We start from the raw sequence: 72,089 nt of genomic DNA, 5'->3' as shown, positions 1-72,089 counted from the left end.
TTTCGTTTGATTTCAATATAACTTGGCACAGAAGTAGACTACATTAAGATACATAATTCTATTTATTAATGCATGTTGCAAATCCAAGTGCTACTTTGTTATACGTACAGACCAGTAGAGCTACAGTCTCATCAGACACCTCTGGTTTATGAACTTAAAATATTTTTTGCCCAAGAAGATGACGTTATTAGTAGATATATACATAAAAAAGTATGCAGTGCTACATATTTGGCAAATGGATAAGAAAATATGCTTACAGGTTTTAGTGTAAAAAGAAGCAATTATGAAGCAGTAGAATGGGGGGAAAATGCACATAATGATATAAAGCAATACACAGTGAACATCATGTAAAACACACAACAGCAGTAGCAAGGGTTTGAGAGATTGAGGAAAAGAAATATGCACAAACAACAGGTAGACAAACATATACAAAACAAAATAAACATTTAAAACTAAAATGAAAGAAAACATACAAAAAAAGAGAATGTCACAAAAAAATTAGGCACTAAAATGATAAATAACAAGAGGCCCAGGGGCCACATCGCTCACCTGAGCACTATGGCTAGGTAAAGCAGAAATCAGTTCAGTCTTGAAAGGTTGAAAAGTTTAAATATAAAAGTGGTTGGGTGGGGTGGGGGGGTTATGAATTGAACAAATTTGAATCTACATTATCTGAGGATGCTTCCATTTAAATATGACCAATCATGGCTTTGCTGTTCTTGAGAAGAAGAATTTTTAAAGATTTTTCCTATATATTCCTATCTAAAACTTTGATCGCCCATTGTGGCCCCACCTGACCCCCGGGGGTCATGATTTGAACAAACTTGAATCTACACTACCTGAGGATGCTACCATGTAAATATGACCAATCATGGCTTTGCTGTTCTTGAGAAGAAGAATTTTTAAAGATTTTTCCTATATATTCCTATCTAAAACTTTGATCGCCCATTGTGGCCCCACCTGACCCCCGGGGGTCATGATTTGAACAAACTTGAATCTACACTACCTGAGGATGCTACCATGTAAATATGACCAATCATGGCTTTGCTGTTCTTGAGAAGAAGAATTTTTAAAGATTTTTCCTATATATTCCTATGTAAAACTTTGATCACCCATTGTGGCCCCACCTGACCCTTGGGGGTCATGATTTGAACAAATTTGAATCTACACTACCTGAGGATGCTACCATGTTAATATGACCAATCATGGCTTTGCTGTTCTTGAGAAGAAGAATTTTTAAAGATTTTTCCTATATATTCCTATGTAAAACTATGATCACCCATTGTGGCCCCACCTGACCCCCGGGAGTCATGATTTGAACAAACTTGAATCTACACTATCTGAGGATGCTACCATGTAAATATGACCAATCATGGCTTTGCTGTTCTTGAGAAGTAGATTTTTAAAGATTTTTCCTATATATTCCTATGTAAAACTTTGATCGCCCATTGTGGCCCCACCTGACCCCCGGGAGTCAAGATTTGAACAAATTTGAATGTACACTATCTGAGGATGCTTCCATATAAATATGACCAATCATGGCTTTGTTGTTCTTGAGAAGAAGATTTTTAAAGATTTTTCCTATATATTCCTATGTAAAACTTTGATCACCCATTGTGGCCCCACCTGACCCCCGGGGGTCATGATTTGAACAAACTTGAATCTACACTATCTGAGGATGCTTCCATGTAAATATGACCAATCATGGCTTTGCTGTTCTTGAGAAGAAGGTTTTTAAATGATTTTTCCTATATATTCCTATCTAAAACTTTGATCGCCCATTGTGGCCCCAACCGACCCCCGGGGGTCATGATTTGAACAAACTTGAATCTACACTATCTGAGGATGCTTCCATGTAAATATGACCAATCATGGCTTTGCTGTTCTTGAGAAGAAGATTTTTAATGATTTTTCCTATATATTCCTATCTAAAACTTTGATCGCCCATTGTGGCCCCACCCGACCCCCGGGGGTCATGATTTGAACAAACTTGAATCTACACTATCTGGGGATGCTACCATATAAATATGACCAATCATGGCTTTGCTGTTCTTGAGAAGAAGATTTTCAAAGATTTTTCCTATATATTCCTATATAAAACTTTGATCGCCTGTTGTGGCCCCACCCGACCCCCGGGGGTCATGATTTGAACAAACTTGAATCTACACTACCTGAGGATGCTTCCACATAAGTTTCATATTTTCAAGCACAGTGGTTCTTGAGAAGAAGATTTTTTAATGATGCCATTAATTTTTCACGAATTCTTCATTATCTCCCCTTGGAAGAAGGCGTGGCCCTTCATTTGAACAAACTTGAATCCCCTTTACCTAAGGATACTTTGTGGCAAGTTTGGTTGAAATTGGCCCAGTGGTTCTTGAGAAGAAGTTGAAAATGTGAACAGTTTACAGACGGACTACAGACAAAATGTGATCAGAAAAGCTCACTTAAGCCTTCGGCTCAGGTGAGCTAAAAAGCGTAGCAAACACACACTCAAAACATGCAGATGACATCAATAAAGTGACTAAAAATAAAATATAATAACAGAGTACTTACACACTTCATCGGAGTTTCACAGAAACACTTTAGCATCAAGTATCAATACTTACAGTTGAAGCCATTCCTAATGTTAAATGCAAGAAAAATAAAGTCACAACTTTCAGGTTACTTTCATGAAATCAAATTTCAATCATATTGCAGATTTTATATGAAATACAAAAGTTATACTCGTAATTGATAAGCTCTATGTACTGAGGTGGGTGATAATTTTGGAAACAATTGATTTATTTTTGGTAACTGTAACATTTCCATCTGACTGCTTCTCTGAAAGAATATTTTCAAGGCCCTCTGCTCCTCCCCTGTCAAAAGCAAGTTTCAGATGACTGTGTGCTAAACCAGACTATGCAATCTTTTTAATCATATAATTCAAAAGACATGTAACCAAAGGCTGCAAAGTATTCAAACATTCAGTGGTCTTTGATTTGTATTCAATTAATGAAGAAATAAAATCAACACTGAAACTATGTTTCAACAATATTTCAGATGATAAGTCACGATGCTTTACCAATTATTGTAAAATCTTGACATCTTCAACAGCTGAATGTGCATTGTTTGACACAGACATTGTATCTAGCACCAGTGATTCTAGTGTGTACATGTATGTGTCCCTATTTGGCAGAACTTCTCTAAATACATGTAGAGTATCTACAAAACCCTCAATGGGTAATGATCCACATACTGGGTGATTTGATAATGTCTTAATCAATACCACAGAATCAAATGCCTTTCCATTGTGGCACACAAGGACGGGTCTATGATATTTACTCAACCACAATTTAAATTCATTAAGGCAATTCTCAATTTCAACACTCTGTACCTTTTCTTTGTGGCAAAAAAGTGCTCCTCCTACAACATGAAGGCCTGTTACTGCTGTTGCAGATGTTGCGATGGCACAGCTTGGTAGGACATATCTGTTTAAGATGTTGTCACCAGAAACACAGGCTAGCTGCACAATCTCTGCAGAGGTACCTAACATGAACACAATATCAACATTTATTGTAATGAAATGGAGTACATGATATAAAAAAAATATTATAAAGTGAACATGATACAATGTAATGGGAACACACTGCAGAGTAATAGTGTGTTTGCATTGTTTTCATAATATACTTACCTAAACCTGTAGTCTCTAGATCAAAAAATAAAACAAGAGGCCCAGGGGCCACATCGCTCACCTGAGCACTATGGCTAGGAAAATGCAGAAATCAGTTCAGTCTTGAAAGGTTGAAAAGTTTAAATAAAAAAGTGGTTGGGGGGGGGGGCATGAATTGAACAAATTTGAATCTACATTATCTGAGGATGCTTCCATTTTAATATGACCAATCATGGCTTTGCTGTTCTTGAGTAGAAGATTTTTAAAGATTTAACCTATGTATTCCTATGTAAAACTTTGATCGCCCATTGTGGCCCCACCCGACCCCCAGGGGTCATGATTTGAACAAACTTGAATCTACACTACCTGAGGATGCTTCCATGTAAATATGACTAATCATGGCTTTGCTGTTCTTGAGAAGAAGTTTTTTAAAGATTTTTCCTATATATTCCTCTGTAAAACTTTGATCGCCCATTGTGGCCCCACCCGACCCCCGGGGGTCATGATTTGAACAAACTTGAATCTACACTATCTGAGGATGCTACCATATAAATATGACCAATCATGGCTTTGCTGTTCTTGAGAAGAAGATTTTTAAAGATTATTCCTATATATTCCTATGTAAAACTTTGATCACCCATTGTGGCCCCATCTACACTATCTGAGGATGCTACCATATAAATATGACAAATCATGGCTTTGCTGTTCTTGAGAAGAAGATTTTTAAAGATTTTTCCTATATATTCCTATGTAAAACTTTGATCGCCCATTGTGGCCCCATCCGACCCCCGGGGGTCATGATTTGAACAAACTTGAATCTACACTACCTGAGTATGCTTCCACACAAGTTTCATATTTTCAAGCACAGTGGTTCTTGAGAAGAAGATTTTTTAATGATGCCATTAATTTTTTACGAATTCTTCATTATCTCCCCTTGGAAGAAGGCGTGGCCCTTCATTTGAACAAACTTGAATCCCCTTTACCCAAGGATACTTTGTGGCAAGTTTGGTTGAAATTAGCCCAGTGGTTCTTGAGAAGAAGATGAAAATGTGAAAAGTTTACAACAACAACGACGACAGACAACGCACAAATTTTGATCAGAAAAGCTCACTTGAGACTTTGGCTCAGGTGAGCTAAAAAGTGTTCTCATCATTTGATAAAGAAGATGCCCTGTCTGGTATTTCCTGCAGGTGATCAGGTTGTAAAGTGCCAGCCAGATCTATTGCTGACTCGTATGTTGTCCCCTCCTTAACCTCAGAAGTTGGTACCTGTTTGAATAGTAAACATATACAGAATTGTACAAAACTTTCAAAATCATAAATTATTAAAGGGTAGTTTAAATTATCAAAATATGTGCAATCCAATTCAAATACCTGTTTATATGAGGTAGATTTGAGTTCCCTTCTACGTTTCTTACACTCCACACTGCTTTTCACAATCTTCTGATAATCTCTTTTCCTGGAAGCTTTACTTATGTAAGACTTGGTGTGCTTTCCAGGAGAAAGAGTTTTCATACACCTGAAAGTGTTTAAGAGATTATATAATAGATAATAAAATGTCTATTTCTTATATAGATAATTATATATATATATATATATATATATATATATATATATATATATATATATATATATATATATATATATACACAACAAAATGAGTTGGAAATGTAAATTGCCAATTAAAAAAATACAAACCCTTGTTAATGTTTGAAGACCTATGTTTTTATGAGCCAAAGCTGCAGCAACTCTAAATGTTGACTCGGATGCACTGTAAAAGTTTGGCTTTGGGTTTTTGGTGGCTACAGTGTGGTTAAAACTTTCATTGGTCTGGGTGCTACCCACTTTTAACAGTTTCTCTGAATTTGCAGCATATTCTTCAAATATTGTCTCAGATCTAATTGTAGATCTTCGCCATATATTTGGTTTATATGTGGACGGATTTTTCACATATCCGAAAACAACTACACTGAAATAAATGACTTATTTTTTAAAAAATATTGTGCATTATTCTTTAGAAGTACAATATATATAACATAAAATTATTACCTTGAGATAGTAGTAGTATCATTATCTGTGATTAGTTTTTTCACATGGAATCCCTTGGATTTTAATTCACTGGGCATTTCCACTGCCATATCTGACTCCATTGCTTTGGAGGATTTAGCCCAATTTTTCCTACAGTCATGTTCATTAGGATTTTCCTTATCCACAGCCCTGTCACTAAATCTGCATTTTTTACAACGTACAGCGTAACTTAAGACTATTCCTGTGTTAACGCCTATCATACTTCCATGACCTGAAATATAAAAACACTATAACTAAATTTATATAAACATGTATAACATCAATATTTTGGTAAAAGCTGCAATAAAATAAGTATTTTAAATACACATCAGATAAGCTAGCATAGTTCCTACCACTTCCTCTGGTTTGCTAGCCAGCATCGAAGGAAACAGCCTGGTCATCTTGACTTTGACAGCTGCGAATGCAAATAAACAAGCATAACTTACTCTCAAATAAAGCAGAAAAAAGGAAATAATATACATGTTGGTTCATTACAAAGTATAAAATGATGTAAATTATGCTATAATTATACATGTTCTTACTTTGGTACCAAAATACTATTGATATAAATTCTCTTCACCTTCTACTTCCAGCTGCAATTGCACCACTACATGTTTCACTGGCAACTGCTTCAAATGCAGATCCTGCCTCTCGTTCCCTTCTCTTTAGGGTGGTTGGGGATATGCTAGGAAGGTTCAATGCAGCAGTAAATTGTTGACAACACTCTCCCCAATACCACAGAATATCATTGCTGAAGTTTATTTATAAATTATTAAACTATGTCAATATATAAACATGTATTATTAGTCAGTTCAGAGTGGAGTGTTATGTTTCACAGAGCAGCTAAAATCAATCTAATTGCAATTTATTCAAAAAGATTAATTATTTATGAACTGACCTGCACCTAATTTTGAGTAAACATCCCATATGTTGTTGGCATGACGTTTTCCAGTGGGCACATAGTTTAATTTGTGACAATTACATCATTTTAATGGAGAAGACTCCCTGAAATTCAGTATAAAGAATTACAATATATTCAGTCTGATCAAATGTGTACACAAAACACAGTAATAAGTCAAGAGTTACATACATGTGAATAGCATACAGATATGATAAAACTTAATGCAAATAAAAAAATCCTCACCAAGGCCATATCTACTTTCTCCAATGTATGATCCACAGTTTGAGCACCTTTAATAATAAACGTAATATATGTGTGATAAAATTTCAAGATGTACTTCATTTTGACATTTTTTAATTGTAAAACCAAACTAATATAAAACTGTTCAATTATAAATGTACATACCCTTTCTCCAGTCCTTCTGCCAAAACATCGAGTTCAACAATATGTCGCCCTTGTACGACTGTTCTGTGTTGTATGTACAGGAGTCTTCATCTTCACACTCATCTGACTCGGAATCGTTTTCATCTATGTTTTCATCTTTGCACATCTCACAATCATCTTAAAGTTAAAATATTAATTTCATTACATAATTCCCAGATTGAGTACAACTCTGCGATATTCAGATTACTTCAATAGCTCATTTTAATATACTTTATATACCTGAAGTAGATGAAGATGTCAATAAATTTGAGTAGGAATGGCCATGTCCTATGCATGTATCTTCATGTTGGGACGGTTTCCTCATTTTCCTTCAAACTGGCCATGCCAATTTCCTTTTCGTTCTATGAAAGAAGTCAAGTTGAATTGACAAGTTTGTCTGAACAATAAGTATATTAAAAACATTTATCAATAGTGACAGAAAGCTTGCATCGTGATCAAGTGATATGTTGGGCATAGCAGAAATTGAAAACATATAAAAATTATCATACCTTCAGTACTTTCATGCGTGTAGAAATGGTCATGTTCAATGACTTCAACCAAAGACAAAGCATGTCTGCGATCACTATTCATTTTCTCTCCTATCGCATAACATTTACACTGAACATTATTTCATTATGCCGGTTTCTATCCGGTTATTTACATACTAAGTTATTTCAGCGCTTAATTCTTGGTTGATATTATCGTCACATAAAGTGTTTAAAAGACCTGTATATTGAAATTATCTTTCTTACAAAAGAGTTCCATTTTCGGGTTCCTGTTTAATTCGCTACATGGAAAATTCTCGTTTTCGCGGAAGAAGCTAGAGTTTCACCGGAAATACAGTCATTATGACGTTGTAGCATTCGTCCTAAATCTTTGCACAGTAATTTTCAGTCAGACGCAGCTCATCATCGCCTTTTTTTGAGTCAACAAAGCCGTGCTGTATCGCTGAATGGACGAAAATCCTCGTTTTCTCCGCATTTCATTCTTTTCGAAACATCCGCTTTGTTTACATTGCCGAAAAGATAAGTCGTTAAATTACCTCGAGTTGTTGTTAGTTTGAATCCAATGAAATTTAAGTCATATTTTATATAATTTTATATCAAGTATGTCTTTAAAAATAAATTGCATTGTAAATTTTATTTCCAACTCTGTTAAAAAGCTGAACGACATATAAGATTCATTTACGTCATTCGGAGTTGCGCGGTGGATTCAAAATCGTCAGTCCCATACTTACTTAATTTATAAGTATACACTGTATATGTAATAAATAGAACTGCAGTAATAAAAAACACCGGGTAGTATATTTTAAAATTAAAGAATTTTTAAAAAGTAATTTACCTTGGATAATGAATCATGTCCAGTATTTTTCTGTGCCACAGCTGCTGCAACACGGAAAGATGTACTTTCTAATCAACCATAGAAATGGGTCTTGGGATTCGTTGCAGCCACAACTCTGTTAAAATTTTCATTGCTTTGTGTACTTCCAGCATTACTGGAAAATATGGAAAATATTGCGTTAAATCTGTAAGTAAATCGTCTCTAGATAAATATTTACCATATGGAAGATTCCTGGGTTTGTAATTAATAGGGTCTTTCATACATCACACAATGAATGGTGTCCAAACATATGATGTGGTGTGGAGTCTAAATTCTTTTTCAGATTCGTGGCATCAGTCCGAGATTTAACAGCATATGCAAAACACTTGCTCAAGTGTTTAATTGCTTTGGGTCCAGGTACCTGATATCTCCTCTTTTTCTTTAATTCATATAATTTGCTTGTAAAAAAAATCGTTGTGTTAAAGTCAGCACATTTTTGGATGGAAGGGTCCAACATGGATTTTGCTTTAGCTATTGCAGTGACGTCCGTATCCATGATTAATTTTTGACATGAAAATCCTTTGCTTTCAGTTCGTGAACCATTTGAATCGCCATATCTGACTCCATGGCTTTTGCCGACTTGTCCCAGTTTTTACGGCAATCGTGGTCATTACACATGATCTATATTTCTTACATCGCACAGAATAGAATATTACCTTGCCAGTATTATGTCCTATCATGCTTGCATGTCCTGTGAGAAATAAATCATTCTATTTTACTGCACATATGTATGACTTATAATATGATGCTGTACGAACAAAATGTCCTTATGCAAACATATTTTAATATGAAACTTAAAGCAAACTTCACAGCATAGTTAAGTAATGCATCTACCTGACAAACTGGCAGTATTTTTTCCACTGCCTCTAGTTTGCAATCCAGCATCAAAAGAAGATGTGTAATTTTCTGGATCCTCACATCTGGTGTACAAAAGCTTATGTTAAATTCATGCTGATCAATTTTTGTGATCATTATAAATAATAAAACATATTAATAAACAGACCGTAAGATTCATGCTGGCATACCTTCTTTTTTCCTCTGCGATTTCATCGTCACAAGTCCTATCTGCAACAGCCTCAAATATAATGTCTGTTTCTCTTTCTCTCCTTTTCAAAGTAGTAGGAGATATATGGTAGGTTCAGAGCAGGAAAATGATTGTTTATTAGGGTTTTTCCTAGACCACAAAATAGTATTGCTACATAGAAATATGAAAAAAAACCATGTACCACATAAAGATATAATACATGTATCACAAAACTATTTGCAGATTTAAAAAAAAAAAAAATTAAGATATTCATAAACATAAATTTAATATTCACATCCCTATGTTCATTCCATGTTTCTTTCCTGGCATGTAATTAATTATTTGTGCACATTTTTCACACTTTATGTGAAGATTGCTTCTTAAAATAAAAGCATTTAATGTAATGATATACTCGTAAAAAATCATCAATAATTGTCATATATATATATATATATATATATATATATATATACATATACATATCTTACCTAATCCATATCTAGTGTTACCAATGCATGATGATAATTCAACATGCTGCAACAGCCTTCACCCAATTTTTCACACATTAGAGACAATCCCAATTTTCTTCGGCCTTAGAATTAAGGGAAAACTTGAATTAAAAGAGGGTATTAATTTTTTTTTAGCATTACTTGTCCAAAGAAAAAATAAACTTTTCAATGAGTGAATATATACTAGTATAAAGGTTCACCATTCATGTATACATGTACATGTAAATGATATACCACACAGCCATTTTTACGTACTGTCACATGCACAATATTTCCATTCTGTTATATTTTGTCCTGGACACGACAGGGTTTTTTTAGGTCTTAAAATCAAGGGCCTGGGCCTTTCCCTTTGAGAAAAATAGCGACATTTGGTTTATAATTGGGAAAAATATCGTATTTAATATTTTTGTAAATAAATTCAAATAAGAGGGTTTTTTTTTTCATTTGCATGGTATTTATTGACTTATTTTACATTCAGTCAATCAGTCTTTGGAGCATGCTTTTTATATTTTTTTTAACACCAATCCTGATATACATGTTACTGAGTTCAGACATTTTTTTAACCATATTTGTTTGTTTCGATTCTCTTGGGGAATTTTCTTTATGAAATTGGGAAAAACACATACTTTTTACCATTGGGAATGGGGCCTGGGCCCCCTACTACCCTTAAAACAAACCTTGCACGAAGCAGTTGTTTGAAAAAAAAAAAGTGTTTTTCATTCGGTGTGGCGTGCAAATCTTGTAAAAAGAGAGAAAGAGATCAAAAGGCTTATGTAGACCTCACAACTGTAGAAAAAAGCTAGAGCGGTTCCGCTGAATGTATGAAAATTTCCTTACCGTGAAATGTATAAAGTCTCTGAAAGGAAAAGGTCTGGAAGTTCGAAAACTACTAAGGATGACGACAGCACTACATTTTTGAGAACTAAGGAGGCCGTTTCAGATCTAGATATTTAAAAATGTACCAATAAAAACTATGTAGTTCGGAACTTGTCGAACGTATTTTACATGTACAAGGACAAAAAAAAAAACCCATGAGGGGTCTGTCTGTGAAAACGTTAAAATACTTGAAGAAAGGCTTTACATACGCAATGCAGCAAAACAAAGACGACAGAGGGCATCCAAAAAAAATCTGTATGCAACATTCCCGTATGCATTTGGAGACAAACAGTCAAATTGAATGTAACTCCAGTTGGTGTGGATTCTAAATAAATCAATATTCTTACAGACATAAATCCTTGCACTTGGGGAAAGATCTTATAAGAGAAAAATTAAAAGAAGCTCTACAGAATGTTTTTTCAGAAGCATCCTGAAAAAGCAGAGAAGTTCACAAACCTTTGATCATCAAATACGGAAATCAAAGACGGATATTTGAACCAAATGAGCAAGAAAGGCCCCCAAAGCACAGCATTACTCTGAATCAAAGAGTCTTTCTTACAGAGTTGCTGCTGCTGCCCCCCCCCCCCCCCCCAAAAAAAAACCCCGAAGGTCACAAATACCTTTTATTACAAGTAAAGCTAGTTTTAATATAGCGGATCTTTCAGAGGTGGGGTGGAGGTTGGTAGGTAGGCGCTGACTATTTAAACAGTCAAATCAAAACAGAGACCAAGAGCAAATCCAGAAATCTCCTTAACAGAAAGATGTTGATCCGCCCCTGTCGTATGACTACCATATGAAAACTACGTTTACTTGTAAAAGGTATTTGTGACCTTCGTTTTTTTTTGGAAACAGCAGCATTAACTCGGCCTTTCTTACAAACATTTTGTTCAAAGGATGACTGCACTTAAGGACATGCGAAAATTGCTACAAAATAAACTTGCAAAAGAAGCATTTTTCTTTTAATTGCAGGAATGGTCATCATCTAATCTACAACTTTACGTAATTGCCTTTAATAAAAGTATGTATTTACGAAGTATGAAGCTGTCTTTAAAGGCGGGGGTCGTCACAATTTCTTGAATCTCCGTACGAAAATAAGTACGCCCACTTTTTCACTGACTTTATACATAGTCAGCGCATGTTTGTCTATTGTTCTCCGTTTAACAGTAGTTGTATATTTGCATAAATAATGCTGTGTCAAAAGGAGATTAATAGACAAACATGCGCTCATGGTTTAAAAGAGAAATAACTGCTTTTTCTTGTATTCGCTCTCTCTAGTCACCCGCGTGGCGCAGTGGTTAGAGCATCTGCTCTAGAGTCGCGAAGTAAGGAGTTGATCCTTATGTCGCGGGTTCGAATCCTACTGTGGGAGGTGGAGACCGGTCCTTCGGATGAGACCGTATAAACCGAGGTCCCGTGTCGCAGTAGGTGCTGGCACGAAAAAGATCCCTCACTGCTCAATGGCCGTAAGTGCCGAGTATGGGACATTTGCAGCTCTCCACCGGCAAGTGGTGGCGTCTCCATATGAGTGAAAAATTCTCGAGAGGGACATTAAACAACATACAAACAAACAAACATTCGCTCTCTCTGTTGAATATTATAATTCACCACGTGATTTCTTATTTCGGTTAACTGTCGATACTAAATTCCGTCACGTGACTTGTAAGGTAGCATGTTTTGTGCTAACAGGACACTGCTCGAACACGTTGAATTATCAGACATCAAATCAAAATATTCTTTACTTACATGGATGTGCTCATATTGTTAATTTCGTTTTGAAACCTTTGTTAATAGTGTACTTGTGCCATACAGAATAAAGGGGGAAATGGGAAAGAGTAATCTCGTATTTTTATACATGTCATTGTTATTTATCTAGCTAACGTAGCCATTCTAACAATGTTAGCTCCACCTCTCATGCATACCTAATGTTTAATCAAGGGCAGTTAAGTGTAAATTCTCTATATTTGGAAAGCAGTAAGGACAAAAACATACAATTATTTAATAATATCAGTCTAAAATTATTTTAACATTTAAATTTGATGCCAGATCGACAGAATTCTGGAGTAAATATACCAAAGTGAAATAAGGTTAAGATTTAAAAGCAACAGAAGCGACGGAAAAGGACCCAAAACCTAGCGTTAAGTGCAGTTATCCTTTCCGTTGATATTTGATGATCCAAGGTTTCTGAACTTCTCTAGCTCTGTTTTTTCTCTTTCATGTACAAGATCTTTCCCTCAGGGGATACAAGATCTTTTCCCTCAGGGGATACCCATTACAAAACTCAAGCTCGAAAACTATTTAACAAGCACATAAAGACCCCCCCCCCCCTTCCAAAACGCACACACATTAAGGGTCCAAACACGGGAAAAATCATTACTGGGGAAGAGGAGTGATCGACAAAACAGTCTTATCTCGAAGTAATCCGGATTTCTTTCATATTTGTTACATATACAGTGTTCGTTTTATCGAGAAGGGGGTTGCTTGATCTGCACCCGAAAATCATATATATTTTAAAGTACTTTCACAAAATTTCAACTATTTATCATCTATGTACTAGGATGTAAATTTTTTTATGACAAAAAGTCTTTTAATTGACCCCCCTTTTTATAAGTAAAAGAGACAATCCGTATTACAGGTGTAAAAGTCATATATGAATTTCTTGCACTTCGGTAACATTTGGATTTATGATTTGTTTTCTTCAAAAGCTTAATTCGGCATGACACCTGTCTCCTGGTAAGCTAACAGAAAAACGACAGAGCTGAGCGAGCGAGCTCGATAAAACAAGAGTCCCAAGGGCCTTAACGGTCACCTGAGTATAATACAACACTATAGAAGTATAAAACAAAATTAACTAATAGATGAAGCAATGTTGCCCAGGAATTTCAAAAATCTGATAAATACCCTTGCTTATTGTCACGTGTTAGACTCGAGTGATCTCCTTAGGATAATACTTGGTTTTCTAAGTCCTACAGGGATGATAATGAATGCAAAATATACAAATACAATGGACCCTTGCCTATAGTGTAAGGTATTCAATATATATACAGATATGTTTTTTGTCACTTGCCTAGTGCTACAAATAAGTACACACAGACTTGGATATATAACAGATATGTTATTTGCCACTTGTCACAAATTACAATAAGTCACCCTGACTCTTTGTGATTTTTTTATTCACTTTGATAAAGTATAAAGCAACTTCGTCCAGTCTCTTGTCAATTACGGATTAATTGTCAATTAACCTGCTTTCCAGGCAAGCATCTGACTTTGAGAATGCTTTGCTCATTTAAACCAAACATTCATTTTTATTTTGTTTCTATATAAATAACATTCTTTCTTGTACTCTCATTCAATCAAATATACCGTTTACGGTAGCTCAGTCGGTAGAGCGCTCGCTCCGTGATCGGAAGGTCGTGAGTTCGAATCTCGGCCACGACTGACCTAAGTCGATAAAAAATAGGTAGCAACTGAAAGTTGCGGGTCCTTCGGATAAGACCTTGAAAACCGAGGCCCTGTGTCACGGCAGGCGTTGGCACGATAAAGATCCCTAACTGCTCAATGGCCCTGAGTGCCGAGTAAAGGTCTAAATTTGAAGCCCTTCACCGGTATATGGTGACGTCTGTATATGAGTGAAAAATTCTTGAATGGGACGTAAAACATCATACAATCAATCAATCCATCATTCAATCAAATAACCTGTTAATTAAATTATATACAAGGATTTCTTGATTAACAACATCTAGCAAAGGGGAGTAACTCTCATTTGCTTCACTTATTACAATTGTGTATTCTGTTTCCCTCCTAGATACCCAGCAGCAAACAAAACGCACATTTACTTATAATTTTATTTAATACATTTATATTCATATTATTGCATTTTGTTTGTTTGCTTACTACTCAGGGGCAGAGGAGAAGATTTTCAAAGCATTTATACATTTTTGCTAGTTAATCTAAGCACAAGAACCCCTGACCCTGGGGCCATGAAATTCACAATTCTGGAAGAGGCACTCTTTCTTATCAGAACTATGTTTTTAGTTTGTTTGCTTAATACCAAGGGCAGAGGAGATTTTCAAAGAATTAATGCATTTTCACTGTATAATCATTAGAGCCCCGCCCTAACAGCAGAACTCTTGACCCAGGGGCCATGAAATTCACAATTTTGGAAGTGGCACTCTTCCTCATCATAACCATGTATTTAATTCATCGGCTTAATACCCAGGAGCAGAGGAGAAGATTTTCAAAGAATTAATGCATTTTCACTATATAATCATTAAAGCCCCACCTAACACCAGAACCCCTAAACCAGAGGCCATAAAATTATCAATTTTGGAAGAGGCACTCTTCCTCATCATAGCTAAGTACTTAGTTCATTTGCTCATCTTTCTAATCAGAATTCTGTATTTAGTTTGTTTGCTTAATACAAATGGCAGAGGAGAATTTATTTTCAGTATATAACAAATAGCCCCCCCCCCCCCCCGAACCCAGGGGCCATGAAATTCACAATTTTGGAAGAGGCATTCTTCCTCATAAATATGTACTTAATTCATCGGCTTAATACCCAGGAGCAGAGGAGAAACTTTTCAAAGAATTAATGCATTTTCACTATATATTCATAATAGCCCCGACCTCACACCAGAACCCCTGACCCCTTTAAAAGAATTAATGCATTTTCACTAAATAATCATTAGAGCCCCGCCCTAACAGCAGAACCCTTGAACCAGGTGCCATGAAGTTCACAATTTTGGAAGAGGCACTCTTCCTCGTCATAACTATGTACTTAGTTCATCGGCTTAATACCCAGGAGCAGAGAAGATTTTCAAAGAATTAATGCATTTTCACTATATAATCATTTGAGCCCCGCCCTAACACCAGAAACCCTAAACCAGAGGCCACGAAATTATCAATTTTGGAAGAGGCACTCTTCCTCATCATAGCTATGTACTAAGTTCATTTGCTCATCTTTCTAATCAGAACTATGTATTTAGTTTGTTTGCTTAATACAAAGGGCAGAGGAGAAGATTTTCAGTATATAATAAATAAGCCCCCCCCCCGAACCCCTGACCCAGGGGCCATGAAATTCACAATTTGGAAGAGGCACTCTTCCTCATCATAAATATGTACTTAATTCATCGGCTAAATACCCAGGAGCAGAGGAGAAACTTTTCAAAGAATTAATGAATTTTCACTATATAAGTCATTAGAGCCCCGACCTCACACCAGAACCCCTAAACCAGGGGCCATGAAATTCACAATTTTGGAAGAGCCAAAATTCCACAGGTGGGATCAGGTGCCTAGGAGGAGTAAGCATCCCCTGTTGACCGGTCAAACCCGCTGTGAGCCCTATGTATCTGATCAGGTAGACGGAACTATCCGTAGTCAAAATAAAGGCCTAACAATTGGTATGATTGATTGTATGTTGTTTTACGTCCCGTTCGATAGATTTCCACTTATACAGAGACGTCACCATATACCGGTGAAGGGTTTCAAATGAAGATCTTTACTGCCATGAGCGTGAGGGTTCTTTATCGTGCCAACGTCTACCGTGACACGGGGCCTCGGTTTAAGTCTCATCCGAAAGACTCACAACTTTCACTTCAAAGTGCCGAGCGCTTGGGAAGGAACAGTTGCTACCTAATTTTTATCGACGAAGGTCAGTCACGGCCGTGATTAAAAAAAACGACCTTCAGATCACGGCAATTGGCATAAAACAAGTCAGCTAAAATTCAACCCAATGATAGGTTAAATTTGCTAACAAAGTCATTAAAATGACTATAAAATTTACGAAAAGCTGACTTTAAACAAGGCTGTTGAAATCCCAGTAACATCAACTTACCAGCTAATAGCCTGCCTTGCTTTAAAAATCGATCGTACTCTAAGAAAGCTCTCGAGAAGCGAGTAAGTTGAGGGACATAAACACCATAAGCAGGTGATAGTGAAATATTACTATATAAATAAGGAAAGTTGACGATGGAAAAGCTAGTCATCTGAGGGAGCCGATACAGACATTGGAGGCAACAATGGAACTCTGTGACGGTACAACGTACGCAAAAGATACAGATTTTTTCAGCGCCGAATGATTAGAAGATCTCATCATGGAAATTCCCATGACTGTAAGACAGCCATTAAAAATCCTTCTACAATCTTTTAAATTAGAAGAATCGAACATCATTGTTGTTGATTTAAAAACCACTAGTCTCTATCAGTACATGTATGTATATAACACGTCTATATACAGCTGAGTATTTGCATGGAAAGACATATATTCTCTTTATAATAATTTTTGTGTATATTGTATTTTACTACTTTGAATGACCATATTGTATTTTTTCTGATAGCGACAGATATGACAATCATTCAGATACAGTCCCTGAAACGTTCTACTTTCCCACTTGAACGGTGAGTGAACGCTGAACGAACGGTGAACGAACGCTGAACGAACGCAGAGCGAACGGTGAGTGAACGATGTGTGAACGCTGAACGCAACTTGGTGAACGATGTGTGAACGGTGAACGGTGAGCGAACGCAGAACGCGAACGGAGCGTAAACGCGAGCGCAAAGTGAACGGTGAACGAACGGTGAACGCAAGATGAACGATTTATTCGGAATGCCTCTGATCTTTTCCTTGCATTGAAACTATTCTATTGTATTCTAATGCCTGGTGTTAAAAATGAGTAAATAATAAATAAATAAACAAATCAATGAATATTGTCCTAAGAAAGACGATATATGCACATTAAGTAAAATTATTAATGTAAGTTTCTTACAATATTTTCTGCACATATGTACGATGTTTAAATTCAAGTTTTTAATAACACGATTTTCATCGCTATAAAACATTGTATATGTAATTGTTACCGAACGCTTTAGTATAAAAGATAAAATTAATCTAGTTGTAAAATAAATATGTTTCTTCTTATTTGATATATAAAACCATTACAAATAATGTGGATTTTAGAAGAGAAAACTACGGACTTATAGAATGAATTACAACGGTTGTAACATCCATACATGTATTTCCGTGCCAAGGCGATTCCGTGTAAAATAATGAGAAAAAAAATAATATATTTTACAAAGGTATGTGGACGTATTGCATAAATACACTCGTATTTTAATGCAATAATATATTCATGTTTTATTTTTATGATGATTTAATGAGCGGACTTCTACATGTATATGTAGACATTTCCAGGCCGTGATTATAAATATTAAATTTTCACAACTTTATATTTTAGTAATATTCTGTCATAGTTTTAATTAAACAGACAAATGAGAGAGAGAGAGAGAGAGAGAGAGAGAGAGAGAGAGAGAGAGAGAGAGATTCGGTATTAGCCCCCCCCCTTCCTCAAATGTTTGTACCTATATCAAACAAAAATTCTAAATTTACATGTATCTTAAATATATCAAGCAGTGAAAGTAACCATTTTTTAACAAGAAATCCATTTGTTTTATAGTCGTGATCGGTTTTTATTTTCCTGCTTCAAGTTCACACGAAGTCCACGTGCTTGACCTGTCAATCAAAATCATTCGACACTGTGCAGGTGTGAAAGTCTCGCCACACCGAAGGCAAAGTGTTAGTATTTCCAAGAAGTTTTAACATTTTTCTTATCAATTCTAGGACTGATTTCAACATTTCTATATAAAAAAAATGAATAAAATACACTGGTAATAAACGCTTGGAATGATTAAGCCGCTTGAATTTGAAACATGCTCCCTGCCAATTTAAAATGTCACCGCCGGCACATGCATATTTTGAACTACTATTGTTTAATGACTTTGTTTAGATGCATGTTTGTTTTGAGACTGAAATTTTTGTGATACAAAACACATTAACTTCTTTTTAAATGTCAATTAAATTATACTGGAAATACTAAGTAAGTAACCGATTTAGGGTAAGGGGGAGGGGGGGGGGGGGCTCTTAATCATATCGAATGGCAAACATGTAAAGTTACGTTGAAAAATGTCATTACTGGAGAATCACCTTGGTTATATCAATGATAATCATGTTATAAAGGCATTTCTCTTTCTCTAATTAAAGACTTTATATATGTAAAGTAAAAAAAAAAAAAACCTTTAATGTATTACATTTTAAACAAATATTTTTTTTAAACCACACTATCAATTTAATTCGCTCTACAGATATTCAATTAACTGGATATCTGCAGTACTGTTTATAATTCTCAGAACTAGTTCTCACATGCATTTCTGTATTATTTGAAGAAAATGAGTTAGAAATAAATATTTTCGTATTTTTGCCGCAGTTGGTAGATTAATTGACTTCGATTATTATCTATCCATTAACGATTTGTCTTCTTTAACATAAAAACAAAATGTTGTAGTGTTTGAAGTATCTGTTTATTGCCCGTATTTAAATTTAATTTTTCGGCATCGTTCTACATAGGTACATACATGTACTTATAACAACATTTATTTTCCAGATAAATTTAATAAATAACCTAACAGCTAAGTTAAAATAATAAATATAGTAGATAATTTTTGTCCCATGAAATAATGATTCTTTAAACACGATATGTTAATTATTAAATTCAAAACCTGTAAATCCTTACTTTAAAAAAAAGATAAGTCCTTTCACTTCGGAGTTCCGAATGACAATAAAAACTGAACGATAAGTGAACGCTGAACGCAAGGTGAACGCAAAGTGAACGAACGAAGAGCGAACGCTGAACGCTTTGTGAACGGTGAACGCGAGCGCACGGTGAACGCTGAACGCAAAACTGTGAACGGAGAGCGAACGGTGAACGCACGGTGAACGAACGGTGAACGCACGCTGAACGAACGGTGAACGAACGGTGAGCGAACGGAAAAATGGGAAAGTAGAACGTTTCAGGGACTGTAGCAGCCAAAAGTTATGATACAGAAAATACCTTTTTGAGATACGTTAGACGTCCGAATGGATATAAAGCGATTTCAAGACTGACGGTTATTGAAATGCATGATTTAACTATGTATTCCGACATGGATCCTGTCAAATTCACAGAGGAAAAAGAGGCACTTATAAATTTTTATCAGAATGGATAAATTAGTATACCTTAACCCTCGTCGTGACCCACGATGCAAATTTCCTTGCGCGTACTTTAGTATCCGCATTCTACAAACACGGAATTGCCAATCACTTAAATACTATTGTTGTTTTTTCCGACTCAATAAAGGGCCTCCAGAAAAGCTTATCCTAATCAATCGTCCTAAAAGCTACAGCTTTTAGTCCATCATTATGGCACAGACCTGCTACCAGTCCCAGCCCACAATGCTGTTAACTATGTATTGGTACCTCTCCACATGTTGTTGAAAATACCAAGCTCTTCGGATTCTTTTCGCTTTTTCTGTCGAGCATGTGACACTCAGATTAAAAAAGCGCAAACCAAAATAATATTTAAACAGTAATGGTAAGTTGATTAGAGGTAGAATCAAAGACCAATTATTCAAGCTTAGCATCGCATGGACTGTCCATGAAGCACATACAGCTTACATTTGAAAGAGCAAAGGAAGATGGACTTAATGTACTGAAAGAAAAATCTTTTATAAATCTATTTCACTGCTAAAAAACTAGCTCGGTACTGAACTGAAGCATTATTTTTATTTTGGACATCATTGTGCTTTTACCAGTCCATGATATAGATGAGAGAATATGTATCATGTTTACAATTTACAGCGTTAGCGTTTCCTATTCTTACTACTGGAAAAAATCTTAATGCTCAAACGATAATTCAAGCTCATGAAAATTAATGTATTTTTTGACTTTATCTAACAAAGATCAAGTCTTCACACATGGAAAAATGCTTGTTTTCAATCTATCAGAAAATTTTTCAACTCGTGTATTAAATATGTATTGTTATTTTAACTCTCCCCCATTCCCCTCTACCAAATTTATTCGCAAACGTAATTTATTAAAATATAGAAAGATATTAACTACTTTTTTCCTTCATTAGTTCTTTTTTTCATTTTTTTCCCCCAGATTTTCTTTATATGCAGTGTTAATCACACATAGAAAAAGTCTTTAAAAATCTTCTTCTCAAGAACAGGAAAACCATAATTCGTCATATTTATATGGAGGCATCCTCATGCAGTGTAGATTCAAGTTTGCTCAAATCATGCCCCCCCCCCTCCAATTAAGGATAGATTGATATCATTCATAAAATACTGAACTCCTAGTCAAAGTGCTCAGGTGAGCGATGTGGCCCAAGGGCTTCTTGTTGATTTTCAATAAATGGTGTTGTCATGGTTACTACAATAGAAATTTCTATGAAATTCTTTCAAAACGTTACTCCTCCTACAGTTTTGCTCCAATTTCAATTAAACTTGGTACACAAGTAGACGACAATAATAGACATACATGTAATTCTATGTATCAGTTCTTGATTTAAATTAATTACGGTGACCGTCACGGTAGCTCAGTCGGTAGAGCGTTCGCTCTGTTATCGGAGGGTCGTGTGTTCGTATCGCAACTGACCAAAGTCGATAAAAAAAAATAGGTAGCAACATTCCTTCGCCAAGCGTTCGGCACTTTGAAGTGAAAGTTGCGGGTCTTTCGAATGATACCTTAAAAACCAAGGCCCCGTGTCACGGTAGGCGTTGGCACGATAAAGCACCCTCATTGCTCAAAGGCCCTAAGTGCCGAGTATAGGTGTAAATTTGAAGCCCTTCACCGGTATATGGTGACGTCTCTATATGAGTGAACAATTCTTGAACGGGACGTAAAACAACATAGAATCTTTCAATTAACGGTGTTGTCATGGTTACTAAAAATAGAAATTTCTGTGAAATTCTTTCAAAACACTACTACCGTTCACGGTAGCTCAGTCGGTAGAGCGCTCGCTCCGTGATCGGGAGGTCGTGAGTTCGAATCTCGGCCGCGACAGACCTAAGTCGATAAAAAATAGGTAGCAACTGTTCCTTCGCCATGCGCTCGGCACTTTGAAGTGAAAGTTGCGGGTCCTTCGGATGAGACCTTAAAAACCGAGGCCCCGTGTCACGGCAGGCGTTGGCACGATAAAGATCCCTCACTGCTCAATGGCCCTGAGTGCCGAGTAAAGGTCAAAATTTGAAGCCCTTCACCGGTATATGGTGACGTCTCTATATGAGTGAAAAATTCTCGAATGGGACGTAAAACAATATACAATCAATCAATCAATCAATCAATCAAAACACTACTTATTCTACAGTTAAAGTTAAATTTCAATATAACCTAGAACACAAGTAGATTACACTTACATACATAAATTTGTGCATTTGTTTTTGATGAACGGTGTTCCCATGGTTACTAAGAATATCTGTGAAATACTTTTCAAAACTCTACTCCTCCTATAGTTTTAGTCTGATTTCAATATAACTGGGCATATAGGTAGACTGCACTGAGATAAATTCTTCTGTTTATCTTTTTTTTTAACTTCGATGGTGGGTGTTGTCATGGTTATTAAAAATAGAAATTTCTGTGAAATATTTTCAAAACGCTATTCCTATAGTTTTGGTCTTCTTTCAATATAACTTTCTACACAAGAAGATTATACTAAGATACATCATTCTCTGTATCGGTTTTTGATTTCGATGGAGTGTTGCCATGGTTACTAAAATCGCAATTTCTGTAGAATTCTTTTTAAAATGTCTCCTCCTACAGTTTTAGTCTGATTGCAACAGATCCTGCAACAAAAAGAGACTAGACCAGGGATCATTATTCTTTTTATTACTCTTAAAAAGGTCTCCTCCTACAGTTTTAGTCCGATTGCAATTAATCCTGCAACAAAAAGAGACTAGACCAGGGATCATTATTCCTTTTAATTACTGTTGCAAAGTTTCAAGTCCAGTGTTACTTCATTTGTTATAAATACAACCCAGCTGCAGTAGAGCTCCAGGCTCGTCAGAGACTTCTGTTTAGTTTACTTTTTGTTCTTCCTCTTTTTGACAAATGTTCACTCGCTTTATCAATACAAACATGGTACGATAACCGAACTAGACACTACTTGAAATTGAAACATACAAAATAAAAGAGAATTTTGAATACTTTTTCCTCCGTTGTATCGACCGTCACGGTAGCTCAGTCGGTAGATCGTTATCGGAAGGTCGTGTGTTCGAATCACGACCGCGACTGAACTAGGTCGATAAAAAATAGGTAGCAACTGTTCTTGGTCAAGCGCTCGGCACTTTGAAGTGAAAGTTGCGGGTCCTTCGGATGAGACCTTAAAAACCGAGGCCGCTTGTCACGGTAGGCGTTGGGACGATAAAGATCCCTCACTGCTCAATGGCCCTAAGTGCCGAGTAAAGGTCTAAATTCGAAGCCCTTCACCGTATATGGTGACGTCTCTATATGAGTGAAAATTTTCGAACGGGACGTAAAACAACATACAATCAATCAATCCGACGATAGTTACCTGAGAATGGTAAATTCTCAATGACATTTTTGGTGAAAATGATTTTTGAAAATGATGCCATGGTCGATGACAAATACTGCTTACCTATTTGGTCTGAAGAAATTAAAGAAAAGAAATTTACCCGTTTGTTGCACAACGGCCCCAAAGTCATGTTCATATTTTTTCAATGCATCTTCTTTGTGTTATTCCCCATGCAACTGCTTTGATTGATTCCAAATCGTACGAGAACATGAGGCGTTTCTCGAGAGCAACTGTAATTTTGAAAAGACAAATGCATCCAATGTACATGTAGCTTAGGTTGTAAGCCTCACATCACTATTATATGTAACAAATAAATAATATCTAATGCTAACTGCATGCATCATGCTCTATATGGACTTTTTAATCTTGTTCGTATGAAGTTACCGTGTTCTATTTGTAAGCGCTGCTTCAAAATTGGATGCTGTTACCCTGTTCTTTCTGATGATTGACCACATAAGATTGTTTCTTTGACACTTGTTTCCCAATGCTGTATTTGCTTTGATATCCTCAGACAATATCAAAGCTCGCCTTACTTAACCACCCATTGACGTTTCAGAATGGAGAAATTCTGGACTTGTCAATAGATCTTCTATATATCACAGGGGCAGAAGGTCCTGGCTGAAGAATCCATTTCATAGCTAACATACATAACCATAAATGCAATTGTTTTTCTAATAGATACGTATTTGCATCTACACATTTATGAAAAGTTTTCTTTTCATAAAATATTCAAAATAGTACAATAAATCTATATCTGTTTGTTTTTTGTTGCACTTTGGCAATGTAACAAGAGTCTTGTAGATGGTAGTTATATACATTAAGAATTAGGAACACCTGCGGTTTCGTTGATGGTTTATTTTCCCAGTTGAAATCAAAAATCAATAATGATAATCAGTTAGAACAATAATAAATCACCCTGTTTATGGAACAGAGTGCATGGTACCTTTGTAAAATTATATCTCTGGCACTTTATCAGTTATATAATACTGGGGTCTGTTAGCCAGTTCACAGTTCAAATTATGTCTTGTATGTCTGAAAGCAATCTGATTGTCTTTGATGTCAAGAATTTGGAGGTAAAATCTTGACCAATAGGATTAAAAAACTTGAATTTTACTCAGGTAGCTTATTACAGGTGTAGAAAAAGTACAAGGGGTGGATCTAAAGTTTTAGCTGTTTATTTTATTTCAATTAGTTTGTTTTTTTTAATTTATTTAATTATTTTATTAAATAAATTCTTATATTGAATAATATTAATATTTGGTTTGTAAATCATTTGTTGACCCACAGATTAATAAATGTTAGAGTTTAAAATCAGTTGTGGCATATTCATACATGTAAATGTGTAATAAATTATACATTTGAATATTGTAATAATTAAAACAATATAAAAATATCACTATTTCAGGAACATCCAATTAAAGTAATAAATATCCTAGTTTTGATAATTCTTGTTGAAAGAAATTCTGTCATTATCATTAAATGGCATAGTGCACTTAAAATTCAAGAAAAATGGTGGAGGTGGTGGAAATAATTCTTTCATTGTCTTAGTGTCAGTTTTATTCGCTGTATTCAGATCTTTCAGCCATCCACATTTCACGTCAGTTTTGCCGACACACGTTCCTTATATATTGAATAATTCACAATTGATAGCATGTCAGACTTGTGTTCTATTCTCAAATATTCTTCCATTTTAATGCATCATTATGTAGAAATATATAGTCCATTCAATATTCACATTTCTTGATTTAATTTTCATCATCTTTTTTCAAGCCATCGTTGATGAGCTTCTTTACACTTGTCAAGTCAGCTTCAGATAATGTTGCTTACATCAAGTTTACATCAAGTGAACTTACCTATACAACAGTGCTGCTGCAGCATGAAGACAGACCTATTGTCCTAAAGGACACTCTTATGCTGTTAAAGAAACAGCATAGCCATCGCTCAGAGTTGCCTATCAATATCAAAAATGGGATATATGTTGCAATACCCCCCCCCCCCCCCCAAACAAAATTTCATCGATTACAGCTACTAGAATTAATCATAAGAACTGAGTTTTTTTTAATACTTTAAATATTCTTGAAAGCAATACGCTATAACACATTAAAAATCACAAATTTCATCGATTACATCTAGTCATTGATAACTACAGCTACTAGAATGAAAGAAAAAGTGAGCAAGCTCACATACCCCACGCTTCCCCAAAACTCGACAATGCAACACGTAATGAATGGCACAGTGCATTTTAAATACACAGTATAATTCAAAAAAGGGGCATTACTTGCAAAAAATCATCGCATCAAAACTTCTTGCATATAAGGACATTCAAATCTTTGTATGTTACAAATTTAACTGGGCTGAAGTTTCTAGATAAATAATGGAATCAAAATTTCTTGGTAATATACAAATCTATACATTATTCTGAAATACCTACAAAGTTTCAGGAAATTCAGTGCCGGAATTATGCTGACAAACTGTTATTTAAATTCCTCAGTGATTTCGATTTGTTAATGAGTGTAAGTCCATGTCCAACACATGACAGTTTACACATTTAAATAATTGATGGAAACAAAATTATGATGTAGTCATATGAATCTGTTTATATACTGTACTTATGAAATTATTTAAGGCAAAGCACACCAATTTGAAGGGGGGGGGGGGGGAGAGAACTATCGAAGATGGTGAGTGTGTGTTTGTGTTAAACCATTAATATTTTGATCTCAAAATCAATAGGGGTCTTTTAAGGTCATAAAATATTTCACATAGAATTTCATTATGAAAAGCTGATTCCAGTGGAGTTTCTTATTACCTAGCTGGAAAGTTTCTTCAATAAAAGGCAAAACTCTTAAGCCAAAAATAATGGAATCGGAATTTCCTGGTAATATGCACATCTACACACTGTGTACTAAATATCTGCAAAGTTTGTCCAAATTCTGTGCAGCGGTTTAAGAGGAGTTGTGCTGACAAACTGTTCATCTCTATATTCAAGATATGGCCAAAAACCTAAGTTGAAAAGTGCCGAAATTCCCAGAAAAAATAATGGAATCAGAATTTCCTGGTAATATGCACATCTACACACTGTGTACTAAATATCTGCAGAGATTGACCAAATTCTGTGCAGCGGTTTAAGAGGAGTTGCGCAGACCAACTGTTCATCTTTATATTCAAGATATGGCCAAAAATCTAAGTTGAAAATGCCGAAATTCCCAGAAAATATTAAGGAATCGGAATTTCCTGGTAATATGCACATCTATACATTGTGTGCTAAATATCTGCAAAGTTTGACCAAATTCTATGCAGCGGTTTAATAGGAGTTGTGCTGACAAACTGTTCACCTCTATATTCAAGATATGGCCAAAAACCTAAGTTGAAAAGTGCCGAAATTCCCAGAAAAAATAATGGAATCAGAATTTCCTGGTAATATGCACATCTACACACTGTGTACTAAATATCTGCAGAGATTGACCAAATTCTGTGCAGCGGTTTAAGAGGAGTTGCGCAGACCAACTGTTCATCTTTATATTCAAGATATGGCCAAAAATCTAAGTTGAAAATGCCGAAATTCCCAGAAAATATTAAGGAATCGGAATTTCCTGGTAATATGCACATCTATACATTGTGTGCTAAATATCTGCAAAGTTTGACCAAATTCTATGCAGCGGTTTAATAGGAGTTGTGCTGACAAACTGTTCACCTCTATATTCAAGATATGGCCAAAAACCTAAGTTGAAAAGTGCCGAAATTCCCAGAAAAATACGGAATCGGAATTTCCTGGTAATATGCACATCTACACACTGTGTACTAATTATCTGCAAAGTTTGACCAAATTCTGTGCAGCGGTTTAAGAGGAGTTGCGCTGAAAAACTGTTCATCTCTATATTCAAGATATGGCCAAAAATCTAAGTTGAAAAGTGCTGAAATTCCCAGAAAAATAATGGAATCGGAATTTCCTGGTAATATGCACATCTACACATTGTGTCCTAAATATCTGCAAAGTTTGACCAAATTCTGTGCAACGGTTTAAGAGGAGTTGTGCTGACAAACTGTTCATCTTTATATTGAAGATATGGCCAAAAATCTAAGTTGAAAAGTGCCGAAATTCCCAGAAAATATAAAGGAATCGGAATTTCCTGGTAATATGCACATCTATACATTGTGTGCTAAATATCTGCAAAGTTTGACCAAATTCTGTGCATTGGTTTATGAGGAGTTGCGCTGACAAACTGTTCATCTCCATATTCAAGATATGGCCAAAAATCTAAGTTGAAAAGTGCCGAAATTCCGAGAAAAAATAAAGGAATCGGAATTTCCTGGTAATATGCACATCTACACATTGTGTCCTAAATATCTGCAAAGTTTGACGAAATTCTGTGCAGCGGTTTATGAGGAGTTGTGCTGACAAAAAAACAGGACTGACGGACTGACTGACTGACACACTGACTGACTGACGGACGGGTCAAAAACATTATACCTCACGCAACTTGTTGCGTGGGGTATAATTAATCATAAGAACTGAGTTTTTTAATACTTTAAATATTCTGGAAAGCAATACGCTATTATACATTAAAAATCACAAAATTGATAATAGTCTCTAGACATATCTGCTACTGTTACAGACCCTGAAACGGGCTACTACCCCAAAAAAGCGTGTGACTTTCGTGCGCTTTTCGTTTCGTGCAAACCGTGTAGCGTTTCGTGTAAACCGTGCAGCGTTTCGTGCAAACCGTGTAGCGTTTCGTGTAAACCGTGCAGCGTTTCGTGTAAGCTCCAAAGCGTTTCGTGCAAACCGTGTAGCGAGCGTGCGAGAAGCGTGCGACTTTCGTGTAAGAACCTTGTGAGAAACGTGCGATTTTCGTGCAAGAATCGTGTGAGAAACGTGTAGGATTCATTCGGAAGTCCTCTTATTTTGAATATGACTATTGTTGGATCAACATGTCATTCTGTGTTGTTTATAGCTAATATTATTCGGATATATCATACCGGTGGTATTTTAAGAGTAAAAACAAATACGGAAACAACATAATAAAATTATTCGGTAATGTATCACATATTTCTTTGATTTTCTTTCTTTATTTATTTATATAAAGATGGACAGAAAATGTGTTAAAAGTAATTAATTATATGCACATCAATTTAAAGGTAATTAATTCAATACATTTTTTAAAAGGGAGCAATACTTAATATATTTTTTTAAAAGAAAATTCATTAGGAATGCGGTCTTGTCCTTTTCATTCAGTTATTTGAATACCTTCACCATTGTACATGGGATATAGAGATTACAAGAACATATCGGCGATTCATACAAAATAATAGATACATGTAGATACATGTATGGCAGGCACGAAAAATAAAATGCAAAATTTAGTGCGTTGCTATAAATGTGAAGTATAAGATTTCTAGGCCGGGGAGCACAGTAAATTGATTTTCTTTATGAACGAACATATTTTTCTTATATTACAAGACTGTGATACAAATAATTTTGAAATTGATGAGTCATTTATTGTCTTTTTATGCATAAAATCGGTTGATTAATAAAAGTCTTGTAAATGAATTATAATTCACATACATCAGCAAATACAAGGTTAAATATTTCAAGGGGGGGGGGGGGGGGCAAATGAAAGCAAAAACTGAGTTTTTGTTGTAAACAAGTGTTATATTGATATTTTTCTTTTGTAAGAAAATTATTGCTTTTTTCGATGGGATGCGCCCAATTCACCCTTAAAAAAATATATTGGATTCTTCTTTACACTTTCAACACTCCACTTACGACTGCGATCAAGGTCATTTACGACAACGATCACGGACTCCGCGTGCCGGGATTGAAAACTTGTTCTGCTATTATCTCTTGTCAATCATAGCTAAGATGACACCCGACAATAACGATCGATTAATTAAACGGTAATACCCGTTGATTTTATTTCTTAAATTTATCCGATTGTCTGTAAACAGTGAATTAATTTGCCAGTGAATTCGTGAATAAAATAATATAAAGAAATAAATCCTATATAATTATATATTAATTGTTTTTATTAGTCATGCAGTTCTAGGACATAGGACATGTATACATATATATTGAATGTATTGTTAAGAGCCGCGACTATTGATTACATAATTATTGATTTTTTTCTAGACAGGGTTTGAAATCAAGGATTTTAAAAGGCGGTTGGACATTGTATATTGATATTTAATAAACACAATACCGGAAGAGAGAACGAAAGAATTACAATACATATCCCCCGGCTTCACTATCATATAAGATTTTAATTATAAATTAAAGTTTACCTCTGTAATGAAAAGATATATTTACCATTCTGAATAAAGTGCATATTAATGAATTACATGTATCGGGTCCCGCTGAAGACATGAATATCTTTTTTTTTCTTAGAACGGGCACTTGTTTCTATAATAATTTTTTTCCCGATTGTTTACTTACTAAACCAAGTGCCCGTTATATTTAGCCATGTACAGATTTGAAGATACAACAGTAAGATCTCGGTAATCTCCCCCCCCCCCTTTCCTGCACAATGTTCCTGTTTGAAGCAGTGTACACATTACATTTGAAAATTTTAAACAGAGCCTAATTTAATCAAATGAAATTATTTTCTTTACTAAATCAAAAAAAAAAAAAAAATGTATAAATCAATCAATAATAAAAAAGGAAAAGAAAATCAATCCGTTAACAGAAATCATACGCAATTTAATCAATTTTTTTTTTCAAATATAACTGTGAAACTGAGTTTATTTGTCAGTAATAAAGTCAGTAATGGAACGTCTTTTTAGTATCAAACTATAATTGTAAAAACATTAAATGCTGTAAAAAATGATGAATTACAAATATAATTTTTTTTTCAGTGCATAATTTAGAGTCTAGTGAAAAAAAGTTTGACGATGATGAGCATTTCATCGGGCGGGTCACATACTCATTGACAACTATTAATTAATTACAACTGAACATTGAGCATTTTATCTGTTAATATAGTTCTGGTGTAGCGAGTTTTAATCATAACTTCTTCTGAATGATTGTAATTCTTAACTACTCGTTGATTAATCCGTAATAACTGAAATAAAGTCCAAGAGATTCCGAATAGAAAATCCAGATCGAGGCCAAAGCGTGCGAGAATCGTGTACAAAGCGTGTGAGAAACGTGTAGAAAGCGTTTCGTGCAGGCTTTCGTGTAAACCGTGCAGCCTTTCGTGCAAAGCGTTTCGTGTAAACCGTGTAGCGTTTCGTGCAAACCGTGTAGCGTTTCGTGTAAACCGTGCAGCGTTTCGTGCAAACCGTGTAGCGAGCGTGTACCGTTCGTGCAGCGTGCGTGTGGGGTAGTAGCACGTTTCAGGGTCTGTACTTTGTAAGACATGTTCTTCATGGAAGCTTGCCCAGCTGCATTCACCTCGTTGTCGTAGATTGATTATTGTTTAACGCCGAGTCGGCAATATTTTAGCCATATTTCGGCGGAATATTAAGTTTATTTGATCGGTATTTGGAAGGTTTTTGGTTTCTCTGGCGGCCCCCAGTGAGCCTACTCTTTTACGAAATCCAGAGAAACGATCTTTTACGTGCCAAGGGGGTTGTAATCCTTGAAACGGGGCACCATTTAACGTCCCATCCGACGGACTTAAAATTTAAAGAAAATATGTAAACTGTTAAAAAAATAAAATGCTCTATGTATTTCTCATCAAAAATTGCTAAAATTATTCACTTCCAAATTTTACTGTAGCAAGATGTGTTTGTGAAACACTGATGCCCCCGTATGGCAACTTATAGCAAAGGTTAAACTTTCTCAAATGCAAATCAGATATGTTGATACCCAAAGTAAGGTCTTGTCTCGAGGAATAAACCTGTGAAATATGAAAGGCCTAGCAGCAACCATTGAATAGATATGGAAAAGGTTAACGTTTTTTTTTTTTTTCAAAAGTATGTCAAACATCAAAGTCAAGGTCAAAATTAATGGTGCCAAAGGAAAGGCCTTCTCCCAAAAAATACACAGGTGAAATATGAAAGCCGAAGCACCAATCGTTCAAAAGTTATGGCCAAGGTTAAAGTTTTCCAAAAGTAGATCAAACTCCAAGGTCAAGGTCAAAGCTGTTGGTATCCAAAGAAAGGTCTTGTCACAAGGATTACACATGTTAAGTATGAAAGCCCTAGCACCAACCGTTCAAAAGCTATGGCCAAGGTTAAAGTTTGGTAAAATTTTGCAAAACTGGGTCAAACTCCAAGGTCAAGGTCAAAAGGTCATATATGGTGGTACCAAAGGAAAAGTCTTGTCATAATTAACACTCATGTCAAATATTAAAGCCTTACCCTTCCAGTGCAATCGTTACGGGCTAGGTTAAAGTTGACGACAGACAAACAGACAGACAAGACAAAAACAATATACCCCCGGGATCTCGTAAGCTTTGGTTTGTCTGTAGTATCGTTCGCCCAGTACTGAATTAATATCTTTGTGACCGGAAACGCCTCACCGGAAGTAAAAAACGAGACTAAAAGCCCCTTTTGGTTTTAACTTTTATTTTTCAGTCTCAATTGTAGTGGATATATCAACTACAGTACTCTCACTCAGTATTTTTTTTTTATTTTGCTGGACTTCTATTGCCTATTGATAAATTTCTTTTAATTTTTTAATTGATTTATTCTACCAAATATAAAGGAAGCTTTTTCATATTTTATTTAACTCACACCTGCTTCATCTCGTCAGCTCATCGTACATCATGCCCTTCAATGATGAATTTCCTAAGAGTAGGATACTATTCGATCATAGGAACTTTTTTTTTCAAAGAGGAAAACTGATGTACATTTACTAATATACATACATTTAATAAAGAACATGGGCTCTAAATAAAAACAAGTTGCCCTTACCTTTTCCATCTTGGGCTTCTGAGAAGGTCCATGTTTTAAAGCCGTCCCCAAGACAATTCCCTAAGCAACCTGTGTTGTCCACAACAGGCGAACCTCTAGATCCGATTCAATGGTTCTAATCAGTCGGTGGTCATTCACTGAATACTTTTCAGATACATTTGAAAGCATTAAATAAATACTTTTCATGAAATTTTAATAAACCCATTCAATTATAAAATAAAATGAAATTAATTGGGATCGGTATTCTGGGTGTATTGGAAGGACGTTCTTCAAATAATTTACAAATGTTTTGAAGACTTTCACGTGTGGTTTAAAGAAATGGTAAATAATTTACGTTCTTCTGCTTAAACTGATTATTTATTTCGCTTCTTTGGATTTTTTGGCTGTTCAACGTATGTTAAAATGTTCACAAGAGTAATTGAAACCCGATCCCGTTATTCTTTAGTAGGGCGTTCTCCTAGTGACTGGAGGCCCGGGTCAATATGTACACACAGGTCACGTGCTACCCACATTAACCTGTGTAACATCACAATTTGAATGTTGGGAAAGGAACTACTCTGATATTTCTGAACGTTCCTTGTCATCTGATAATTAAGCTACATGTGCCTTTGTAGTTTGTACTCAATGTAATGCGTATCAACTTTTTAACGAACACCATTATCGAGAAATATGTCTTTGACGATAGTATTAGTTTTTATCACAATCTGTTCATCTTTTAATCCGCCTCTGAATCCTAGCTATGTAACATATGTTTGTCTTATGACGTCACGCAACTCAATTTGATGATAAAAATCTACAAATATTTGAAATATTTCAAACCACATACACTTTGAAAATAGTTGAAATTAAGTCAGCCTTTGTTAGGTTTAACAATAAATGAAATCAAGCAGCGGTTTAACTCCCGACAGTTCACTGCTGATGTTCCTTAGGATAGAGGTCAGTGTTAGTTTGACAACGCGCGCTCTATTATACAGAATAGGACTCGGTTTGTTCGATTCTCGTTCGCCGCGCCACGTCAAACCTAAGACGTAAATATAGGTAGTGTCTGTTCCTTCGCCAAACGCCCGGCATTACAAGTGAATGTCAAGGGTCTTTCGAGTGACACCTTAAAAACCCAGGTTTTGTGTCACGGCAGGCGTTGGAACGGTAAAGAATCCTCACTGAAACATTTCGAATAAGACGTAAATCAAATACAATCGATCAATCCCAGAGTGATTGACGTTGAATGTTTTATTGTGTTTTGCAATCCAGGATAGGCGTGGTAATTCAAATTCAATTTTATTGTTGGGTGTATTAAATATATGTAAAACGGACTTAAAATTTTAAAGAATTTCCTCCTTAGAAAAGGAGCTATGTTTATAAGTTTGATTACCACTTGCAGAATTAGATCCTAGTTCCTCTAAAAGATATTCAAATAACGAGCCTTACAAACAAGGACAGTGTTGTTATTTTTTTCCTGCTTTGTCAGCTGGGACCAGTACATACTGATTGTGTAATATCTATGTTATTCTTGTTTACTTCTGCGTTGTGGAAGACCGAAGGATGGATGGTTTTTATATTGCCCCTACATCGCTTAATGTGGGATTTCAACATCCATTTGATACATTTTATCCATTCTGACAAAGTGTCAAGGTCTTCTTTTGAAAGATCAGCGTTCCCTAAATGTTGGCCCTTTTGTAATAAGTGAATTAAGATCCTCATTATTAACTATATGAAAGACACAAGTTGAGCTATTTCAAAAGGCTTTGTCGTCTTCAGCAACAACCTTAAACAATAAACTGACCTACACCTATCAGGCTATTTTGGCTGTGTATTTAAAATCTTCAACAGCTTTTTACTGACATTAGCCCTATCATGTGAAAGCTCAACCAGACGTTTGGCTGTCTCCGTAAACTCCGTAAGAAAGACAGTGCAAAACAAAGGGAAAAAAGAATACTCTCTGTTTATAATGGAAATAAAGAATTGCTTTTTAGTAATTGCTATAAAAAAAATAACATTTTATTTAGATTTATTTTATTGCCATTTTCCTCTGTTCGTTTTGTCATTTTTTAAAGTTTTTTAAAGTTTTTCAAGTTTTAGCAATTGCATGATGTGAAAATTTTCAATTATTTCATTGGTTGATATGCTGTTCAAGGCAAGGGAGATAATTTTCTGATGATCTAATTTTCGTACAACTTAACAATTTTTCAAGATTTTTTGCTACCAATCACAAAAGAGAGGAAGTGCGAAGACTGTAAAAATACTTCCTTGGAAGACGGTAACCAGTAATGAGGTGTCCAGGAGGATTATAGTTCTTGGGTGAAGAAGAACATGAACACACTGGACGATTATGATTCAGATGATCGATATATAGGCACTACATGTAAAGGTTTTTTTAATTAAAAGGTTTAAAAGCAATTGTTAATGTATATTTGTAAGAAATATAAGTGTGGACTTCAACTTGAAATAATCATGTCGCCCCGAACGAAGTCGGGCGACATATTGCTACTGTACGCCTAAAAACATCGTCCGGGGATGTTCTCGCAGATGGCTGGGACAATCTTCCTGAAACTTTCCGAAAAAGACGATCACTAGTTGTACCTGTGCAGTGCAGACTGTCAGTTTCAAAATGGCTACCGTTACCATGGAAACGTGCGAAAAGTGAGGAATTTTGTCCGGGAGTGTTCTCTTTGGTCCCTTGAACATTCATCATGAAACTTTACAGAAATGATGATCAGTAATTGTAGTTGTGCGAATCGCATTTAAAATTCTCAAATTGTCAATTTTTGCCATGGAAACAGAGGAATAGTCTTTAACTTCGATTTTATCAGCAAATGCTCAAGCAATCAGTTTGAAACTTTAATGGATGATTCCTTGCATTGTCAAAGTGATTTCTATTTAAAAAAAAAAACGTGGAATTGGCCGCACACAGTTACCATAGAAACAAAACAGAAAAAGGTATTATGCTCACATATGTTCTCAGAGGTGACTTGGACAATCTTGATGAAACTTTACAGAAATTATATTTAGAAACTCGAGGTGTGCAATCAACATTCAATTTTTCCTAAATTCCTACTAATTCCAAGGAAATTCAATTCTGTACTTTTCCCACTTTTTAAAAATCCACTTCTAAGACTTCAATGAACCTTGAATCAAATTAATATGCGTAAAATGAACATTGGTGCACGAAAAAAAAATCAAATTTCAAGCTTAATGTCTTAATTTTGCGATTTATTCAACTGAATAATAATGAGTTAGTGTTCTTGGTTGAGGAGCGGATATGCGTAAATTAATGCTTCTAGACTTTGTTTAATTGAAAAGTTGAAGGAAAAAAAATCCAGAGTTCAACAGAAGTTCAAAAAAAGCTATTTTTGGTCTAAGGGAGGGAGGAGGTATCCCTTTCAGAAACTCGGTGACAGCCTAGAGGGAGAATACTCTTTTATGAGTACACAGCTGGCAAGACAAAATAAGGACATTTACCAAATCTTAAATTATTGCTTGTTAAGATAATTTGAATCGTGTCTAAAGAAATTTGTATGAGCGGTCGTATATCTTACCATATATATGTCGTCCAACACTTTTATTTATTGTTGTGATACTTCTGTTGTATTTAGATAAGTAAGAGTTCTTAAAATAAACTTTTACAACATTTATGGCATTTATATGGAGTAAACAATTAAGGGGCCTCGAATCGGCTGATTGGCATTAAAATATATATTTTTTTTTTCACCGAAGCCATTTAGAGATTCCATGAAGATGGTAGCATAAATTAAAGTTTTATGAAGATCATGTTTTTCTAAGCACGATCAGTGCCATTTCTGGTTTATTAAAACATCAGATGAATGTTACATAAATGTCCCCCAACCGAGAAAGCAGATAACTATACATTGTCAGATTGGATTTATTACCATACTTAGTCAAACTTGTCAAGTTGAAATTTAAACTTTAATGCGTCTTTTATGTCACGTTTACAACTTCAGAACTCAACATGTAAAATTTCAACTAATAACATCATGTAAATTGCATTTTAAATAATAATAATTTATGGTAAAACGCCATTTGATTCTAACTTTATGTGCAGAAATAATGAATGTTTTATACTTTGAAAAGCAAATATTTCTGCATTGTTGTTTTTTGTCTTTTTAAGACATTTTTTCAAAACACTACTACCCCTTTGGTCAGATTTCAGTTAACGTGGTGCACAAGTAGACTATACAAAGAAACATAAATCCTTGTATCAGATTTGTATTTGTTGTCAAGTCATAATTAAGTCTAGTATTTCACCTCGGGAAATAGTCCTGTCCTTTGGGAATTAGAATCTTGCCACCTCCATCAATGAAATACTTTAACTGTATACTTGTATTACTTTCTAGTGAAATACTCCTCCCACAGACTTGATAGTTAACATGTAGACTACACTAAAGTACATTGTTACTCCTCCCACAGACTTGATAGTTAACATGTAGACTACACTAAAGTACATTGTTCTTCTACATCGGAATTTTGATGAACGGTGCCATGGTTATTAACAATAGAAATAGAACAGCAGTGCTCTTTATACAGTTTTTAATCCATTTGATTCTGATTTTGAAAGTAATATTTAAAAATACGTAATTTAAGAAATACTGTTGATTAATACATAGAACATTCTATATTTTGTTTTCATATTTTTAAATTTTAAGTCTGGTGGGACGTTAAATAGTGTCCCATGGCAAAGATTTAAGCATCCTTGGCATGCAAAGATCGTTTCTCTTGTTTTCGAAAAAGAGTGGGCTCACTGAGGCTAGCAGGGAAATCATAAACCAATCATTTTTACCTAATATTATCGCCGGAATATGGCTTAGATTTTGCCGACTCGGCGTTAAGCAAAAGCAATTAATCAGTATAAAAAGTGTCAGAAATATGTCGGAATGAAAAAAAAAATCAGCTAGCCAACAAATGACATCGATCCTTATATACATGTAAATTCTTACTTCTTTTATGTAGGAAGTCACTCACACCCGCACGAGCGTATAAGTATTCCCCCTTTTTTTGGTCAGTAAGGCTTCATTGTCAATTTCTGCCATATTTCCTACATCAGATGACATTTTTCATTGTGTAAACACAACGTAGAAAAAATTCCGAAAAAGGCACGAATAGTTTCATGTCTCGTCTCAGCTGAGTCGAGTACATTTTACACCATTCTATATATAGAGGTCGCGTCATCAAGCCAACACTAACCTTTATCCTAAGAAACAAATAACATGAACATCAAAATTTTTATTTTTATTCATACTCGCCAGTGAAAAAAACACCGCTTCATTTCATTTACTGCGAGACCTGACAAAGACTGACTTATTTTCAACTATTTAGCATTTTTGTGGTTATTTCAAATAGTTGTAATTTTTTAAATTAGAAATTGAGTTGTGTGACGTCATAATATAAACATATGCTAAGTTGCTATGGATGCAGAGGCGAATCAAGAATTTGCAAATCTATAAAAACATGAACAGATTTATAGTGATAAAATTGCAAAAAAGATTTTTTTCTCATCCATGATATTCGGTGAAAAGTTGAAACGCATTACATTGTGTACAGAGGTAGATTATCTAGGAGAGACAGCTTAGCATAAATCGACCGCTATTTATAGAGAGTGTTTTTCCCGCAGTTTAAAAATATCAATGTAGTTCTTTCCCGGATATTTCAAAAGGTGATGTTACACAGGTTACGGTGGGTAGCACGTTATACCTGTTTGTACATATTGCAAACTGAAGAAACCCTCAGAAGGTTTGGTGACGATGGTTTGATTTATTGTATGTTGTTTAACGTCGCATTCGAGAATTTTTCACTCATATAGAGACCTCACCGTATGCCGCTGAATGGCTTCAAATTTAGACATATACTCGGCACTCAGGGTCCTTGAGCAGAGAGGGTTCTTTATCGTGCCAACGCCTACCGTGACACAGGACCTTGGGTTTTAAGGTCTCATTTGATTTTCACTTTTAGTGTAGGGCGCTTAGCGATTGAACAGTCACTATCTATGTTTACGCGGCGAACGAGAATCGAACCCAAGCCTCCCATTCAAGGGGCGAACACCCTTTAAGTAGGCTACCGTGACCGGTGACGGTGGTTTGAGGAATTCCCTCACTTGAGTTAACCTCAAGAATTTGAGATGAGTATTGTAGTTGAATAATTTCTTAAAGTTGGTGACGGCGGGGCCTTATTAAATTATTCTGTATGTGTCAATAATTTTCTGTTTGAATTGACACATTTTTCTTATTCAGTACAACTTCTCTCTCCCATGTATCATTTTTCTTTCTTTATATGTGTTTTTAATTGGTCTTGCCCTACCCAAATACCCTAAGTTGTTTTGGGCCTTCGAGAGCAGTATAGTGCGAATTCAAAAGAGACCGACACTACGTACACACAAAAAAACGCCGAAATATGTTCTGAAACATTTCATAAGTAGATCTGTTTTCAAGAAAAGTAAAATCTTGCAAAGAAGCGCAGTATGCGAGTCTGTTTGCTGACCGAGGTTAATGTGAAATATAAAGACAATGAACAGTAATCGAGCTCAAAAGTCCACTGAAACAATACAAATTTGGAGCAGAGCAAACATGGACCTGTAAAATCATCAGAGGTGGAAACAGGTGCCATGGAGGAGTAAGCATCCCCTGTCGACCGGTTACATCCGCCATATGCTCCTTTTCATGATAGGGAAAATGAAAACAATCTGTAGAGTAGACAATTAAGTGTGAATTCAAAATAATGCCGGAACAATTTCTATGGAAAACACAAGTCAGCATTCGACTTTATGATAGATTGTATTTGCTGATAAGGTCGTTGTATCAGCCATAGAATTTACCAAAAGTTGACTTTAAACGTGACTGTTGATATTTTTGTTTCATCAACTTATTTCTCAATAGCTTGCCTTGTTTTAGAAATTGTTCGTACGTATTTAAACATATGTTTAAATAAAGTCAATTTTAATTTTTATTTAGTTCTCTTGTGTCGTAAAAGGCTTGATATTATAGTAGAGTTTTCCTCAACGATTTGTCATAATTCTTCACGCACACTATAGGTTGTCTGTCCTCCAAAATTATTTCGCCAAAGCAATGATAATAAAAACTCTTGAACCTTTTGGTAAGGAGGTCTACTTTCTATTGCTGTATAGGTAAATAAAATGCGATGCAGTAGCATGATGCCATTTTAAAGTAGACATAGAATTTATGACAAACGTTTCATTTAAGCGAAAACACATACGCAATCTTCATTCACACTTTGGGAATATCAGCATAGTACATGCAGAATTGAAAACTTCAACTAGAGTCCCGTGATTTATATATCGTATAGTGATGTCGACTCTGAATTGCTAGTCAAGATTAATGTATTTAATTATTTATCGACGACATACAAGTACTTAAACTATATTATAAATTAATGATGACTTTGAACAACAACGAATCAGAAAAAGGGAAACCAGAATTAATTCAGAATGGAAATATTCCAGAAGGACAGCAAAAAAAGCTGAAAAAGACAAAAAGGTAATGCATTAACATGTCCACAAAAAAAGGTGATATTTACTTCAAAATTTTAATATATCTAAGAATGTGTTATTTGCAATATACAAATAGGAAAAAAAGGAAGGTGTACTATAACTTTTAACAAATTGATACCATAGTTACAAGAAGGATACATATTATTCATTGTAAAAGTTTGCTAATTTTTAATTGGATTACGAGATTGATGATCTTTTAGTTATTATTCAATATGAAGGACGAAAATAAAACTGAAAGGATACTGCTTAATTGGTTATCTGGAACTGTTGAAGGTTTGACGATTTCGGTATATCAGAAAAATGGCGAGTGACAACTTTGACGATCTTTTAGTATTTACATGTAACAGTGCTCTTAAACAAAAAGTTTGAAAATTGACCTGTAGAAACTTTAACGATTGTTAGATGTTCCTCAATTTCGTCAACGTTCCAACATCGTCAAAGTTTCCTCTTTTACAGTATGTATTTATTTAGGCAATTTTTAACAAAATGGCTAAATTTCTTGCTAAAGTATGGTTAATATATGAAACCTTTGAACCTTTTTGTGGTACAAAAAAATAAATAACTATAAATTAATTTTAATCGATATAAAGATACAAGTTAATAAATATTGTATAATTTTCTGATATTTCAGTAAAGTTTTCTTCTATTTCTTAAACAACAATGTATGGATTTGTATCTTTTTTCATTAAGGAATATGATGCCTAGTAATATATCGTTATTGGCTGTCTTTGAGCAATATTTAATATATTCATCTTTTTTTCTCTTGATCTGTATTAACTCTTTTTACACAGACTATTTAATATCAAAATGGGTTGTGATTCAGAAAATCTCGACATTTAACGAAGTTCGCTCCTAAACATTTGGACTCCAAAGTGAAAGGATTTAATCTTTCAACTGTGTGTTTCATATTTATTTTTATATTCAAAAAATATTGTATATATACAACGTTATATAACGTTATTAAGAGAGAAAAGGTCAAATGCATTTTAAAGGAGATTTCTTTGGAACTATTTTTTCTTGCGGAAGGATTTCAGGCACGAAATGCATAGAAATTTGCTTATTATGCCCCTGGATCGAAAGATCCCGGGGGTATATTGTTTTTGTCCTGTTTGTTTGTCTGTCTGTTGTCAACTTTAACCTAGCCCATAACTATTGCGCTGTCAAGGGTAAGGCTTTAATATTTGACATGAGTGTTTATTATGACAGAATTTTTTGATCATGTGACATAAACTGTGACCTTTGACCTACATTTGAAAAACTTTAACATTGGCCATAACTATTGCACTGTAGTCTACGTCCCACTCCAGAATTGTGTTACCATCGGGGCGGCGTTTCACAAACACATCTTGTTTTAATGTTTAATATGGTGCCTTTTAAACATTTCCTAAATTAATAACTCGTTTTGCACAACTGTTTTTCTCAGGCATCAAACAATCAATAGAGACTTGAATTGAAATAAAGCCATTCGATGTTCTTTTAAAATAAACAAGGTTTACATTCACAAAACTCTTGGAAATAAATGCAATATTTTCTTTTTAATTGGTTATAACTTTAAGGTATGACACTTGTAATATGAGTCATATGAAGGATTTTTTGAGATGTATATTTTAGATAACTAATCGTATAGCATGACTAAAAATCGCAAAGAAAACTGATCACCGATACAGTGCAGGGAACTAATTTTGTTACATAAACCAGCATCAGCATAAGCATTAGTAGCATCAGGATCGAGCTAGCATCAGCATTTAAAAAACAGCATTACCAGGATCAGCATCAGCAAGCAAAGGATAAAACCAGCATTGACCTACATAAAATCAGCATTATCCTACTAGCATCAGAAAATCAATGAGTTTTAATTCAGTAAAAAATTAAAAAAGAAAGAAAGAATATTGGTTAAAGTATTCACATTATTGATACATAGTGAGATATTATGATCAAATAATTGTAAAGGGCACTTTTATTGCTTTAAACGGCAATGCTGAAATTCATTATCTACTTCCGGTAGCATGATGCTACTTCCCGTAGCATTGACCTAATTATAAAACAGCATCAGGATAAGGATTACTAGCATTAAATCAGCAAGCAAAGGAAGCATTCAAATCAGCAAGCAAAGGAAGCATTCTAATCAGCATCGATGCTGTAACAAAATTAGTTTCCTGCACTGTATCTTACTGCATCTTACCGAGCAACGGTACAATTAACTTGACCTGTTTGCACTTAAATTGTTAAATTTTAGGTTACTCACTTTAATCTTTATCATATTTTCCAAATGTAATCATGGCAACAAATATAATCTTTTATGTAAAATAGTTTTAAAATATTGATTATTGAAAAAATCCTGCAAATTAATGCAAAAGTATTGTGTGATCTTTTTGAACTGAAAAATATCAAATTTGGGTATTATGAAAATTTAGATAGACAATGAAATTTCTTCTAATAGTAAGCTTTTTATGACTTAAGTGCTAATTGGTTGAATGTATCGTGTAATTTAAAATAATGAAGAAAAAAATTGGGTTAGTGATGTAAATTTTGAGATATTGGTCAAAAAATCTATTTTCAGGCGAAAAACAATGTAAATTTTTATTTGACTTTTTAACTATATCTTCATTTTTAGCTCTACTGTTCAGAGACCAGAAGAGATTATGCGATAGCAAAGTGTCCGTCCGTCTTTAAACAATTTTTCAAAACGCTAGTCATCTTACAGTTTTGGTCTGATATCGATATAACTTAGCACACAAGTTACACTAAGATACATAATTCTGTTTATCAGTTTTTGGTTTCAATGAACGGTGTTACCATGATTACTAAAAAAAGAAATTTCTGTGAAATACTTTCAAAACGCTACTCTTCCTACCCTTTTAGTCTGATTTCAATATAACTTGGCACACAAGTAGGCTACACTTAGATACATAATAATATATATCGGTTTTTGATTTAGATGAACGGTGCTACCTTGGTTACTAAGAATAGAAAATTTCTTGAAATACTTTCAAAACGCTACTCAACCTACCGTTTTAGTCTGATTTCAGTATAACTTGGCACACAAGTAGACTACACTGAAATACATAATTGCCTTTATTGTTTTTGATTTTGCTGAATGATGTTGCCATGGTTACTAAAATGGAAGTATCTGTAAAATTCTTTTAAAAGGCTATTCCTCCTACAGTTTTAGTCTGATTGCAATAAATCTTGCCACAAAAAGAGACTTAATCAAGGATCATTATTCTATTTATTGCTGGTGCAGAGTTTCAAGTACATACCAGTAGAGCTACAGTCTCGTCAGAGACTTCTGGTTTGGTCAAGGACTGTTGAGTGAATGTATAAAGTATGTTTTGAAAATATTAATTAAAACCTATTTTTAATACTCCTAGCATATAACAACAAAAAAATTCGACGAGATGAAAAAATTCAAATTTTTAAATGATTTTTATGAAAGGAGTCATGCATATACCTCGTGAATGTAAATTTTACAGTTTTGCTTAAAATTCCATTAAGTTTAAGGTCTAGAAAACAGGTAAGGGATGCTGAACTACCTTTGGACATTTTAAGACCCAAATTTTGGTCTGAAATACCATCATGAAATTTGCTAACTAGTAGAAAATACATCTGAAACGATTTCCCTTATTTTAGAACAAAAAGTAGCTGAAATAAAACACCCTAAATATTCTACAATCGAGATTTATATAGAAAATGCCAAAGACACTAGAAAAAACTGCAGGAGTTGCAGTGGTTAAAAACAATGCTTTCTCTGCACGGCTTCCAAAACGGCAACAATTTTTACAGCAGAAGCGAACGCTAGACAACTTTCATTTTGATATACATGTATAAAAACCTCTGATGACGTTTTTTTAAGTGATATTTTCGGACTCTTTCTAGCTTTTTCTTTATTTCTGAATTTCATGCCCCCCCCCCTTCTTTACTCCTCGACATGAAGCAGTCAAACTGTTGCTTGATTGTAATAAGCATTGAACCCTCTACCAAAATTTCGAAATTCATAGCCCCATGATCAGGGGTTCCGAAGTAAGCGTAGGGCTCACAGTAAAAATGCATAACTTATTTAAAAATCTTCTCGCCCCCTGAATATTTAGCAGATAGACTATGTACATGGTTATGATGAGCAAAGGTACCTCTTCCAAAATTGTGAAATGTTTGGCCTTGGGGTCAGAAGTTTGGGGGCCTCTATTGATTATATAGTGAAAATGCATAATTTCATTGAAAATCCTCTTCTTTACGGAATTAAGCCAAGTACGTGAATATTTATAATGAGCACAGGTGCCTCTTCAAAATCAGTGAATTTCATGGCCCCTGGGTCTGGGTTTCTGGTGTTAAGATCGGGCTCTATTGATCATATAGTGAAAATGTATTATTTCTTTGAAATTCTTCTCTGCATCTGGATATTTAGCAAGAAAACTAAACTAAACTGTATGGTTGTGATGAGCAAAGGTGTCTTTTCAAAATTTGTGCAATTTGTTGCCCCAGGGTGCGGGGTATTGGGAAGGGGGGTTCTCTTGATTATATAGTGAAAATGTATTATTTCTTTGAAAATCTTCTTTTCTGCTCCTGGATACCAGCAGATAAAGTAATTGAAGATTATTCTGACCAAAGGTGCCTTCTTTGAAACATTTTGCATCAGCGTCAGGTGTTCTTGGAGGGGGGGGGAGGGCTTTATTGGTCATATAGTGATAATGCATTTTTTTCTTTGAAAAACTTCTTCTCTGTTCCTGGATATTTTATAGCAGATTAACAAAGTGCATGGTTATGATGAGCAAAAATTAATGTGCCTTTTTCAAAATTTCTGAAATTTATTACCCAAGGGTAAGGAGTTGGGGGGGGGGGGGTATATTGATTATATAGTAAAAATGCAATTATATTTCTTTGAAAATCTTCCCTGCTCCTGGGCATCTAGAGGCAATCAGAGTACAGAGCTGTAGTAAGAAAAGGTACAACCAGATTTTTGAAATTCTTGCCCACTTGGTCAAGTGATTTGGTGCTGAGCATGCAGGACTACATACGTATATTAATTTTCATTCTACTGAGAGAAGTTATCCCCCTTTGCAATTTACCTATGATAATTAATCACTGTAAACAATGTAATGAAAGGTCAATTGAATAAGAGAATTATACAGGCATGTTTATAATACAAAAAGTACTTTCTTAGTTTGACTTGTAAATAATAAATAAATTTTAGGAATGACTCTCATTCTTGGCCAAATTATTCGAGTATAACCTGGTTTGGGTCAGTTTACGCTTTATAATCCGCGAAGCGGATTATAAAACAGCGTAAACTGACCCAAACCAGGTTATACTCAAATAATATGGCCAAGAATTAGTCAGTCCTTATAATTTAATTTTAAAATCATTAAATAACTATGGGTGTAAAATTTCGTTGCATTTTATTAGTTCAAATTTGCCGCTCAATAATACAACCGTAGTAACGGAATTGATGGGAAGCGAGGGGAGGACTGGAAATGAGAGGATTGTATGGATACAGATGATTCAGCTGGTTGTCCGGGGGGGGGGGGTCCCCATACCAAACCAGGTTATACAGAAATAATTTGTGTTCCTTTTTGGATATTAACCAATCAGACGCTAGAATACAAACAAAATTAAATTATATATAAATGAAACAAAAATATATCGTTGTACATTAAATGTCCTTCAAAGCCAAGAGAGGCCAATGTGACATTATTGTTTTGTTTAGTCTTTGCAGTGATAGTGATAAATGGGGAAAGTACATACAAGTAAATAGATCTACTTTAAGATTTGTTACTGAGTCCTGGACTAATTCTTTTGTTGATCCCTGTTCATCTTATTTTTCTTGCTTTTGGGTAGTATATCTTCATCTTATCAGTTTATTTTATTTTAATTAATACATCTATATATCTTTTATACTGTTGTATTATGCTCAGGTCCCTTGGGCCTCTTGTTTAAAAATAATCTAAATATTACCGAAATTGGACCAAATGGGTACAACAGGCAACCCTTTAATGGATGAAACATATGGAGATAACATACAGTATTCAAACTCCAAAATCCATTTCAACAATACAAATCAGGATATAAATCTTGAAAGTGTTTTATCCAACCTGCTTAATCGCAATATTTTACTGATTCAATATACATGTAGCACAGATTCATGTACAGTAACGTCAGTATCGACAATACGCAAAATTAAGCTATAATTAATAAATCATGTAATTCTGTAATCGCAATATTTTACTGATTCAATATACATGTAGGACAGATTCATGTACAGTAACGTCAGTATCGACAATACACAAAATTAAGCTATAATTAATAAATCATGTAATTTTGTAATCCACTATTCCTCTTTAACCTTTATCTTAACTTAAAAAGACTCGTGTTAGAATCTCCATCCTGATTTAAACAGTTTAAAATTATTAAGAGTATGTAGTATTTATTGCTTTTGGTTTATTTATTTGTCTTATCAGTGGGCCGGTATCTTGTCGTCTGGAGAAGATTTCGGAGTGGGATTATCACCAGTATTATTTACCTGTTGTCTTCTTTTTGACAAATCGTTATATTGCTATTATAAGTAAACAATCCAAAACTGAGTACATGTATGATATATACTGCCCAAAGTACGCGAATTGCATTAATTAAAAAAAAAAATCATGCCAAAAATATACGAGTTCCAAATGTAGAAGAATTTGATATTTATTGTGCGTAATTACAATTATCTGTCAACTTTCATTCAGTATTCAAATACAAACTTAAATTCAACTATTCTTTAACTAACTTTCCTTGTTACTAGTGCAAGAGCCAAAATCAAGAGGTACAATAAATTTTGATCCACACGATGATCTTAAGATGACAGGTAGCATGCACTCATCAGCTAGAGATTGAACAAAATATAGTGCCCAATTGAAATGTTTCCCTGGGTTCAACAAGTTTTTTTGTTGAGATATACGAACACTACATTTACAGTGTACATGAATATATACAAAAGAGGGAAAAATCACTGAAACTATCTTCATATTACATTACTGTGGTTTAGAACTTTTGCTCTCACGGAATGCTGAATGTTTGTTTTTATTATTTAAAAAAAAAATTTACATGACATACACTTCCATAAGATTCAGTTAAATCCGTTGTTTTTTTTTTTTAAATCATCCTGATTTCGGAATCCTTAATTCGAACGATATTAAACATTTTATTCGTCCAGTGTTTTGAAAATGTGCATCACAAACCAGACAATTTTGTATTTATTAAATGGAATATGCTTTCCAAATGTAATTATATATATATATATACATGTATATGCAATTTTAATGTATTCATATGATGTGTGTATATGATTTTAGACGATTGGAATTTGTTAAGGGTAAATTATACATTTAAAAGCTGCAAGTTTTAAGTGTATTCACCAAGACTTGTACTGTGATTTCTAGAAGAAGAAAAAAAAACTATCTGACACAAGACGTCGGCTTCTGATTTGCATTTTAATTTGAATATTGTACATGTAATAATTGCGATTGTTTATCGTTATTCATCCATATTTCTTTTAAATTGAAAATACGAGAGTATTTTATCAAGACAGTTACCAGTATGTAACTACATTCAATACTTGAGTCTAGATATTTACGACGTACGTCTAATAGTTCAGATTTTGACCACATTTCCTTGTTTATTGACATCATTTAGATTATTCAGATCCAGTCCCGAATTCAGTACAAAGAAATACCATCTACTTCAACATATTTATAGTTATCCAAGCTAACGGATGATCTAAATGTTATAAATCTATACTAGTTTGTTCAAATATTATCTGCCATATGTAAAGAGACTTCGCGTTACATTTATTGCTAAATGCAGTGACAAATTAACGTAGGAACATATCTTGGGTATGGGTCACGGTGCATTACAGAATGGCAACGCATTTTCCACGAATGAAAGCATTCCCAATGGCGTTCAGATGCGTCAGGATAAGACACTGAGAATAAATCGGAAACTTAAAATCAGGAAGAAATCGAAGGCACAGAGGTAAAAGCGCATATTACGTAATGTGATTTATTTCAAGAGCACGTGTCGAAATAATTCTTATTCCTCCCTTATGTAAATTCTAAATACGTTAATTCATGTAGAAATTATTTTGACAATGAGAAATTTTCCAGCCAATGTTGTTTGAATTTACCATGAACCTTGTATATAGTGTGAATTAGTCTGAGACCTGCTTATAAATACAGTAACTGTGGATAGCTTTACTATGCAAAAGAATGAATACGTAGTATATAGAGTGAAAAACATATTTCGGAATACACGTGAGGTGTACGGTACATATTAAAATACTGTTTTAAACGCTTTAGAAAACTTGCTGACACACCGTTTTATGTTACTAGCAAGCTTCTTTACAGAGAGAACATTGCACAAAATAATTTTGGTTCCCGTAGTTTCAACATTGTTTACTTATTGAATTGCACTGCATTTTTTCCACAATATTTAAAACCCAAAGCGTAAAATAATGTACAAATATTAAAAGCGTGTTATAGTAATTTGGACAAGGAAATCAATAAGTGTTAACTTGACAAGAATGAAAACTTGCACACAGCGAACTGGTGGACCTACTTTAATACTAGTGGTTGACTAATCACTAACAAAAATACTATAGTAAACTATAGTTAACTTATCAAAGTTTTCATTATATGAAATCAAAATTCGTTTTCGTCGCCCGCGTGGCGCAGTGGTAGAGCGTCTGCTCTAGAGTCGCGGGGTAAGGAGATCCTTACGTCGCGGGTTCGAATCCCAGTGTGAGACGTGGAAACCGGTTCTTTGGATGAGACCGTATAAACCGAGGTCCCGTGTCGCAGCAGATGCTGACATGAAAAAGATCCCTCACTGCTCAAAGTATAGGTCAAAATGTGCAGCTCTCCACCGGCAAGTGGTGGCGTCTTTGCCAAATGAGTGGAAAATTCTCGAGAGGGACGTTAAACAACAAACAAAATTTGTTTTCACTATAATAAATCGAAGTTTTCACTATTGTAGTAAATGCTAGAGTGTTCCAAGGAACGCATGTGTCGCCTGCTTTGTGGCTTCATTAAAGATGCAAATAAATATGAGTGGTCAGCTATTTATTTACTACTAGCATTGTAACTCCAAAGAACTTTTGGAAAATTTGAAATCACAAAATTTTACTAAAATCAATAGCATCAAAACATACGACTTTTCAACAGTTTATACAACCATTCCCCTCGATAAATTGAAGTCCAGGATTTTTAACATCATAGACAGCTGCTTCTTTCAATAAAAGAGGAACTCGTTAATATACTTACCTTGTCATTGGTCATTTACAAAATTATTTTTTTAAAAAGCACTCTGATTGTACATACAAGTACTCTGAAGTTGCTTGAGTTTCTGATTGACAATATGTATGTAGTTTTTGGAGATCAGGTCTTCCAACAATCTGTTGGAATTCCCATGGGTACTAATTGCGCCCCCTTATTAGCAGACCTATTTTTGTATTCAGATGAAGCAGAATTTATTCAAAAACTTCTACATGAGAAGAAGAAAACACTTGCTGTGGCCTTCAACCCGACACTTCGATATATCGATGACGTATTATCAATTAACAATAGTTACTTTCATTCATATGTTCGATACGCAAGAGCATGCTCTGCGTATGAACAATTTCTAAAACGAGACAAGCTATTGTCAAACAAGTTGACGAAACAAGGATATCAACAGTCTCGTTTGAAGTAATCTTTTTGCAAGATTTTCGGTCGATACAATGACCTTGTCGGTACATACAACCTATCATGGAGTCAAATGCTGACTAACGTTTATCATACTAATTGTTAGGCCATTATTTATACACTGAACTGTCTACCGGATTTCCGGTTTTTGTTTCCCAATCATGACATTGAGCAAACGGCGGGTGTGACCGGTCGGCAGGGGATGCTCACTCCTCCATGGCACCTGATCCCACCTCTAAATTTTGAGGTCCGTGTTTGCTGTGCTCCAAATTTGTATCGTTTCATTGGACCTTCGAGATTGAATACTGTTCGTTATTTTCATATTTCTTGCATTTGCCTGCAAAGAAATAACCATTCAATGATAGTATAAACTGCGATAGAATCTCACAATCAAAGAAAATGCCCAACCCTCAAATGAATAATTAAATGAAAATTATTAGAAATAATTATTTATCATTTCATTAGCGTTTCCAAAAATCCCCCAAAAGAGATTTCAGTCTGTCATTACTACAATTGTCATTATACACGATCCATTGTGGAATACAGATCCCGATGTATTTTCATAGTATTTAAATATAAGTTTGTGTGGTAACTGAATACCAAACAGTTTCAAAGTACAGTATCATAAGCTCATAACCATGTATACTGCTAATTCTCAAAAACCCTGCCTTTCAAAATTCAAAAGACATCAGTTAAATTAAAATTTTTGGAAAGTATGTGAAAGGTCAAGTGGACTGTCACGCTGGTCTTTTTAATATGTTTTATGACAAATAGTGCACATGCTAAATAGCATAAACGTACCTCTTAAATATCAAAATTTTGCTGCGTATCGGCACTAAGAGATATTTTGAAAAGTAGGCCAAAGATCAAAATCAAAAGTCACGAGATCGGTAACCATGGTAATTTACAAATGCCCTTGTGCCAATGTATGTGCGAAATATCAAATTCATACCTCTTACAGTTCTCAAGATATAAGGTGTGACAGGTGGACAGACAGTGTCGCTCTGCTTTGCAGAAAAAAGGTATCTAAGTTTTCACTATAATAGTAAATAAAAGTTTCAAAATTTTCTGTATAGTTTATCAAACTTACAAAGTTTACACTAATAAGTGGGGGTGGGGAGGGGTTATCCCTTAATTTAAATTTATCTAATGCAAACGCAACATTTCCATTTATAACTCAACTTAAGGAACTGCATGTTAAATGAAGTTGACGAAGCATGCCAGGTATTAATTTTACTTCTAAAAGACCCACTTTCATTTTATAGTATATTTTTCTCTCTCCATAACAATAAAACTTACATTACATCAGCATTATATTTAAATACTTTAAATTAATGTAACGTATCTGTCGGTCTATTGGTGGGCGAGACCACCTCCTAATAAAATTCGTTTGTTCTCCTTTTTTAGGAGGTTGGAGTTTATAAATAGTTCGCGGAAGCCGTTATGAACTTAGACCATGGTTTAAATATAATGTCACGATGGGAATCCAAAACAGAAATACATAGTTATTCAAAGTTTTTACTATAGTCAATCAAAGCTTTCACTTTGAATAGTGAATCAAAATTTCAAAGTATTTACTAAATTGAATCAAATTTCAAAGTTTTCAGACTTCAAAATTTTCACAAATCAAAGTTTTGAAGTTTTTTCTATAGTTTATCAAAGTTTTCTCTAAAGTGAATCAAAGTTTTTATTATAGTGAATTAAAGTATCAAAATCAAAGGGAGAGATACTCAATTAACCGTAGCAAACTATAGTTTACTGTAGTGTTCACGTCAGAATACCTTTGACTTGAATTTATTTGGTTAATTCAATAAAACTTTAAAACCATGTTATTAATATTTTGTTTGTTTATTTTATTTTTACTCGTTGATATATCGATATAGCGTTTATATTTTGAGGTCATTGTTTAAATCAAATTACAACAAATTTTAGTTTATAGTACAAGTGCTTTTCTGGAGGGGAGAGAGAGGTCTGGTGACACGTTAGTCTTCTCCTTATATATCGGTGTTCATAGAAGTTTAATGAACAACTTGATATTAAATTTAAACTTTGAGAAATCAAGCAATAATTTACCTTTAAATTATTTCTCCCTATATTATCAAGTTATCCCTTCAAAGTATACAGCGAGCATAACAAAGAATAATTTGCTACTTTATACATACATGCGCAACAGTTTTAACAAGTATATAATTATAATCTAATATCAGAATTTTTGTGCATACAAGTGTGTAAAATCAGTGTTTAAATATAAGTAAACTTCTTTATTGGAAGTCAAATTTAAGAGCATACGGTAAAGCCAAATTTCCTCTCAAATGGAAATCTCAAAAAGGAGAGAAGGGCTACATTCAAGGTTAGAGTCTGTCTTGATCCTCCATTTTAAAGGGAGAGTAGAGAGAATTCTTCATTCATAGTGAAGTTTTCATGCAAATGAAACACTTAAAAGGGATTTATGATACAGATAAGTTAAAGAATCCTTCCAATTACCTTTGATATATATCAATAGAATCTGATCTATTCTTATGTACAAATATTCACTTGTTCTTTAATTCATTCCACATTGAAGCAACACCATTTGGGCTAAGATAGATAATTCTTGCTAGCTGAAGGATTAGACATCATACATGGATTTTCTTTTTCGCCTGTTTTTATTTTATTTATGAATTTTTTCGGTTACTCAATACAATTTATAAATTTTTCCTTCATGTATCTAAGAAAACAATATCATGGAAATCAACTTACATAACAATGAACGATATTCAAATATTATAGTTGGATTGACAAGTCATATTGTAAATAAATTTTTATAGATGTCGAAAACGACTATCACAGCTTCTACATACTCATGTGGTCCTCATCACCGTCTGTGTCCTCAGTGCTCTGGATGCTGGCTGTGTTCTGGGACAAATCATATGCGATATACTCATCATGTCAGGTGAGTGTGGGTCAGTGGGTTAATCGGATTCATGTGGACCCAGACTTGTACTCGATGCAGACTTTTTTGCACAGGTCGGGTACACTACCTTTTATGGAAGGCACTTTTCAACACGTGACGAAGTTTTCGTCAAGTCCATTCTCCAATCACTTGAATGAGTCGCAAAGCATGACGGTCCACTACGTGGTTACCATTCAAAAGCGACATGTGGTTTTCGTCGGTTTACTACATAATATTTACTTGGTCACCGGAAAAACCGTAAAGCTTCTTTTTTACTTTATAAGGCTGAAATTGAAAAATTATATTCCGAAGACACTGTTCCACGCTCACATTTAATATTTGAGTTGTTTTAGATGATTAATAGTTGCTTCAAATACCGTACAAACGCTTTGATGTTTGAGTGTACATAAAACTTTTTTGATGATATCGAGGAGTTAAATAATTATTGCGCACATTGTACTGCTGTCTAAAACTATGTACATGTATATCACGTGAAAAAAAACCCACACCCAATGCTTTATCGACACAATAGCACCTACGTCTCTGTTAACAATGGTTTACGCCGATGTATTGATATAAGGCTTCATAAAGCAAATTTTGTAAATGTGAGCATAGGAAAGAAAGATTATACATCATTTTCAATATTTCTTTCATAAATATAAAAAAAGAATTAAACATGAATTTCCAAGGGACAATTCAATTGGCCCTGTATTTTCAACACAGCTGAGTTCGTATTGATACACGTTGTAGCCCATAATGCATTGCGACTCATTCAGCAGTCGGTAAAGTTGACAGATAGCTAATTTACATGCAAATTAATGCTGACGTCAGAAAATCTAGTGGTCTCGACCTGTTCCAAGAATGTGGGATTTCAAAGAAAAGGCTTTACTGTTATCACATGAACCATTTTTGAGGAGCTTCTCTACTTATAAACGGAAATAGCCCTATTTAACATATTGCTTATAGTCTTAGCTGTTTGGTTATAAGCACAGTATACTGGTAGCAAAGGGAAATCAATTTAAACCTGTTGCCATTATATGCAACCGTAAAGTTAGGGTCTACATGTAAACTTTGGTTAAGGATAAAATTATATAAAAATATTATAAAAAATAAATATAAAAATACTTTTGTTTTTCTTCACGTCCCTTTCTTACAAGAATATTTTAATTATACTGGAAGGCAGCCAAAAATGCAAATTTTGATAAATCTATACTCGGCACTTACGGTTTTTGAGCAGTTAGATAAATCTTTCATTTTTACAGGTTATGTGAAAATGCACTTTGGTGTATACGGTGTCACTCAACACCGGGTTTCGTACAATATGCAGATAATACAGCAAAACTCATTTTCAAACTCTATGGATTCGTTCAAACACGGATAGGAGGAAACGGCATCCGCAGTTACACTATACTGTTAAGTCATCATCAAATTTTTGAGTCAATTTTCGTGGCTTAAGGATGACGTTTACTCATGGTTTAAGTTGACAGAAATGGAATGCTTTAACTTACAATATGTTGGATAAAAAATGTTCTAAATGGAGAAAATAACCATGTTTGAACTCAGTATCAGTTTAAAGATTCAGTAAATTTTATTATTTGAATATACATAAAAACAAAAGTTTTTGGTGATGCAGAGGAAATTTGGACTTTTTTTTCTTTTCTATTTTTTTTGCAATATTATTTAAAAAAGTGAAGGTTATATGTGTTTTTTTAACACCATTTTGCAAACATTATATTCTTTACAGCTCATGTATTATTTCAAATAGTAAAGTGGCATGCAAGGAAGAATTTCAAAAGTATGAACAAAACCATTGCAGACAACATATCTCAAGATTATTGACCTCATATAATTAATTCTAATAAAAGCATAATGGCAAAGAAATAACCTGAGGCTTTAAAAAGTTTGGAGTTCTTATCATTCAGATTTTTGTAATACTGGATTAAAAAATTGGTGAAAATAAGAAAACGGACAGAGGAAATTCGGTCTGAAATAATTAAGAAGTTTAAAGTCTAATTGTTTACTTATAGTTAGCAATATATTTCATTATCCAAAGAGATTTCTTACTTGTTATATTTTATTAAAATAGAAACAATTGGTTATAGTGTATAAATTTGGGGGTATTAAAGGGCCACTAACAATGTGGAGATAACTAACAGTATTCAAGCTCATAGTTCATTTAAACAATACAAATCGGAATCTGTAACCCTTTACTTTCTTAATGATATCCCTACCAGATCCTTTAGCCTTTAAATCGTGATAATATGTAATATCATTTCTCCGTTTACTGCATGGATGAAGTACAATATCAATTTAATGAACAAAGGCTTAGGTAAGAAATTCTTTTATTTCATAAAATCGTTTTAAGATGATAACTTTTGTCTTTGAGCATTGCAATGAAATTTGTCGGGATGAGTCTCAAAAACAAATTCACTTGGAAAAAAAAATCTCTATTATTTTTTTGACTAAACAGTGAATGTAAAAAAAAAAATCTGTTTTCTCATGAACATTGTGAAGATCATCCACGAATTTATGTTCTTGAGCAGGAAAAGGGGGTCAAAAATCCTTAAAAATACCCTGTTACGCGTGTAACGAATGTTCAATGCATTTTCACATTAATTGCAGTATAATTACTATTGCTTAACCCAACTGCAGAATTCAAAACATTATATTAATCTTAAGCACGTACATGAAACCGCCACACATCGTTTTAAAATGTATTCATGTTAAACTTAGCATTTTTCTTCATTATAACATACTAAATCAATTTTCAGAAAAATTACATGACAGCGATATGCTAAAGGAAAGCACAGTGGCTGTATTAATGAAAGTCTGTCCGGAAGCCAACTACACTACGGCGGACGGGCATTCGCCTACCCTCGAACAGGCAATAGAAAGTGTTAAGAAGCATTCTTGTTATTCATCAAACAGTTCCAACTTCCAGAGTCAAGAAAATCAACACAGATTTACCTACTATACTGACGTAGGAAAAAACAATAAATCATATAATCAATCTATAATCAATCCCATAAACCAAGCGAGTGTTTTTAAAGAGAAAGTTTCTAAGAATACCGGTACTTAAAATTTATCAGTCTAACAAGCGGATTACTTATACAGTAAATGAATGGATTACTGGGTATATATTGTGTCATAAAGATTTACAATTTCAGTGTAGTAAAACTAAAACTTTTATTTACAACTTTGCAAGAGATGCATATAATTTCTTTTTTTCCATCTTACATGAAATGAAGGATACAAGAAGACAAGGTGAGATACATCACAGATCAAAGCGAGCTTCCGGTTCTGGCGACCACGCACATGCAGAACACACTTTGGTCGAAACCCTTACACACGCCTTCCATCTTGGGAGTCTGGTCATTTTATCGCTTCTTGTATTTGAGGTACAGAACAACAAAATAGTAAAAATTACTATCACATTAAAGTTCATGAAACATTTAAAAATTAGAATGCTTAATGTACAAGAAAATCACAGTAAATACAAGATGACGAAGACATTTTTTTTTATCTTATCAATGCAGTAGATGCTGGGCATTGTTTTATAATTGAATTATAATATGAATGCATGTCAGGAAGATCATATGTTGTAATAAATACTTCTAATTAATTTTCAATAGAACTACTTTTTCCAGAGTTCCTGTGCATATTTTAATTAAGCAATCACTCAATAAGCTTGTCGCAGCAGAGGACCGAATCAAGTTTATTAGTGCATCCTTTGAAGTACATTGTACTTGATAGAAAATAATGTTCACTTGAACAATATTTTAAACAAATTCCATTAACTTTCATGGAAGCACCATTTCAAGACATTGCCCGGTTCGTGGTAGTTATTAAAGATATCCTTTTGTTGTCGCTGCAAAAGGCCAATAATCCAAGTCAGAAACTGGGTTAAAATTTAGTCAAACAAATTTCCGATATATTTTCAAATTTGAATTTTTAGCCCCCCCCCCCCCCCCCCCGCTCCGAAGAAGGGAGGGCATATTGCTTTGCTGCTGTCTGTCGGTCGGTCGGTCGGTCTGTCGGTCCACCAACAGTTTCCGTTCATTTTCTTCGCAGAGGTTGCACATACTGAAATGAAATTCGATATACAGATTTATCAAAAGTATATCTAGTCGCCCGAGTGGCGCAGTGGTTAGAGCGTTCGCTCTAGAGTCGCGGAGTAAGGAGTTGATCCTTACGTCGCGGGTTCGAATCCCACTGTGACGTGGAGACCGGTCCTTCGGATGAGACCGTATAAACCGAGGTCCCGTGTCGCAGTAGGTGCTGGCACGAAAAAATATCCCTCACTGCTCAATGGCCCTGAGTGCCGAGTATAGGTCAAAATTTGTAGCTCTATACCGGCAAGTGGTGGCGTCTCCATATGAGTGAAAAAATTCTCGAGAGGGACGTTAAACAATAAGCAAACAAACAAACATAAGTATATCTAGGTCAAATTCTATTTCGGAACGATCCAGCAATTTTTGCTGTCTGTTGGTCGGTCGGTCCGTCTGTCTGTCGGTCCACCAACAGTTTCCGTTCATTTTCTTCGCAGAGGTTGCACATACTGAAATGAAATTTAGTATACAGATTTATCATAAGTACAGGTGTATATCTAGGTCAAGTTCTATTTTGGATACGATCGAGCAATTTTTGACATAGTTTTGCCCTTGGACTTAGAAAAATTCCAATTATTTGCAGTTTCCGTTCATTTTCTTATCAGAGGTTGCACATACTGAAATGAAATTCAGTATACAGATTTATCATAAGTAAGTTCTATTTTAGATACGATCGAGCATTGCAATTTTTGACATATTTATGCCCCTTGGACTTAGAACAATTCCAATTATTTGCAGTTTCCGTTCATTTTCTTCGCAGAGGTTGCACATACTGAAATGAAATTTAGTATACAGATTTATCATAAGAATAACTAGGGCAGATTCAGTTTTGGGTACGATCGAGCAAATTTTCACAGAGTTATGCCGCTTGGACTTAAAAAAAAAATTCCAATTATTTTTTGGAGGGGATAAGTGTTTCACAAACATCTCTTGTTCTTAAGAAGAATTTATATAATTATGTTCACTGAGATACTGGGTGTTCATATGCTTATCATTTTGTGGTAACCACAATAAGGATTTAAACTTTGTTGATTTGAGGTCGCATTAACTTTATCTTTTTAACAAAAATAACTAATGGTAAAGGGTATGCTGAAGGACGTCAACTTCTGAGTGTTTGAGTAGAAGAATGAAGGTTACTATATTTTCCCTCTACACGATGCGGCATCTCTTTTAATTCGACATACAGTTCAGGAATACACGAATATATAAGATTTATTTTTAAAATTTTTCGTCGATGAAATATTGCAGAGCTACTGTTTATTACAGAGTGAAATAAACATAGGCACTCCCCAGCTTAATTGTTAAAAAATATATATCTACTATACTATAAACATAACAAGGCATGAAACTAGCCTCCATGTTGGATTCCGCTTAGGGGCACTTTCTGACTAATAGCGAGAATTTCTCGCCCAAGTTGGACTTTTCTCAGACATCGGAAGCTGTCATTTATTGAAATAAAATCAAATCAGGTTGAATCTCGCAGTACGTCCGTCGCATTCACGCGTTTTCTAGCATTTCTCTGCAAACCAGGTCTCCTCGGCCGGAACTTAAAGGTTTATGGGGGTATAGATAATTCGATCATCGTTTACCTTCAAAGTGCATCTCATGGAAAGCTAACGTTGTTTTTCATAACAAACGAATGTACTGTGAAATAAATATAATTTTACATCAAGAGGACCTTGCAAGATTTAACACACATTTTCAGGCCCATAAAAAGCAGTTTCAGTGTGTGTTTGTGTGTGTGTGTGCTGGAGGGGGGGGGTTCAGCTGAACAACAATTCTTTGACAAGAAAAAATATTATTAAAGGAGGACAATCCAAAAGTAGGTTTGTTTTCTATTGCATAGTATTAGTATATTCATGTATTGGCAAAATTATAGGGGCGAAAGGAGGGGGAGGGACACGTTTAAGCAGATGGATTTGACCGGGGGGGGGGGGGGAGGGTGGTAAAATGTTTAGTAAATAAATATAATAAAATAAAGCGGATGTTTGCAGAAGTAAGTTCTGCACGAAAATTGTGAAATGTATTGGAAGAAAAAGAACTATATACATTATACAAGGATAAGACAGCTTTTTTTTAGTTCAATGATGGTACAGAGACACCAATGCAGAATAATACAATTTAGAGGACGACAATTTGTTTCTAAAGGGGGTGGCATTTTTTTCGATTCAAAATGTTTATTTTCATGTCATTGAAGGACAGATTATTATTTCCAAGATGGTTAGGGATTTTTTTTTTATGTCTACTATACACCAAAAAAAGTGGGTAGGAAAAAATAAAGAAAAAAATGAGAAAATTAGAGTGTCTGCGGGTGTGTGTGTGTGTGTTTCGGGGGGGGGGGGGTAACATCACTCGAAGTCAAGTAATTCATTTTCCTCCTATTGGAAAATAATTTTTTTTCCCACAATTTTAAGGACAGATTCTTTTTTTCTCCAAAATCTGCCAACACCTATCGGAATCAAATAGTTGTCCCCTCAGAATTACGCATCACGAATTGAATCCTTTACTGTAGTTGTCATGTGCAAATTCACACTTTATAATCTTGCACATGAAGAAATTAATAGTTTAGCACTTTGTGTATATGATTGTGTTTATATGTGGTTGTTGCATGAAATCAGCGCGGGGCGGGGCTCAGGAAGTTCATTGTAATGACATAAACTATAGTCCATTAAATAACTCCTAACCTAGCTGCCTTTGCATTTGTTAACTGTCCAGACTAAAGCTGGTTTTTGGTCAAAACTAATCAGTACCATACGTGCTATCATTCTCAGTGGAACGCTGTAAAAGAGTGAGCTAATGAAGTTAGTTTCAGCTTTGTAAATATTCACGGTGATGTGAACATGCCAAAATATATTTTTAGAAATAATTACCCTTACAAAATATTTAAAACATCCAAAACACTTATATAATATTTCAGTGAAAATTTTGAACTTGTATTAAACTTTAGAACTGTCCCATTTTATTATAGTATATCTGTATGACACCATCTATAAGAAATAAGTCCCGCTATCAGGATAAAATATTCATGTACTTGTATATTTATTCATTTTGCAATAAAAGTAATACTTAATAATTTACATGTATGCAAGTATACTTTCCAGAGATGAATCCGGGATTTCAAAGGGGGGGGGTCAAAAAGATTAAGTGGCAATAGAAACTCATAATACTTGTAGTTAAAATTAGTATTGAAGCATAAGTTTTATCAAGACTTTCTCTTATATTGAATAATCCTCCCCTTTTCCTTTTTTTCTTAAAAATTTGAAAGGAGGTGACCCCCCCCCCCCCCCGATATAAATCTGCCACTGTCTTCAAGACTGCTTATATATATATATATATATATATATATATATATATATATATATATATATATATATATATAGACCCTGAAACGTGCTACTACCCCAAAAAAGCGTGTGGCTTTCGTGCGCTTTTCGTTTCGTGCAAACCGTGTAGCGTTTCGTGTAAACCGTGCAGCGTTTCGTGCAAACCGTGTAGCGTTTCGTGTAAACCGTGCAGCGTTTCGTGCAAACCGTGTAGCGTTTCGTGTAAACCGTGCAGCGTTTCGTGTAAGCTCCAAAGCGTTTCGTGCAAACCGTGTAGCGTGCGTGCGAGAAGCGTGTGAGAAACGTGCGACTTTCGTGTAAGAACCGTGTGAGAACCGTGCGACTTTCGTGCAAGAATCGTGTGAGAAACGTGTAGGATTCATTCGGAAGTCATTTTATTTTAAGTATGGCTATGGATGGATTAACATGTCATTCTGTGTTGTTTGTTACTAATATTATTCGGATATATCATACCAGTGGTATTTTAAGCGATAAAAAAATACGGAAACAACAAAATAAAATTTCTCGGTAATGTATTACATATTTGTTTGATTTTCTTTCTTTCTTTTGTTTAAATCAACATGGGCAGAAAATGTATTCAAAGTAATTAATTATATGCGTATCAATTTTTAGGGAATTTGATTCAATACATTTTTTTAAAGGGAGCAATACTGAATAGTTTTTAAAAAGAAAATTCTTCAGGAATCCGGTCCTTTTCATTCATTTATTTGAATCTCTTCACCATTTTACAACTATGGTATATAGAGATTACAAGAACATATGGGTGATTAATACACAATAATAGATAGATACGACAGGCATGAAAAATAAAACACAAAATTTAGTGCGTTGTTATAAATGTGAAGTATGGGAATTCTAGGCCCGGGAGGACAATTATTTTTTTTCTTTATAAACGAACATAATTTTCTTATATTACAAGATTGTAATACAAATAATTTTGAAATCATTTATAGTCTTTTTATGCATAAAATTGGTTGATTAATAATTGTCTGACAAAGGAATCATAATTCACATGCATCGGCAAATACAGGGTTAAATATTTCCGGGGGGGGGGGTGTTAAAATGAAAACACAAACTTTGAGTTTTTGTTGTTAACAAATTTTAATAGATAATTTTCTTTTTAATGAAAATTATTGCTTTTTTCGGTGTGCGCCCGATGCACCCCTTAAAAATATATTGGAATCTTCTTTACACATCCGACACTCTTCTTACGACTGTGATCAAGGTCATTTACAACAGGGATCACGGGGTCCGCGTGCCGTGAACTGAAAACTTGTTCTGCTACATGTATAATCTCTTGTAAATCATGGCTAAGATGACACCCGACAATAATGAATGATTTTTAATTCGTGAAACTAAATGGTTTTATTCGTATTTAATGGGTACAAATAAATACACGTGCCCGTGGATTTTATTTCTTAAATTTATCCGATTGTCTGTAAACAATGAATTAATTTGCCAGTGTATTCGTGAATTAAAGATATAAAGAAATAAATCCTGAATAATTATATAATTATTAGTTGTTTTAAAAATCACGCAGTTCTAGAGCATAATTTTTAGTTTTTTTTTGGACATTGGACATGTATACACGTATATTGAATGTACTGTTAAGAGCCGCTACTATTGGTTACATTTTTTTTATCTAGACGGGGTTTGAAATCAAGGACTTTACAAGGTGTCGGGTATATTGTTTTTATTTGATAAACACAAGGCCTTAAAAGAGGACTAAAGAATTATAAAACCTATCCCCCGGCTTCTCTACCATATCAAATTTTAATGATAAGTCAAAGTTTAATTCTATAGTGAAACGATATATTTACCATTCTGAATAAAGTGCATTTAATGAATTACATCTATCTGGTCCCGCTGGAGATATGGATATCCTTTTTTTTCTTAGAACGGGCAATTGTTTCTATAATATTTTTTTTCCCCCAATGATATACTTCTGAAAAAAGTGCCCGTTATATTTAGCCATGTACAGAAGTAAGATCTCGGTAATCTAGCCCCCCCCCCCCTTTCCTGCACAATGTTCTTGTTTGATGCAGTGTGCATATTACCTTTGCAAATTATAAACAGAACCTAATTTAATCAAATGAGATTATTTATTTACTAAATAAAAAAAAATCAATCAATCAATAATTTAAAAAAAAGAAGAAAAAAATCAATCCGTTTACAGAAATCATACGCAATTTAATCGATTATTTTTTTCACGGGTTTATTTGTCAGTAATAAAACGACTGTTTAATATCAAACTATAATTGTAAACACATTAAATGCTGTAAAAGATTATGAATTACGAATATATATTTTTTTCAGTGCGTAATGTAGAGTCTAGTGAAAAAGGTTTGTACATGGACGATTATAGACATTTCACCGGGCGGGTGACATACTCAATGACAACCATTAATTACAACTTAACATTGAATATTTTGTCTGTTAATACAGTACTTGTGTAGCGAGTTCTAATCTTAACTTAATCTAAATGATTGCAATTCTTAACTAATCTTTGATTAATCCATAATAATTAAAATAAAATCCGAGAGATTCCGAATAGAAAATCCAGATCGAGGCCAAAGCGTGCGAGAATCGTGTACAAAGCGTGTGAGAAACGTGTATAAAGCGTTTCGTGCAGGCTTTCGAGTAAACCGTGCAGCCTTTCGTGCAAAGCGTTTCGTGTAAACCGTGTAGCGTTTCGTGCAAACCGTGTAGCGTTTCGTGTAAATCGTGCAGCGTTTCGTGCAAACCGTGTAGCGAGCGTGTACCGTTCGTGCAGCGTGCGTGTGGGGTAGTAGCACGTTTATATATATAACCCATTGGCTCTGCCGACTTATAGACTAACCGGGTGACAATATATTTTCAAAGTTCAAGTATCTGCTAGACTTCTTTTTTTATCAATAGAAGTAATAAAAATGCAAAGAAAAATTGAATGTCTTATTGATATACAAATAAATATATTTCACAATACATTTTGTTCATTTTTGAAAATTAAATGTTAGTTTTCCGCCGAATGTCGTTCTCGTACTTTGAAGGTAAACGATGATCGAATTATCTATACCCCCATAAACCTTTAAGTTCCGGCCGAGGAGACCTGGTTTGCAGAGAAATGCTAGAAAACGCGTGAATGCGACGGACGTACTGCGAGATTCAACCTGATTTGATTTTATTTCAATAAATGACAGCTTCCGATGTCTGAGAAAAGTCCAACTTGGGCGAGAAATTCTCGCTATTAGTCAGAAAGTGCCCCTAAGCGGAATCCAACATGGAGGCTAGTTTCATGCCTTGTTATGTTTATAGTATAGTAGATATATATTTTTTAACAATTAAGCTGGGGAGTGCCTATGGAAATAAACATAAACTTCCCATTATATTTCTATATATCAGAACGTTAATAGTTATTAAATCAATATTTCAGACCTTCTTGAAAATATTTGCGATGGGAAGTCACTTCCTAAATCACAGACTAGAGGTAAGAAATTATAAGTAAACATAGACGTTTGATCCAGTGCAAGAACGCATTTTACTATATGAAGGAGCTTACCAGCTATATTAACTACATGTAAAACATTATTCTTGCAATGTCTAATAGTACATGCAACAATTCTCTAAATACCACTTAAACTTTGATGTTCATTACTACTTTTGTAAAAAATAAATCCTTTTCTTTTCTACACTCAGGTTTTTGACGCCTTCGTTGTAACAGTATCATGGATCCTAGATCTTTCGTTTTACGAAGGAATCTGGGCTCAACCAGGATCGGAGGCGGCCACCATTTTAATCATCATTCTACCCTGGAGAGTGATAAGGATTGTCAATAGTAAGTACTTAATGAAACGCTACAATCGTGTAATACTAGTACATGTGAGTCTCAAGCACAGTTGGGCGAGACCGAATCTTCAAAGTTTTAAAAGAAAAAAGGGGATTGAAGGCTTTTTTGCTACATGTTTAGCATATGATGTCATAATTTTTAATGGTTTTCCAGAAGATACCTTATCATGAATTCTCTATCGTACAAGTCTACTGGTCTTAAATAGAGGTACTATGAGTAATCTCACAAAATAATACCCCAGCTGCATTTTTATGTGCGTATTCGCATTTTTGTAAGTGTGATTTTGTACTTGCTGGCATGACCTTGGAAAAAAGAAAGACACATCGGCACACCATCTGGTCATAACAAATCATCGAGTGAATTATGGACATCCAGTGTTTTTCCATTGGAAAACTATGGACCTGATATTGATTTAACACTAGTACTGCAGGTGAACTTTAATTGCACAATAACCTTGCGTCAGGGTTATGACTTTTACCACTCAAATAATCTTTGTTTGAAGTTTCAATTTCCAACAAATATTTTATACTTTTTCTCCAGTGTCTTTGTACTTGCCAGAATGACTTGAAGTCGACATTAGCGCACACCTTCAAGACTTGACTAATATTTTTTTAAAGTATGAACTTCCAATGTTTATCCGTTAGAAAGTTATACACTGGTTCATTTAAAAGTTTTACACCGGACACGAATTTTCTGCCAGTGACCTTGAACTTGCTAACTTGACCTTGGGTTAGATCGGGGCACACCCCCGTCCTTAGCAATTTTTGAGTCAAGTATCAACTTTCAAGCCTCCATTAAATACTTTCTTTGGCAGTGACCTTGAATCTTTGGTCATAGTTAATAATAGCTTCAGATCAATAGTTGTGTCAAGTATCAACTTTCAAGCCTCCTTTAAATACTTTCTTTGGCAGTGACCTTGAACCTTTGGTCATAGTTAATAATAGCTTCAGATCAATAGTTGTGGTAAGTAAGGACCTCCGTCTTATGTTCTCCATTAAAAAATAGGTCGAGACAGCAATTGAACATTTTCTATCAGTGATCTTGAATATGATGAAATGACCTTAATTTAAGGTTATGACAGACCTTCAGGTCATAAACAATCTTTGATTGATTGATATTGTTTAACGCCGAGTCGGCAATATTTCAACGGAAACAATCATCCTTGTATGAACTTCCAGTGTTTCTTCATAAAGAAGTCGTAGACCGGACATTTACGCTAAGGCCCTCGAAACTGCCGGAAAGACCTTGGGTTAGGTCAAGACATACTCTTAAGTCTTTAACAATCTTTATATTACGTATGAGCTTCCATTAACTCTGTGTAACTACACCAACAGTGTAGGATATGTACCGTTTTGAGGACTAAACGAAAATTTGTTTTTACTTACTTGCCAACACCGTCCATTGAAATCAAAAACATATACGATTTAGGTATCTTAGTGTAATCTACGTTATTTTAAAAAGACATCAAAAAATACCATCAGAAACATATCATTATGTCACCGTGTCTTTAGTCCCTACACATCTCGCCACCCACGTTGAGGTAGGTTCTGATAATGTTCTGCTTCAAAATCCTTGATGCGTTTGTTGGTCGTAAATTCACTGATGTGCCTTGATATGTCACTGCCTTGGCCAGTCTGTCTACTATACTAAAAAAAATTCCATAAATACTGTCAGTCACTGGTACATCAAATCAAGATTGTGCCTCAGATTCCCACTTCTATCGACTTTTATCGATTCTTTTCAGGTTTTGTTCTTGTGATCAAAGAAAAGGACTTGGTAATACTGAAAGTAATTAAACAGCAATACAGACGACTCGTCAAGCGAGAAAAAGAACTAACAAACAAATTAGAACAATATAGAGTAAGTAAAGTGTAATGAATCTCGGTACCATTGATTCCAAATTTACTACGGTGCAGTACAATGCTCAGTATAATGCTCTGTTAAAGGATTTTTTGTTAAAGGATGTCTTGTTTAGTTCAATCATTGTTCGTTATCTTCACCTTTTTCATTGACATATAATTTTTTTATGTGTTTTCATAATTGCTAGAATTTTAATTTACATCTATCTTAATATGAAAGCAACTTTTTCAGGAATTTAGTGCCGTTCATAGAACTACCGTAAAATTTACATCACGTTTTTATAACTAATTAAATATAGCTCTTTACCAGTGTGCTTATTACATCCTGGTTACAAAATAACGAGAATCAATTTTCAAAATAGTCTGAGGCTTTGCTATTAGCTAATAATAGAGTAAGAATGATTTAGTCATGCAAGAAAACATTTTTCCTTTTGAAATAAAGATAATTTTGCTGCAGTATATTATAATTAAACCTCGGTATAAATATCAAAACCCAAGACAATTTATGTACATCATGACTTTGCCCTATCGAACGATGATGGTTGTACATGTGATCCATATTATCCCGCTTCAGACAAATTTGTAGATTACAGATTGGATAAAACTGACATAATCACATGACATCCTGAAATTTTCCGTATTACATGTACCTCTCCGTCTATTCTCTTTAGAGAAGTGGACAGGCTTTCGCCTACATCCACTTCTCTTCGCAAGCCTTCATGTTTTGATTCTGGAAAACGTGTAAATCTCGAACCGGTGACGGTCTACACTTCAACTGACATTTCGTCTAAAATACGTCTGAATGTACGTAATAGACGTGTTATCTTAACACTTTTAACATAAATACACACAACTGTCACAAGAAAACTGACCTTTAAGTATTGTTAATCCATTTTCACAAGTTCTCCATCCCGGATTTAAACTAATGTTTATCTACCACAGCTTATTAGAAAAAATTGAAAATTTTAAGTCGGATAATTTGGAAAAATTGGCGAAGACGTATTTTAATGTTCAAAAAATGTTTTGGACAATTCACTTTTGATTTAGCATATTATTCAAGATAAATATTATTACCTATACTTATTTTTACTATTTTAATACAATTTAAATGTAAATTTGAACTTAAAAAATACTTCATTACTTCCTCACTGACAATACTAAAAAATATTTTCTTTTATTTTTAAACGATATTAACTCTACCTTTCCCGAGAAATGAAAAAAGATTTAAAACAAAGATCAAAAGAATTTGAACGAAACTTGAGGAAATACTGTCTCGTTAGTTTAAACAGAGTAGACGATTTCTCTCGTTCCATTATTATTTTGTAAAAATAGTTTCCATTTTTATCCGAATTAGAGATTTTTGAATACTTCAAGAGTTACTTGCACATAATTTAAATCCGGGATGGAGAACTTGTGAAAATGGATTAACAATACTTAAAGGTCAGTTTTCTTGTGACAATTGTGTGTATTTATGTTAAAATTGATAATATAACACGTCTATTATGTACATTCAGACGTATTTTAGACGAAATGTCAGTTGAAGTGTAGACCGTCACCGGTTCGAGATTTACACGTTTTCCAGAATCAAAACATGAAGGCTTGCGAAGAGAAGTGGATGTAGGCGAAAGCCTGTCCACTTCTCTAAAGAGAATACCTCTCCGTCCAGGGTCAGTATTAAAGTCGGGCACGCGATTCGTTGTAAATAGAAATGACGGAAATATCCGAAGAAACGGTTTGCGCAGATGACCGAGATAGAAGTGATTGAGAAAAGAACAAAAGTGAATTCTGAAAATACGATAAAAAGCAACATCAAAGCAGCAAACATTTTAAGGGATTATTTACAGGAAAAATCACAGGAGTGTGTATTTAAAACTTTTGACGTTTATTTCATAATCTTTCCAGTCTCTAAATGCATGTATATATATCAGAGAGTTGATGAGGATGAGATGATGAAGATGGGGCAAAGCATCTCGAGCTCGGAAGCATTACTCCCTATAGGCTAGTGTACACAAGCAACTTGCCTTACCATCCATTAGCAATACTAAAGCCAAACTTGCCTTACCATCCACTAGCAATTTTGGAGCTGCACTCTCTACTAACAATGATGTAGATCAACATTCTTCATGAGGATGCAAAGTGTCTTGAAGGAATTTGTCTAAATGATTTGTTTGGTGACTTTTCCCCAAAAAGAAGTTCTAATGTTTCAAACACAGCAATGCAAACCGATCAAAGGAACACATCAATCTTTAATACTGTCAGTTTTCAATCAACTTCAACATAAATGGAAATAAGATGTGTTTGTTTGTTGTTTAACGTCCCTCTCGAGAATTTTTCACTCATATGGAGAAGCCACCACTTGCCGGTTGAGAGCTGCAAATTTTCACTTATACTCGGCACTCAGGGCCATTGAGCAGTGAGGGATCTTTTTCGTGCCAGCATCTACTGCGACACGGGGCCTCGGTTTATATGGTCTCATCAGAAGGACCGGTCTGCATGTCACACCGTGGGATTCGTACCCGCGACGCTAGGATCAACTTAATCTGGAGCAGACGCTCTAACCACTGCTCCACAACGGGCGACAAAATGGGATGTGAAACGGTTATTTTGCAATTAAAGTTTATTTCAGACCTTAATACCATGTTCATGATTGTAGTCATATGTTGTTAATTAGATTTGTTGTTTCTGGTTATGATATTTTATGTTGATTGTTATTGCATTAAAACTTAATATTTTGATAATATGCTCGTAGATTTTATTTTGAAATACAACGTGTTTACATCTAAAAAGGTCATCATTGGGGTAAATTCGTTACACAGTCACTTGGGGACCTATAATACGGAGTTATACAGGGTGTGAAATGGAAAGCCGTATTGAGACTCGGCTTCGCCTCACCCAATACGGATTTCCATTTCACACCCTGTATTGACTCCGTATTATGTCCCTAACTGACTGTGTAACTAATAACATGTTTTGTCCATTTTTGAAAATTTTGGGTATTCTGTCCCTTTGCACCAGCTTTTTATCAACCAAGATCAGTTGGGCAGGGTTTTAAATAGACTAGCCTAAATACATAAACGTGTACTCGGGTCTACAACTGCCAAAATCATAGCTAAACAAATATTTTCTCATATAAGTGCATACAAGTTGTATGATATTTGGGTGACTATCAATTTTTGGAAAGGAGAGCGGTGTTCAAAATACACGAATTATGAATGAAGGTTTTTTAAGCTGTAGATATCAAAAGCATAGTGCATATAAAAAAATTGTATATTTAATTTAAAAAAATGTAGGTAAATACTTTACAATTTTTTTTTTAGATTGAACTTCGGCAGCTTCAAGGACTTTGTCGAAAGCACGGGGCAAAAGAGCCGGAAATTGCTGCTTGTGCACCAATAGGTAACGTTTTATACAAGTAATTATGCATTGAAATGGATTATATTTTAATCAAAAATAAATTTCAAAATTATAGAGAACATTATTCAGTTCTGGTGATAAAAGAGGAAGGATTTTGTTTACAGGAAGACGTCGAACAAGTAGCATAATGTCGGGCATGTCTAGCTTTGCCTCGCTCGCAATGATAGGAGCTGTCGGAAGTCAACCTGATTTGGCCCGTGAGTCTTCTTCCGATGAAGACGACGATATCCCATCTCCTACTCCATCTCAGATTAAAGAAGCTAACCATTTGCTAAGATCTGTCTCAACAACCAGCAGTTTCTTGGATGGTGGAATGTCTGACACTGTTACATTTTCCTTATCACCTGATCCTACCAGTCCTAATGGCCAATCAAATCCTGTTTTTACCTTTGAAGTTGAAGCACCATCCAAGAATAGCACGACGAAGGTTTGTTAATATTTAATCTTGACATCTCAAGGAAAATATGGTTTGTTAACATATGCCGTCTCTTTTTCTGTAATAGTCCAATCCACACTAAGCAGAAGTTGTTTCCCTTTGCGGGGTCAACTAAAGGGTCAACTGGGAAAAAACAGTGTTTCTCTTCTCTTCTTTACCAAACATCTAAACACACTGCGATAAATTCACTTGTGTTTAAATCTTTTCTATCGATGTATGAGAAGCCTCATTCTGGGGCAATTGAAATACAAGATGCAACAATTATAACAAATAATAAAGTTACAAACCTGAAAGTTATGAAAACCAGTGTGAGAATTGTGTTTTCCCCCAAAAGATGGCGGCCAAGTGACATTAATTTTTAAACGTGTGGATTTAACTAATGAATGTATTTAACTTCTTTCTCGTGTGTTTCAGGGAGATTCAACTAAACTGTGAAGAGTCCACCACAGTGTATGCTGTCTGTGATATTCCATTGTATTGGATATGACCATTATATATAATTGCTGCGAGAAAAAAAAATCATTAAAATGCACTTCAAAGTCAAGATCTACAATGTAGTAAATGACCGATACCTACAGAGCTTTAAAACTTTGGTTATGATTAAAATATATTTTACATAAAGTACTTTGACTTTGAATACATCATTGTTTTTCCTCAGATGGATTAACATCAAAAAGGGTCAATTGGGGCTTTTTTTTTGAGAAATTCGCTCTCAAATATTGGTTATTCTTCACCTTTGTTTAATAAACAAAGAAATTTACTGGAAAACGAAGTTTTCTTTAAATTTTTCTGCAATGCTTACAACTTAACGAAAATAATAACAATATTGATTGATTGTATGTTGTTTAACGTCCCATTCGAGAATTTTTCACTCATATAGAGACGTCACCAGATACCGGTGAAGGGCTTCAAATTTTAACCTTTACTCGGCACTCAGGGCCATTGAGCAGTGAGGGATCTTTATTGTGCCAACGCCAGCCGTGACACGGGGCCTCGGTTTTTATGGTCTCATCCGAAGGACACGCAACTTTCACTTCAAAGTGCCGAGGGCATGGCGAAGGAACAGTTGCTACCCATTTTTTATCGACTTAGGTGAGCCGCGGCCGAGATTCGAACTCACGACCTCCCGATCACGGAGCGAGCGCTCTACTGACTGAGCTACCGTGAACGATAACAATAAATATGGAGATAACGAACAGTATTCAATCTTAAAGTCGATTACAATAATACATGTACAAATCGGGAGCAGAGCAAACACGGATCTCCAAAAACATCAGAGGTGGGATCAGGTGTCATGGAGGAGTGAGCATCCACTGCCGACCGGTCGCACCCGCCGTGTGCTCCTTGTCATGATCGGTAAATAACGGAAAAATCCGTCGATAATTCAATGTGTAAATAATGGCCTAACAATTGGTTTGAAAAACGTCACGCAGGTCGTACCCAGATCATTTTTCAGCGAATTTGACTTTTCATAAAATGTAACATTGATAATTCGGAAAAGCATAGATAAAACATTCACTATTATTATACATTGTATAGACATCGTTGAGTCTTGGACAAAAAAAAGCACTCCACTACGTCGTCATCACGTGATGTCTATAAATAGAAAAATTGCCTCAACGAAAAAGTGAAAAGTTCAACACTACCCCCGTGGATTATTTATATCTTTTAGTGAAAATAATAATGTAATAAAACTAAAAAGTGCTGCTAGAATCTCCCGACACAGAAAAACATATTCCGAAGTTCGCATGAAACCTTACCAATTTTTTTTTTACATTCTGTACATACGATGAAGGTATTGTCATCAATTCATGTTAACCACTCAATTATAGCAGCACTTTCCAAGATCTAAATTAGACTATGGCTGTATTATATATGGATCAGCAAAGACTTCTTACATAAAAACACGTGATGCAATCCACCATCAAGGCCTTCGACTCTGTTTAGGAGCCCTTCATACCACTCCTATAGACAGCTTACACGTCGAAGCAAATGAGCCACCTCTCGACTTACGAAGGATTAAACTCACCTTATAATACATTCTGAAATGAAAGAAAAAGTGAGCAAGCTCACATACCCCACGCTCCCCCAAAACTTGACAATGCAACACGTAAAGAATGGCACAGTGCATTTTAAATACACAGTATAATTCAAAAAGGGGCATTACTTGCAAAAAATCATCACATCAAAACTTCTTGCATATAAGGACAATCAAATCTTTGCGTTACAAATTTAATTGGGCTGAAGTTTCTAGATAAATAATGGAATCAAAATTTCTTGGTAATATACAAATCTATATATTATGTCTGAAATACCTACAAAGATTCAGGAAATTCAGTGCAGGAGTTATGCTGACAAACTGTTATTTAAATTCCTCAGTGATTTCGATTTGTTAATGAGTGTAAGTCCATTTACACATTTAATTAATTGATGGAAACAAAATTATAATGTTGTCATATGAATTTGTTTATATACTGTACTCATGATATTATTTAAGGCAAAGCACCAATTTGAGGGGAGGGGGTGTGTGTGAGAACTATCTAAGATTTTGTGTGTGTGTTAAATCATTAATATAAATTTTGATTTGAAAATTAATAGGGGTCTTTTAAGGTCTTAAAATATTTGACATAAAATTTCATTACAAAAGCTGATTCTAGTGGATTTCCTTATTACCTAGCTAGAAAGTTTCTTCAATAATAAGGAAAACTCTTAGGGCAAAAATAAAGAAATCGGAATTTCCTGGTAATATGCACATCTACACATTGTGTCCTAAATACCTGCAAAGTTTAACGAAATTCTGTGCAGCGGTTTAAAAGGAGTTGCAAAATGTCCATCTCTGTATTCAAGATATGGCCAAAAATCGC

The 72,089-nt window shown here is 34.7% G+C and overlaps 1 protein-coding gene across 2 annotated transcripts; it reads left to right on the top strand.

The window, feature by feature from the left end:
- The first annotated feature begins 39,344 nt into the window (after nucleotides 1-39,344).
- LOC133199608 (uncharacterized) lies at nucleotides 39,345-69,997 on the top strand. 2 transcript variants are annotated; one of them, XM_061335561.1, is made up of 10 exons: nucleotides 39,345-39,581; nucleotides 52,113-52,237; nucleotides 55,009-55,217; nucleotides 55,486-55,635; nucleotides 63,103-63,156; nucleotides 63,366-63,504; nucleotides 65,261-65,376; nucleotides 68,693-68,771; nucleotides 68,894-69,216; nucleotides 69,640-69,997. In XM_061335561.1, the coding sequence occupies exons 1-10, from the start codon at nucleotides 39,478-39,480 to the stop codon at nucleotides 69,658-69,660; spliced, it is 1,320 nt and encodes a 439-aa protein (XP_061191545.1). In that variant the 5' UTR covers nucleotides 39,345-39,477; the 3' UTR covers nucleotides 69,661-69,997. The 2 variants fall into 2 exon arrangements, with proteins under 2 accessions (XP_061191545.1, XP_061191475.1); XM_061335491.1 differs by lacking the exon at nucleotides 39,345-39,581 and adding an exon at nucleotides 47,440-47,599.
- The last annotated feature ends 2,092 nt before the right edge of the window (nucleotides 69,998-72,089 follow it).

This window comes from Saccostrea echinata, unplaced genomic scaffold (assembly GCF_033153115.1).
Source record: "Saccostrea echinata isolate AGI-Se365-2 ecotype Australia unplaced genomic scaffold, CSIRO_AGI_Sech_v1 ptg000001l, whole genome shotgun sequence".
In the NCBI taxonomy this organism is placed as follows: Eukaryota; Metazoa; Mollusca; class Bivalvia; order Ostreida; family Ostreidae; genus Saccostrea; species Saccostrea echinata.
This window is presented reverse-complemented; position numbering and strand designations above follow the sequence as displayed.

Coding starts and splice junctions, on each gene's coding strand:
- LOC133199608 (XM_061335491.1), top strand. CDS start 47,463: ATGGGTCACGGTGCATTACAGAATGGCAACGCATTTTCCACGAATGAA. Junction 52,238..55,008: donor CGATATACTCATCATGTCAG/GTGAGTGTGGGT, acceptor ATCAATTTTCAG/AAAAATTACATGACAGCGAT. Junction 68,772..68,893: donor TGCTGCTTGTGCACCAATAG/GTAACGTTTTAT, acceptor TTTTGTTTACAG/GAAGACGTCGAACAAGTAGC.